Source organism: Rhinolophus hipposideros (assembly GCF_964194185.1).
Source record: "Rhinolophus hipposideros genome assembly, chromosome: 10".
Lineage (NCBI taxonomy): Eukaryota > Metazoa > Chordata > Mammalia > Chiroptera > Rhinolophidae > Rhinolophus > Rhinolophus hipposideros.
The window spans coordinates 8,697,591-8,767,429 of record NC_138056.1 but is presented as its reverse complement, the minus strand read 5'-3'; the positions used below and the strand labels follow the sequence as shown (position 1 = coordinate 8,767,429).

Below are 69,839 nucleotides of genomic sequence, written 5' to 3'. Positions count from 1 at the left end.
GGCAATGCTCTTTCTGGGTTGGCACTTTTGGTGCCAGGTGAGGACAAAGTTCTGGCTGTTGGGTCCGCTTTGAAAGATTCAAGCTAAGCCCGGAAAATCTCATGTCAAAGATTGTGTGTGTGTTTCACTGGCGTCATTTTGCTGCCCTCTGCATTGCCCTCCTGGACCCCAGCAACCTTGGAAGACCCATTTGCTCTCTCTGTCTGCAGCTTTGCAGCAGGAGTTGCAGGAAATGGTCCAGAGATCTGCAGCAGCCCTGGGGCCTCTCGGTGGAATCAAGTGCCACTGGCCTTGTGGAGAACCTGGGTGGGCACCTTGGTGGTGGAAGCATGTCAGCTTGGTGGGGGCCAGAGGCAGGCCTGGCCACACCCTGGCTGGTGGCTCAGAAAGGACAGTCCAGGAAGCACTGTGCCCAGATCACTTTGCCACCTTGTCTTTCCAGGGCCAAGGATTGCCTTATTCATTAAGGAGACTCCCAGACTGAAAATGGTCTTTCTTCCTGCCCCTCCACCACCAGTCTTGCATTAGAGGAAAACGCTCTTTGAGAGAGAAGGTCTTTTCCCTTTGGTGGGTCCTCCCAAAGGGAAGATGACCACAAGAGAGTAGGCCACAAGAGAAAGATTTTGGAGCCAGGTAGTCCAGGAACCTGGGTCCTAACCCTCATGGATGACCTTGAAGTAAATCCATCTCTAGGACTCATCTTATAAAATGAGGAGAAAGCCAACTGGCCTGGCTGACCCTTGATTTACACAGGTAATTGTGTAAATCAAATGGGAAGTTAGTGGAAGTGTGTTACCAAGTGTGACATACTATCCAAGTGGCAAGGACCCCACTGCCCCCATCTCTGGCTTGCTGCCAGTCATCCCTGCCTGACACTTCTGCCAATCCTCCTGGGCTCCTGCTGACCATTCGAATGGAGCACTGGGCAACACTGCAAACATAAGGAAGGCACGTAAGACGCTCAAAGCTACTATGTCAAGAGAGCTCGTGTTCTCTTCCCAACTGCACTGCTACTCGAGTCTTCTCTGCTCGAGGAACGGCACCTCCATCGAGGTAGCCACATGAACCAGCAATCTGGATATCCACTCAAGGAGATTCTGAGGCCATGGTTTACTTTTTCTTCCACAGGGGCCAGTAGGAAGTGAGCTGAGTAGGGTCACTGATTTTCGGAGCCCCCCTAGGCGGAAGAGTTTGCAGGGAGAGAAACCCCAGAAACTGGGGGAAAGGAATAGGGGGTGAGGGGGCTTCATTGCTCTTTAGCGAAGGAGGTGCTTGGAAAGGAAGGTCACAGGGCACTCGATGGGGAGGGCCTGGGGGTGGGGCAGAGGCTTGTTTGGGTGAAGAAGAGGAAGAGTGACGGTGGACACACTCTGAGGTCTACGGAATAAGGAATAAGGAACAAGGAGAGCAGATGGGAGGGACAGCCTGCCCCCCAACATGACAGAAAAGAACCACTTAAATCTTCAGGGCTTTGCTTGGGGAGGGCGAGGGACCAATACCTGGAACTGGTAGAGAAGTGGCCAGCATACCCTTCCCAGGTGCACTGGCCACCCATGGCGCCAGCAATGCTTGCCTGTGGATTCCATATCCACATAGGACACACCTTGGCACGGCTTCTGCCTACTTCACAAGCCACAGTCAGAGTGGACTGTGGTCCTCCAGGCCTGGCTTCCTTCCAACTCCTGACTGCCAAGCTCTCTTCCCATCAGGCCACGTAGCCACCTCTCTCTAGAACATTCTGCTCTCCACTCCTCCCACAGAGGCGCTTCCTCACCACCCGTTCTCACTTGAACATCCCTTCCTAATGAACCTGGAAAACAAGGTCCCCTCCCTGCTCCCTTTATAATGCGGATCCCACTATGTACTCATTTATGTTTTTTATTTATATTGAGGTGAAATTCACATCAATTTACCATTTTTTTAAATTTACCATTTTAAAGTGTATAATTTAGTGTCTTTTAGTACATTTACAATGTTGTGCGACAGCCACTTCTGTTTAGTTCCAAAACGTCTTCAGCACCCCAAAAGGAAACCACACACCCATTAAGCAGTCACTCCCATTCCCCCTTCCCCTCAGCCCCCAGCAACTACTAGTTTGCTTTCTGTCTCTACGAATTTTCCTTTCTGACCATTTCATAGAAACAGAACCATGCGTATGGGCCTCTTTGTGGCTGGCTTCTGTCACTCAGCAGGCTTTCAAGGTTCATCCACGTAGGAGTGTTTATCCATCCAGACTTCATTCCATTTTATGGCTGAATAACATCCCGTTTGTATGGACACACTGCATCCTGTTATCCATTTTGGACATTTGGGTTGTTTCCACCTTTTATTGCTATAGCATTCACGTACAGGTATTAGTGTGAATACCTATTTTCAATTCTTTGGGGGCATATTCCTAGAGTGAGCTGCTGGGGCATACGGTAATTCTATATTTAACTTCTTGAGGAATCATTAATTTATTCTTGATGTCTTCCTAACCTGTGGATGTCTAGACCTGTACCATCCAATACAGTAGTCGCCAGCCCCATGTGGTTATTTAAATTCAAATTAGTTAAAATTTAATCAAATTAAAGATTCAAATCCTCAGTCACATTGGTGACAATTCAAGTGCTCATGTGATTGATGGCTACTGAATTTCCGTCATCCCAGAAAGAGCTACAGGACAGCGCTGGCCCACACTGTCAGATCCTCCCTGAGGGCAGGGACCAAATCTGTCTGGTTTATCACAATACACCCAATACCTAGGAAAGCGCCTTTCACAGAGGATTGCCATTTTAGGAAGGGAGGGAGGGAGGGAAGGAAAGGAGGAGGAACGGTTGCTTTCAAAGTGATTCCTTCCTTTGATCTTCTCAACAAAACTGTAAGGGAAACAGGAAAAAATGACTTTGCATCTTTTTGCAGACGAAGAACAAGCTAAGGGAGAGAAATACCATCCCCAGTGTCACAGAGCTGGTTCAGATCATGGCCCCAGACCCTCCCACTCTCTCCACCAGCCAGACCTTCAGTGGCTCCTGAGATGTCGGCACAGAATAGTGAGTAGACAGCCTGGGGGCTGGAAAACACCAGAAGCAGCAGACAAATCAGTCTGACTGTCACAGAATGAGGGCATTTCCCATCTGAAAAAGAATTTGAGTGGGACCTTATTCACTCTTTGTATTTTCTAGATGAGGAGAGAGGTCACAGGAAATTATGTGTGTGCAGGATTAGTTACGCGGCAAAGAGGCTGGGTTGGGACCATCCAGCCCTTGGAGGGGTTGGAGGGCAGGGCTGTGGCTTTGGGGGAGTCACTGAAAGGTTTACAGCAGAGACCAGTTTCATGGCCCCTTCATAAGAACAGCCTGGTAGCACCCACAGCCGGACCAGAACAATCTGAGACTGAGGGAGAGACCAGTGGGAGAACACCTGTAACCTGAAGGAGGATGTGGGTGCCGAGGATGGATGGGAATCAGAGGAACCTGAATAGTATGAAAGAAAGAATATTGGGAGGGGACAAACATGCTCTCTGTGGGACTGGATACAGGGGTGAAGAAGAATGAGTTTCCCATTCAGCTAACTGTCCAGAACAGCTGCAGGCTTCTGATACCATTCTAGAAGCTGACAGAAGAGCAAGGACTTAGCTCATTAGAGCTAACCACTGTCTGCACCAGATCCCATAAATTCTCTCTTGGAATGACTGGGGGTGGGGGTGAGCTGGCAGCTTTTTAAGATGGCTCAGAGATCACAGCGAGCCAAGCAGCATGACATATGGACAGATCAGCGCTTTGAAAGAGACCAACCTGAAGAATGGCAGGCATGGGAAGGGCTGAAGGCTCCTGTGATGCCTGTTTGCAGGGTGCTCAGGAGTGTGGGGTTTGTCGTTACTAATAATGCCATGTGGATACGGGGGACTATGAGCGAATTTCATTGGCTTATTGCATGTATCTAAATAATGATAGGACTTTAGACCTTCTAGGTTACTGTATGCAAACTCGTTTTTCATTGTCATACCCCTAAAAAGCCATTTTAGACATTTTCCCCCAATCGTAACCCTTCTTAAAATTTTAATACCCCAGTTAGCTGTTTATGTGCGTCTGTGTTTACATATAAAAAGAGCAGGATTCATTTTTTGCAATTTTTGCTCCTCTGGGGGTGATCCTGCCCCACTGGGAATGCAAGCTGGAGATCAAAGTCTCCCCTCGTTGTTATGGGGCCCACAGAGATTTTCTCATACTTCTAACATGTCCACTTTTGTGTCCGAAGAGAACTAGTCTTGCTCTTCCTGCGTTGCACGTACTGCAGAGGGCCCTGTGCTCCCAAGGTCACCTTCCCACACTCCCAAAGCAGCAAAAGCCTTGAGGATCTAACCGCGCCATGTTCCCTGCAGACCTCACCACCCCAAACCCTGCTGATGTCCCACAGAAAGGAGGTCCGTGCCCTTATCCCCTCTGTATCCTATGTGTCTCCGGGCTGGAGGCAGCACTCACGCTCTTGTCTCAGAGATCTCCTGAAAACAACCCTTCACCTGAGGTTGGCCTCGACACTGAGCAAGACACTGCTGTCTCTCCAGCTGCATGTCTGACCCCAGGACTCCCGAAATGTGCTTCTTGAAGAGACTTTTTATCAGCTAAAGATCAGCAGTCACAGATGAATCCCAGCTCAGGCTCAGCTGCTCTTCAGCATGTAGTGGAAAGTTTACAGTACGCCCTTATTTGTGTAAGTCACCTTATCGTTCTGACTACAGTCCATTTCACAGATGAGAGACCTGAGAGCCGGCCGGTTCGGAACTGAAGCAAGGCCACAGAGTGAGTGGTTCCAAGGCCTATTTTCTTCAGAGCCTCCCCAGTAGTGCCTACATCCTGGAGAACTGGGACCATGTCCATTCTCTCTGGTGTAGCACAGGCCCACTCAAAGGGTGGTCCTCACATCAGCACCTATACACGCCGAGGTAAGTATGGGAATTGAGAGTAAGCATTTGAAGTGTTTATAGCTATTTGATGGAGAAATGTTATGCCTACTAATTCTAACAATAAAAACTTCCAGCAGTGGATACTGGTTTGTTGTTGTTGTTGTTGTTGTTGTTTTTCGCTTTCAGTTTTCCAATGATTCATTTTTATTGTATTTTATGAAAGTGTTGATCTGTGATGGGTTGGAACTTTTTTTTTCTTTTTTTTAAAGCTAGTCCTTCACCATTGATAGAGTGGGAAGCATGGTGTGAGGCTGCATTAAATAATGTATACAACATGGAAGGTCTTTGACCTCAGGGTTGAAAACGGAAAAATAACTTGTGGTTGTTTGGCTGGACTAACAGGTTGACAGAGCTCAAAGGTCTCTCTTCTAGCCAGGGGAAGACACAGCCTCAAGGTCATCAAAGCCTGGCTCTAGGGAGGTCGTCCAGCCCCAAGGCGTGGCTTCCTGCTGCCCCACACTTACTTCTGGAGAGGACCTGGCTGCTCAGCCTAGCAATGCGGCCACAAAGCAGGACACCCCACTGCTCTGCTCAGACTAATCTTTTCCTCAAAGCTCTCCCTGGAGTTTTCACAAATGTTTAATGAGCCCCACACCAAGGACTCAACTTTGAGTCAGGCTCTTCCCATAGGAGCCTATAGGTCTGGTGATGGGGGTAGATGTATAAATAATTATATATATATAATTATATATATACATATAATTATATATACATATAATTATATATATATTTGATCATATATATATATGAAGTACTTTGGGAGCACAGAGCAGGGAACTTCTGACTTTGCCACAGTGGAAGCGACTCGAAAACTGAATCTTAAGGTCAAGTAGAAGTTGCTGGCAGATAAAATGGGAAGGGCACTCTGACCAGGCAATGTGCATGGATCAAAAGTCAGGAGGATTGAAATGTCATGGCCATGCTTGGGGAACACTAAGCACTTCCACATGGCTGTGGTTTGGACAGCTGCAGGGAGACATGAGCTAGCAAGGTGAGGTAGGCACCCGATCTCACAAGATCTTACATGCTAGAATCCTGGCAGAAAAATGAAGATGGCTGGACTCAGCAGTGCCTTGGGGAGGGTGTAGGAAATACACTTCAGAGATAAGTAGGGGTGGAGTTGAGCTAGAAGACCTGTGGGATCTCTTTGAGGGCGTGAGGGGGTGCAGGTTTGAATTTGGGGGCTCATAGCAATGGCAGACAAGGATGAGAATGCCTCTTCCTGACACCAGGTGTTGGGGTCAAGGGCAGGAGATGAGGAGAGGTAAGACCGGATTGGCAGCCTCTTTTTGTTCAGAGCAGACCTCTCCTATGGGCATGTAGGTCCTTTGTGTTTGCCCGTCTGCCGACACCAGTCCAGACAGGACTCCCAGATGACTCCAAAACCTGGCAGGCGATTCCTCCCAGTAGCCAGGACCAGGGATGGGCTTGCCTCTACTCGTGCTGCCAGACTGCCCTCTTAGCTAGACCACCTTGAAACAGGGGAGATGATACCTTTAACTTGAAGCAAGCTGCTCTTGGCGAAAGTCGTATCACAGGTTAGAAGGGCATTTGGAGATTATCTACTCAAAACCATTTCTTTATAAGAAAGGAGAGAAAACCAAGAGCTGCAAAGTGAGGACAACAAACTTGAGCCTATTTGAGCCTTTGTGGTGGTCTTCATGCTACAGCACACCAGTCACCAGGTCGTCCCTGATTGGCTTGGCCTCCAGCTACAGACGGCTGAAGACATTAAATGGCACTGTCAGGGTAGGGTACTGTCACCCCTGAGGGGCGGGACCCAGAGGTGAGGGATGCTGCTTCACTGGCACAGGGCGTGTCATCCGAGGTCCAAACAGCTTTCGCCAGCAGAGACGATTGGTGCCTGCTGCATTTTAGTGGTACTTTACATATTTTATCTGGGGTTTTTAGTTAATTTCAGTGAGAGGATAGCTCTAAGTGCCTAGTCCACCCTATCAAAAACAGGAACCTCTCAGGTTCCTAACTACTGGGTGGCTTTTGGACAAGCCAATCTCTGGACTTGTTACCCTGTCCTAAAAGCAAGGCCAGGTAGTTAGCAGGCTCTCCTCCACTCCTAGGATAGCACTCCTGTGCCCAGATGGGAATCTGGGCTACACCTTGGGCTGTGTGCCCCAACAGGGCTCCTGCCTGAGAGCCCATGGCTGCACTCCTATGGCCACCCCCACTTGAGCCTGTCAAAGTTGGTCATGCACAAACTGACAGTGAACGTGGGAGGAGAGCCACTGAAGCACAGCAGCCACATTCCTGCCCAGCTCTGCTGACTCCTGAAGGCCCCCCAGGAACACAGCCCTGGAATAGAACACAAAAGACATCAACTCTAGTCCTGGCTCAGCCACCGTAATGGCATCTACCTTATTTAACCTGCATCTATAACAATTTGAAAATGCTTTCCCACCCATTATATCAAGCGATTGTCACAACAGCCCTTGGAGGTAAGCAGGATGTGTGTTTCTCTTTTTTACAAATGGGAAAAATGAGCATCAGAAGGGTTAAGTGAATTGCCTGAAGTGATGATAGTTTGGAAAGAGCTTGTACTTTGGAATTAGACCTGAAAGTCAAATTGTCAAATTGCAGTTATGCCAATGACCTAACTTCACTTAGTTTTTGTGAGCTGTGCAACAGGACAATAAGGTCACATCCACTTCTCAGTGTGTTCCCTCCTTTAGGTTACCCTATATTTGAGCACTAGCAGTGACAGTCAGCTGCATGGTGAACCAAAGGCCTCTGGAGGCGTGGAGGGGCTGGAGACTTGCCTGTGAAGGCCCCACAAGTCCCTACCCCAAGGGTATTGGAGCCTCCTGACCTTGGGTCTTTCCCAGGAGAGGGGAGAAGACCAGCCTACAGCAAAGGGTGAGGGCAGTCCAGGTTGGGAGATGTTTTGGAGCTCTTAGAGTCCATAAGCATCACACGTAAAAGTATGTGCATGTTTAGTGGTGCTGGGTCAGGTTCTGCCATCTGTATTTGTCTTGGTCATTGCCAATAACTAGATCATAGATGAAAGAGCACTGACCTTTGAGTCAGAAAGCCTGAATTTCTAGTCTTTTTCTGCCACTAATTTGCTACGTGGCGTTGGTCAAGGCCTTTGCCCTTGCTGGGCCTCGGCCATTTTGTTGGTATAATGAGACCTTACCAGGTCTAAAGATGATGATATTAGGAAATAAGCAAATGCACTTGAACTTAGTAAACTTGAAAGCAGAACCGAAGGTCTCCAGTGCAGCTCCTTCTCCCAGTGGAGGACTACTCGCTCCACTGACATTGCCTGCCTGGGTGGGCACTCAATAAATAGCTGTTGCATGAATGAATGAACAGTTTTAGGTTTTTCCCATTTATCATTCAGACCCTCCTTAAGGTAGTGCAATTTGATGGAAAGGGCATGGGCTACAGAGTCAAGACAAATTCTAGCTCTGCTTATAAACTGTGGGACCTCGGGCAAGCTATTTAACCTCTCTGAGCCTCAGTGTCCTTGCTGGTCTTTGCAGGATTGTGATGAGGATTAAAACAAATAATAGATTTAAAAGATGTAACACAGTGCTTAGGGAACGGTAAATGCTCAGGAAATGTTAATCATTAGTACTGATCGCCAAAAAAATAAACATTGGCGGTGAAACCAAAAACCTGGCACTACTGATACAATAACAGTGGCAATAATAATAAATCCTTTATAGGGATTTATTAGGTTTTAGTCTTCAGGAGTTTTTCGTTTTTATTGCATTTATCTGATTTTATCTTTATAATACTGTAAGGTACATACGACCTCCATTTTACAGATGAGGAGCTTGAGGTTCAGAGAAATAAAATGACCTGGTCAAAGAAGGTCACACAACCCATAGGGGCAAGAGCTTGGACTAGAATCCAGGCTAATTCCCATATTCTCGGGGGTCTGGCTTGTGGTCCATCACGCCATTGTCCCTCCCTGAGAGGGACACAGAGGGACACATTGTAAAAGTGCACGATGATCTTATCTGAGACTCAAAAATTAGACACATTCCCCCAACCTGGGTTCCCTCAGTATTCCAGAGCGGGCATCCGTTGTTCTTCCTTACCCTGGTTTCACACAGGATAGCCTGCCTTCTGGCTTATATATATTGTTGTGTTTAGTTCTCCTCTTCTTCAGGTCTCAAGGAGGCTCCTCTTGTGGTATTCTGGGATTTACCGAGCAAGTCTGATTTCCCCTCAGCTCATCCTTCATTATTGCTTGTCCTTCTTTCAGTCTTCATTCATAGAAGCGTTCCTCTGCTTTAAGACATCCATCTGCTTAGTTATTAACTCCATGATCAGAACTACACGGATTTTCCTACCAGGATTTTGTACAAAAATAATTCCCTTCCCCCCAGTATCCTCTCTGATGACATCCCGTACATTTTTAGCCATTTGGTTTGGAGCTGAGGGCAAGGCCAATGTCTTCAGGGAACATTATTAATATTTACATGCTTTCCTTCTTCGCCCCATCCCTGCTTTGTTCACTAGGCTACGAGAAGTCATGGGCAGCAGTTCCAGTAAGAACTGGGCTCAGCAAAATGACATCACAACAGTGTCTGTCTGCAATGGCTGAATGTTAGAATGCTCCACCAGGGCAGTAGCGGCAGCAACGGAATAAAAGGATCAGATGGAAAACACTGTCAGAGATAGAATTTGTTGAGCACAACAACTCTTTTTACAAGGGTGGGAGACAAGAGAAGTAAAAGACGTTCTGAAATTCTGACACTGAGTGACAGGAAGAAGAGTGATGCCATTAATAGAAATGAAGAAGTTCACAGAAAGAGCTGATTTCTTTTTCACAGGAAGGGAAGATGACAAATTCGGTTTTGCACCAAAAGCAGTGAAGGTTACACCTGGATAGACGCATAGAACACATGTGCCGGGACCTGTCCCTTGACTCAAGGAGGTGACATTGAGTTTGAGATGCTAGTGGGACATTCAGCTTTGCACGAGTAGGAGGTGAGTAGATGTAGATTCGAGATAGAGTCATCCCAAATGCGGTCCCTAGAGGAGAAAATATTGAGTGAGCCAAAGGCCAAGAACATTCAGGGGGAAGAGGAGGAGAAAGAGATGGCGACATAAAAGGGGTGGCCCAACAGTAGAATCGGATTGGGTACTGTCAAAGGACCAAGGGAGCATGGCATTCTAAGAGGAAGAGATGTTGGTTTGCCAGATGCCTCTAAGAAGTCCAAGAAGGTGCAACTGGATTTGATATTGATATTTCAGAGAGGGTTCTAGAAGGCTTAATAGGAGCAGGATCTGGAAGTCAGTCTACTTTGCATTCTAGAACTTGGTATTTCTGCTGGTTGAGGGCTGGACCTGTTATCTCCCTGACCATCTGTTTCCTCACCTGCAAAAATGAAGTAACAATACCTACCTTTGGCTATGATGTGAGGGGTGAGGTCAGGAGGGGGAAGGATAAGAACCACCTACTTACTCTGTAGGCATTGTCCACTATTTGAGAGTCCTTTGCACACCCTAACTTATCAGAATTGGAGAAAACTGTAATGGTCAGAGAAATGAATGGGAAACAGAAAGTAGACCCAGAGAGGATTGACTACTCATTCACAAAATTCGGCAACAAATAGACCATGAAAAATAGGGAACATGACTTGAAAAAAAGTCAACTTTGAAGAGTTTTTTAAAGATTAGGAGTGACTTGGCCATATTTATCAACCAAGGAATGGAAGAAACAAAAGGAGCCAGGAAGAGTGGTCTGCTTTGGCTAGCTAGTCCTCTGACTGTGAGGTGCTTTGTCAGAATCATACAAGATTGGACAATAAAGTTCATGAACTCACCCTAGAAAATGTGCTACATACCTCATTGCTGAATATCACTACAGTCACCTTCCAAGTACTCCCCTTGTGAAGCTATGTACCGATGCCAGTTCCTAGTCCACCCTTCAAAGCAATTTTGGAACTCTTTCTGGAATGGCCATCAGAGCTGTTGTCATATTACCCTTGATGTCCTGAATGTCATCAAAATGTCTTCCTTTCAATATTTCCTTTATCTTCTGGTAAAGAAAGAAGTCTTTAGGGACCAAGTCAGGTGAGTAGGGAGGGTGTTCCGATACACTTATTTGTTTACTGGCTAAAAACTCCCTCACAGACGGTGCCCTGTGAGCTGGTGCATTGTCGTGATGCAAGAGCCATGAATTGTTGGCGAAAAGCTCAGGTCGTCTAACTTTTTCACGCAGCCTTTTCAGCACTTGCAAATAGTAAACTTGGTTAACCGTTTGTCCAGTTGGTACAAATTCATAATGAATAATCCCTTTCATATCAAACAAAGATTAGCAACGTCATTGCAACAAGTTCACGAACTTAATTGTCACACCTCTATTCCCTCTTTGGGTGTCTTTCACTTTCCCTCTCCTTCTGATTAACCTGTCTCTCTGCTTCCGTGACCCTGCCAGTCTACCAGCAGACATCAGAGACTCCTGGTTGGGTAAGATGGAAAGCCCCTTCAGCTGTTCTGTGGGGACTGGTGGCACAGACTCCACCCTCCAGGCTGTCTTTCCACTCTGCCCAACCTTTCACCCACTTGGCTAGCTGAGATGTGGGCTCTAAGCCACCCAGCTGGTCTCTTTTGTCTCTGATAAAGTGCAATGATGGCAACTACTTCCTGGTAAGATCCCCAGGAAGCCGCAGTCCTTGGTACTGCTGTAGATAGTGGGGAGGGATTTCATGGGAACCTCGTCCCTCTCTGAGATCACTCTTTTCCTAAGTGACTCTGGGGTCAGCTGGATACCATGGGGTTTTCTCTAAGGGAACAGTCTCATCAGTCCATCCTAGTAGTGAGAGCAATAAATAAGAGAGCAGGAATAGGGCAGATGGGGGCAAGGCGGTGTCTACTGTGGGCTCTAGCCTTCCAAAGTTCTCTCTTAGTTCAGGCCCCCTCCTGTTCTCTCTCCTTGAGCACGGCTGTGGCCACTGGACTGATCTTGCTGCTTCCATGGTATCTCCCTATATCCCATTCCAGCTGCAGTATGCCTCGAGTTCTCTTTCTACACCACAGATCTAGTCATAGCACATTCAAGTGTTATGAATTCTCCCCCCTCCACCAAAATCAAGTCCTCCATCCTTACCCAAAGCATATGAGGCTTTTCCCAATTGGAACCGTGCCCACAGCAGGTTTCACCAGAACCCTCCCTGGAGCCATTCCTTGATTTTTTTTTTTATTCGTTCATTCATTTGCATCTTCATCAAATGTTTTTCCGGTCATACTCTGGATAGTGCTATGTTGAAATCTGCTGGAAACCCCACACCCTGGCCGGTCCACACTTCTTACCCACCCCCAACATGCTTGCTGCCTTTTAGTGCCCTTTTCTCAGCCCGTGAGGCCACGCCATGAGATTCCCCGGGGTCTCTCTTTAAGATCGCACTTGTTTCTTCCAGCTCCAGGACCTTTGGAATTTTTTCATTAAGGTTATCGATGTATTGTGTTAATCCCTTTTGAAAAAAAATCACAATCTCGGTTCCTGTTTCAGTAAACGTTGAACAGGCATAAGAGTCAGTGTGCTCTCCCTAGTTGCTTGCTTCATCCTCTTCTCATGTGAGCAAGGCTTTTGGTTTGGATGTCTGTTCCCACTCTTCAAAGCCAGAAGTCTTGTTCTCTTCCTGCCTGGAGTGTGCGGCATGAATGAAGGACGGACTGCCAGCACCACGAAGACAGTGCTATAGACCAGGCCAACCACTGTGGGAATGGCATGAAAGGGATCCCAGGCGCCCCCCCACACTGTCCCCTTCCACACCAGTTGGCCAGAGTGAGCTTCCTACCCCCCACCCCCTGCATCCCCAGCAAAGTTTCTACCATGGTTCCTTTCCACTGACCTCATTAGGAGAGAGGCAGTGTGGTGTCTGGACAGGGCCCAGCTGTGCCACTTGCTGCTAACCTTGTGCTTCTCGTAATTTCACCTTTCTTAAATCTGTCTCTCCATGTTCACATATAACAATATGGATCGTTGACCTTACAGGGTTTGGTAAGAAGCTGATGAGGAAAGTGTGTCATTCAGGGACCTGGAAATCATCCCATGGAAATCTGAAGGCCCCTTCTTAACTCCTGATTCTCAAGGTTTTTCTCCCCCCTCCCCACTTCCCTCTGTTCATCCTTACTTCCTACTTGTCCTCAGTCAGCCTTCCGGATCCAAGATCGCTTGGCCAGCCTTTTCCTCTGGCCTCTGATTCTAAGTAACTCCATTTAGCTGATCTGAGGGCCTGCTGCTCCACCTATCCTTCTGAAACCCCCATCTTTACTTCCTGGAGTCTGTACACCACCACTGCTCAATTAATCGTGTGTAGTCCTGTAATGCTTCCATGTTACGTCTCCCAACTAGGCTATGAGCTTGCCGAGTCCAGAGCAATGATCGCGTCTTGTTCATCGCTGCCGTCCCCCTCCCCCGCCCCCCTCCCGCCCCAAGGCTCTTAAGCACAAGGAAGCAGAGCAGAGGTTCTTTTCTAAGATCGTCTGATTACAGGGTTCAGAGCCCTAAATGCGCCCGAGGCCAGCTCGTTCCTCCAGGGAGGCTGCAGGACGGCGCCAAGGTGGAGATCGCGGACAATGTGGAGTACTGGAGTCCCGATTCCAGCGTGCTGGGGAAGGGCGTCACCTAGCCACGCCAGTACCGGAGTGCAGCAGGCCAGCCTGGAGGCTCGGCACCGCCCATCAGCCTGCGGGCCCCGACCGCGGCGCGCCGCGCGGCGGAGCTCTTTGTGCGGGCATCAGGTGCAAACGCCGGGGGCGCGCCGCGGAGTGCGCGGAGCCTCGCCGCCGCCCCCGCTCGCCGCCTGGCTCCTCAGGGATCTCCCGCGCCCCGGGCGGGGTTGGGAGGAGGGAGGAGGTCCGACACGTAGCGGGCCTTGTGGCAGGGCTAGAATCCGCGCCGCCAGGCGGGCGGGGGAGCCGGGGATCGCCGCTCCTGCCCGCTGGCCTTCGAAACATCCTCCTGGGCCAATGGCAGGCGGGGCGACGTGCCCGGATTGGTGCAGGCGCTCTGCTGATCACTGTGGAAACCCGGGCGGCGGGGAACGCGGGAGGATGCGGAGCTGGGGGCGGGGGGAGTCCGAGGGGAGGGCGGAGGAGGTGTCTGGGCTCTGAGCACCCGAGAGTTTTTACTGGTGGCAAAAGTCCATCGCAGGCTGGCGGGCGGAGGGCGGGGCGGAAGAAGGGGACTGCTTGGGGACACTGGGAAGCCAGGGATATTCCTAGGGCTATTTGGCTGGGATACTCCTGAGCCAAGGCGAGGCGGCTGGGGGGAGGAGGCGCGGGGGGAGGAGGAGTAGGAGAAGACAAAAGCCGAAGGCGTGGAGGGCCCGGCCTCACACTCGGGCAGCGGGCGCCGGGAGGCCGCAGCACACCGGGAGCCCGGTCGGCAGGCAGCATGGGGAAGGGGGGGAACCAGGGCGAGGGGGCGACCGAGCGCGAGGCGCCGATGCCCACCTTCAGCTGGGAGGAGATTCAGAAGCACAACCTGCGCACCGACCAGTGGCTCGTCATCGATCGCAAGGTCTACAATATCACCAAGTGGTCCAGTCGGCACCCGGGGGGCCACCGGGTCATCGGGCACTACGCAGGGGAAGATGCTACGGTAAGGGTCTAAAGGGTTCTCCCACCACCTTTCTCTGCCGCGGGCGTGAGTCAGGAGCCATGGGTCCCAGGGCGCCAAAGCTCCAGCGATGAATGGAGCTTGCGGCGCCCCGGAGAGAAGGAAAGTGTCTACTGCGCTCATCCCCTACCCCGAATCCTCGTCCCATGGGACAGCTGGGCCGACCTGCCATGGGTGTCGGATTTTGGACCCAGGGAAGCAGCGCGGCGGTGGAGATCCGAGCGGTGGAGAACCGTGCAGGATCCGCCGCGCGCGCAGGGACTCACGCGTTCGCTTTTTCCGCCGGGTTCACCCGGTGCCAAGGACGCCCAAAGGGGGCGCTCGGGCCCTAGGGCTTTGGCGCCTCTAGCGTGGAAGATGGCGTCTCCTGGGCACCGGGGAAAGGAGCAGGAGAGGAACCAGGTGTGGGGCTCGGAGCGCGTCCCTCACTCTCCAGCCAGACTAGGGGGCGGGGGAAGAAAGCTCGTCCTCGGCCCTGGCCAGCTCCTACCTGGAGTGTGGTCTAAGGAGATCCGCAATGGCTGCTGGGGGGAGACCGCCTGGCACCTCCTGTTCCCACGCCCTCAAAGACGCCCAGGACCCACCCCCAAGGGTCAGGCTTCTTGGGGACCCGGGTGGGGAATTGGGGGAAGGCGAAAGGCCTGGAGTTTGCAAAGCCCAGGTCGAGAGGCGCCGTGAGCCGCGTGGATTTAGTAGCACTAGGCTGGCTTGGCAACAGGTCTAGCTGCAGCCGAGGTTACTCTGGGACGTTCTGCTCAATGGTCCTCTGTTTTAAATCCGGCCAGGAATGCCCTTCCTTCATCTTGCTCAGCCCCTATCCTAGGAGCTTACTGCCTCCTAAGATCAGACTTATAGGAAATGAAATGTTTTAACTGGGGACATAGTTGAATAATGGTCGAGTGAGCCACTGGATACCCCCCACACACACACTGTCTGGGACCAGATTGGACAAAGGTCATGGAAGTAGAAGGTGTATGGGAAGGGGACTTGAGAAGAGATGCAGGGACAGGCTAGGACTCAACAGAGGTTTTTATTAAGCTGTTGAGCAAGTGGCTTTGCCCCTTGGGGCATGGACTTCTTAGTCCGAATTTGGGAAGTGACAGTATTTATGGGCCTCGCAAGTTTGAGGAGGGACTGATCCGCAGAGAGGTCACATCCCCTGCAGCACTTTAATGCACTGTTAGGAGCCAGTCACCATGCAGGCATTCTCACTAGAGGCTAGAAGTCTAGGAAGACCTTGGGACAATTCAGAGCCCCAGCAGGGAATTTTCCTGTTTCTGAACAAGAGAAGAATCAGTCTGGACTGCCTCTTCCCCAGAAGGATGACCTCTTGAAGGGCAAGGGTAATTGCCATTTGAGCCTCCTGCCGAAGAAGTTAGAATTTGGCCTTGCCTGTCAGAATAAAAGTTGTTTAATTTTTACAGCTCACAAAGCACGTTAATACCTGGTACCTCATTTATCAGAGCCTGGGATCAGCCCTGTAGCATCTCATTGCTCTTAGGTTTAAAAACTTGCTCAAGCAGTAGCCCTTGGGCCTAAACTCAGAATGTCGTCACAGTCCTCCCAGCCCATCCTCCCTCTTTTATCCCTCCCTCCCTCCACTCTTATTCCACCTCTGATTATTTTCCCTCTGGTCTTCTGGGGCTTCTCTGGTCTTTGCCGTGCTGTGGGCAAAGTGAATCCTCACTCATGTCCCAAGAGCGTGTCTGTTCTTTTCACAGCAGAATCTAACCACTGCAGAACTTTCCCCACTGAGGACTTTTAATCTTTAACTACTATTTCATCACACATTTATTCAGCATCTCCATGGCTCTGAGCTGGGCCCAGGCACAAAGATGAATAATCCAGTGACCACATCTGCTGGGTTTGCTTCCTCGTTCCTCTCAAACTTGGACTTGAATCCAGACCTTTTGCCTCTAGACACCCGCTCCCCCATACCCCTGCCCCCATTCCCACCTTGTCACTTTCCTGTCCCGACTTCATCAGTGGCCTCTTAGAACACAAAGAAGAGGTCAGGATTCATTCCGTCTTTTAACCTGCTCCTACACTATTCGCGTGAAAAGGCAATAGATTGGAAGTGGAATGGATCTCTGTCCTCCTTTAGACAGGGCAGAAGGGGTCATGGTGTTCAGAGGCAGAGGACCTGGCTTTGAGTCCCACCCTTATGAATTCCTAGGCTAGGCACTTACCCTGACTTTCCTTTTGAGGCCTATGAAATGGGAAGGTTATCATCAGGCTCAAATGGACTGTGCGTGAGGTCATTGTTTAAACTTCAGAATGCCCTCTACACAGGTTATTACTGTTTGTCCCTTAGCTTTGTGTGCACGTTCCCAGCACACATAGTAGGGAGTTCAGTAAATAGGAAAAGGAGTGTGTAGAAGGGGAACCTAACAGACCCCATTTTTGCCAAAGGAAAAGGCATTTACTGCACATGAAATTTCCTCCTCTGGTTGTGCCTGGAGGGCAGCTCCACCCGGTCTGGGTAGGAGCAGTCACCGGGGAGACCCATACCCACCCCCAGAGTCCCTGGGTATCTTATTGAGATGCCAGAGAGGCAGAGTCCTGTTTCCCACTGTAATCCTATCATGCCCAGGTTGCATGTGCCTGGCATCAGCAGGGACACTAACCAAGGGCTCTTTGGGCACAGAGCACTTCCCCACAGTCCTCTGTTCCTTCTTTCCCTTGGAGGGAACATGGCACAGGGGCTTCCTGTCCTATCTGCATCTCTGTGCAGCAGAAAGAAAGTCAGATACCCTGTCTCCAGCTGAGAACCCTGCGTCCCTCCTCGGCTTCTCCCTCCCTAACCACGTGTTCCACAGAGTCCCGGTTCCCAGGGCTGCTGCCTGCAGCATTGTATGCCCAGAGTTGGCTCCTCCCGCACTTCTCGGGTCCTGGGCTAAGTGTGAAGCTGATTAGAGACCAGCCTTGCTCTGCAGAGAAGGTGGACAGAGCCAGGAACAAATCATGGCACCTGATCCTCAGTGCAGTGGGAGGAGCTGTGAGCTGTACCTGGAGCAGGGCAGGGGCAGGTAAGATGTCTTGCAGAAGTCGGCTGGAGCTGGGCAATGGCAGAAGCAGGAACTGTGAAGTGCAGGAAGTGTGGCATACACATGTCTTCCATTGTGGAATATGGACGTTCTGGCAGCATGACCTTCCTGCCCTACCCCACCCCCAACACACCTACCTTACTGGGGGCACGTTCCTCTCCGTTCTCTCAATAGGTTTGTTCCTCCTTTCTCTTCACCTGTGTCCTGGGCCTGCTTCCTGAGGAGTCTGGCCTCTTTCCCTGCCAGATGAGAATAGAGCCTGCTTCCAAGTTTTGTTCCAAAATCAATGTTTGGGTTGGCCCTGTCTTGCCTACCCCAGCAGAGTGTCTTGTACCAGCAGGTACTTCTGTAATGGAACAGCTATTGGGAACCTTCTGCAAGTGTGTGCAGCACATCTGTGACACTTCGAAGGGAGAGACACAGTGATCAAATCACAGGGGGGAAGAAGCTCATTTTGACTGAGGACTGTGTATTAACAGTGGACAACTAGAGTTAGGAACACCTGGAGTGTGACGAAGGGAAAGCAGCTTGGTCTCTCTGTCTCCTCATCTGTAAAACAGGACCTGCCTCAGAGTTTGGTAAAGATTAGTGGCTTCTGTACGTAAAGCCCATGGCTCAGTGGCTGGCCCACACAATCTTAGCATGCAGCCCCCCTACCAACCAATAATGTGTAGGTGTTGGAGAAGGTGAGGGGTGCTGGTGTTCCAGAAGCGTAACCCAAGTTGTGCAAAATGGCGGAAGAAGAGTCTGAACATGGTTGCAGAGTGGCAAAGTCCCTTGGGGGGAGGGGGTACGCCGCCGTGGGGTCCTGGGTTCCCACACTCACTTGTGAGCCCTCCTGTTAGGCACTGTTGTAGGCCCTGGGGTTATTGCAGCAAACGAGACAGGCGTGGCCTTTCGGAGCTTATATTCTCATGGATACAGATAATGGAGAAGTGAGTATAGACTGTTCCCGACTTACAGTGATTTGACTTATAAGTATTCAACTTTACGATTAATGTGAAAGAAGTGTTTGATGATTTGCCCAACTGTAGGCTAATGTATGTTCTGAGCACGTGTTAGGTAGATTAGGCTAAGCAAAGACGTTTGGTAGATTAGGTGTATTAAATGCATTTTCGACTTCTGATATTTTCAACCTACGATAGGGTCTATTGGGACATAACTCCCTCATAAGTCAAGGAGCAGCTGTACGTGATATAGCTTGTGATGTTGATAACTGCTCTGAAGATAAAACAGGACAGTGTCCCAGAAAAAGGGTGGGGCTGGAGCGTGGCTAGGGGGTGGTTGGGAAAAGCCTTTTTGAGGTGTGTCCCAAATGGAGCTGGCCACGGGCCGCTATGGGAGCAGGCCTCCAGGCAGAGGGAAGAGGCGTGCAGAGGCCCTGGTGTGGGAACAAGCTTAGTGGACCCAATGGCAGTTCCCACCAGGCCTGCTTAGAAAGCTGCTGGTTCTAGCAGGAACAACTAGACCATCTAACAGCGCTTGGCATTCTAAACTTGCAGGAGGCATGGGGCATGTGGGGAAGCAGTTCCTCAGTCGGGTGAACCTATTTGATTCTGGCTCTGCCACTTGGAACACAGGACGTCATCTTCCTGAGCTCCAGTGTCTTCATCTGCTAAGTAGGGCTAGAGACATCAGGGAGGTAACACGACGCTCCGGTCGGCTTCCCCTGGCCTCAGGGAGGTGAGGCCGCCTGAGAGCTCCACGAGGTTCCCAGCTCCGGAGGCATGACCTGGACGGGTGGGGGGCGGTGGGAGCTGGAAGTGGGGCGAGGCACTTGCAGACTACTGTGTTGAATTCTACCTCTCTATGAAAAGTAGAGAGTAATCGCTTCATTGTCAGACATAAGAGTTGTCCTGAGGAAGCTGTCTTATCAAGGATTTCCTGTTCATTTCTCAAAAGCCATGGTATGATGTGAGGAGGACCAAGGAAAGGGTTCTTTTAGGCTGACTTTGGAAGGCAGCTCTGCTCACCACTATGCCAACACTCTGGGCCCTGACTTTGGAAGCCTCTGCTTAGCCTTCCCCAGGGCCTTTGAACATCAGAACGGGGAGGGTCCTCACTACAAAGAAGCCTAAGGCAGAGCGGGGGCAGCTGGCCCAGAGTGAGCAGGATTGGACTCTAGGCCTTCTGACAGAAGCATGTCTCTTCTCTGAAAACAGACTCCATCTAATCCTCCGCTACCATCCCTTTCTGTTCAGCTAGGGGTGCACAGACCTTTTTTAAAAAAACTCTAGGCCCAGTTTTCCTCTGCACAAAGTGTTGCTTTGTAAGTCTATTCTAGACACAAATAGAACAAAGACCAGGCAGAAGGACTTGGTGCCAGTAAGGAAACGGGAGAAGACTGGCAATTACCATGTTGAGATACTTCGGTGGAGTGTGGGGGGCGAATGAAAACATTTTTATTCGCTGTCAGCATTTCCCCCTTTTCTCCCGCATTTTCTTAATTTTGAAAATTTGCAAACAGCGAAATGTTGAAAGAATAAATGAACACCAGTATATCCTCAACCAAATTCACTACTCTTAACATTTTGTCACATTTGCACTCTCCCTCTTTATGCGTATGCATTTTTCTTTTGCCAAATCATATGAAAATAAGTTGTATCATTATACCACTTCTTCCCTAAATTCTCCACCATCTTCTAAGAAGTGGGACATTCTCTAATATAATCATAATACCTTAGTCACATTTAAGAAAATTAATAGTAATTCTTTAATATGATCCAGTCCTTATTCAAATTTTCTTATTCAAGCCAAAAAAAAAAAATGTCTTGTATAACTGCTGAGGTTTTCCCTCTCCAAAAGGGAGCCTTTCAAGTTGAACATTGCAGTTTCTATACCTTTTTTAAAATCTCTTTTTCAGTCTCTTTTAATCTAGACATTAAACACGCACGCGCCCTCACTGTTTTTCCTGATTGTTTCTCGTGGTGTCATTTTGTTACCGGAGAAGACCCTTCTTGGTGCGGTGTCCAAGGCATCTCGAGCAAAGAATTGAAGGAGACACAGAAACACAGTGGTGAAAGAGCAGTTTATTAGAAGTGAAAGTACACTCCAAAGAGATAGGAGTAGGCCCGAGCACAAAGGAGTGACTCAAAAGGTGCTGACTGCCGAGGAGACTTGCAGTTTTTATTTCCTTTTCTTCTAGAGTGGGCTACTCCTCTCTAATTGTGGGGCTGTTTGATTGATACTTGTGATTGACAATGGCTAATGGTTATGGTAAACAAAGGAAAGTTTGGGCTGAGAGGAGAGGGCTTTTGGGCTCTTATTTTCCATGGGCCATGTTGGACATGCAAGAACATTACCTGATGTATCCAGGCATCTCAGAGACCCAATTCCTGTCTCTAATTGCCTGCCTTATGCTCTCCTTGAGGGACGTGATCCCCATAAATCTCTCTGGCAGGTTGGGGGCAGGAGATCTCTTCTGTATCTGCTTCCTGCTGAATGTGGCCGTTGTCCCTACCTATTGGGGATCCAAGGAACTTGCACCCTATTTGATCTTAGATGAGGGGAAGGGGTCTCAAGACCCTCCTGGAGGACCAGGTTGACCTCTGTGGTTAGGATGTACTGGAGGTCTTGGTGGGGTATCACTTGTATCCCAACGGCCCCAGATTGAGAAGCGGTAGATTTTAGTTAATAAAAAGTATTGGCCCAAGAAGCAGGACTCAAAGTTATTGACACAGGGTGCCTGCATGATGAAAAATTTGTTTAGCTTCCTGGAGCCTGTGGCCTTTCTTCTGCTTTAACTGGTCATTAAATTATTATTCACCCGGGAGCTAGGCCTGGAAAGAACGCTGTGCTACAATGACTATAATCAACAAGCATAAATCACAAGCTTTAGGGTAATTACCTAAAGCAGGGGGTAGGAGACTTCTATGACTCAGGTTAAAAACAATCTACTATTTATGATTAAGAAACATTTGAAAAATGATTACAATGTGGGGCTAAGACACTAGGGAAAAAGAGACTTAAGGTTTTTATTGTGAGGGGGCTCTGTCGTATCAATTTGCTTTTTCCTCTGTCCTAACAATGTCTCAAAGTTGGTTTGATACAGGCTAAACATTGTTTACCACTGGGACATCGTACTGTAGCCCATCGGGGACCTGGTGCCAGCTCATCTCCAGCAGAGATGCTGTATTTATTATGGAATAATTTATGTAATACACATAATACATAGAGAAAGACACTGGAAGGCAGTACGCTAAAATATTAGCAATGGTGGTCACTCTCTGGGTATTTATTTTCCTCTTTGTTCTTCCGTATGTTTTCTAAATTCGCCAAAACTATACACTTAACTTTAAAATCAGAAAAAGATGGAATTACTTTTTAAAAATTTTAAAAGCAATATGGAAATGTTAGAGAAAGTTTGTAATGAAAATAAAGCAAGCCATAATGCCACCACCTTACTATTAATAGTCTAGAACCATCCATAAGATTTTTTTCATAATTTTCGTAATTTCATATTTTTTCAAATTATGAAAAAACTTTTTTTCAGGAATGCTTTTTACCTAATTCTGCATTTGTTTTTGGTTGAACATGATCTCCTAAGCACAGTTTCCATGCCCTGGTAGTCTCCAGCCTTGTTCCTTTCGTCGATTGCCAAGGGCCAGTGTGGTGGGTGGTACACTTGCCAGGTCCCAGGGACCCAGCAGAGGAGCCCGCAAAGGTGCGAGTCCTTCCCGGGCCCTGCCCAGGACGCAGCCGCGCGGTGCATATCCCTGGAGGGGTGCATTGTTCTGATTTGCTCAGAGGCATCCGGAACATCCACGCACACACCTTTGGCGAGCTCAGCGGCTCCTTGTCGGGCAGAGACACAGGTGGCACCACCGTGGGAGCCATGCACCGAGGGAGCTGCCCGGAGATGAGGGCTGAGAGAGCATTAGGGCCCGCTCGTGGCAGGCCCTGATGGTGCCCAAGTGGGAGGCCCCCAGAGGTTCTGCTGATGAGCCCTGCCCTCCCTGGGCCAAGGCGCAGGCTGAGGTCAAGGTCAACAAGTCTCCACCTCCCCGTCTGCTTCCCAGGATGCCTTCCGCGCCTTCCACCGGGACCAGGATTTCGTGCGCAAGTTCCTGAAGCCCCTGCTGGTCGGCGAACTGGCCCCAGAGGAGCCCAGCCAGGACCGAGGCAAGAACGTGAGTCAGACACAGACCCCACCAAGAAATGAGGGAAGGGTTTGCGGGAAGAGGGCTCCGCTCTCCGAGGCAGAGAGTGCAGGGGCAACTATCACCTGGGGTCAGGGGGGACTCAGGACCTCTGCAGCCAGCCTCACCCCTTGCTGCCAACTTGGGCTGGCCTCCCACTTGGAGTAATTCATTCCCAGCCTCTGCACCTCTGAGGCCTTCCCACAGTCAGGCTGGGCAAGGGTCATCCCCTCTTGTTCCGTTGCCCCACTGTTATGTCTCCTTCCTCGGGAGATCAAGGCCATGTCTTGTTTCCTCCAGAGGTCAACCTCCCCTCCCACTGGATCTCCACATCTGCCCCTCCTCTTGCTGTTCTCTCCAAGGCTCATGAGGAGATTGCCTTTATTCCTCCTCGAGCTGAGGTGGGGTTCCATCCTGCCTCCTTCACATGGGGCTCCATCCTCCACCCTCTTCCAGGCAGGCAGCTTCTCTCTCCCCAGAGCACCACACCCCGCGCCATCCTTCAGGTTTCCCCTTCCTGACCCTGCTTCTCTAGCTCCCACCCATTCCCCCTTTTCACTGCTACTTAAATGGTTGATAGGAACCCTTCAGATTCTTTACTTATCACCTAAACTCCCAAATCTGGCTTCCTCCACCCACACGCCACCCTGTCTGCCTTTCAAAGTACCTGTGTCCCAGTAGATACCTTTAGCCCCTGCTCTCCATGTCCTTCCGCCTCCTGCCCTGCCCCTGCCTCCCAGCTTCCTTTTTCCCAGCAGTGCCCTCGTTTCCCCAGAGTCACCCTTGCCTCTGCCTCCATCTCCCCTGTCTCACCAGTCCTCCTGTCTCCTTCCCTGGGCTCTCAGATGCAGGCACTCCATCTGGCACCATTTTGTGTCTCCCCCACCTCAACCCCCTCAAGGCCCAATAGGGTGCCAAGAACAAGTGCTACAGTGTTAGGTGGTAGAAAAATGCAAGCTTCTGTGTGTGTGGTAAAATAGACATAATATCATGTTTACCATTTTAACCACTATTAGGTGTGTGGTTCAGTAGTACTAAGTACATTCACGATGGTGTGCGCCCATCACCACCGCCCACTGCCAGAACTTTGTCATCACCCCAAACATGACTCGCCCCATTAAACATAACGGGCCCCATTAAACACAGCTCGCCCTCCTGTCTCCCCCCAGCCCATGGTAAACACTGTTCTACTTTCTGTCTGTGAATTTGCCTATTGTCTGTATCTCAGATAAGTGGAATTGTAGAGTATTAGTCCATTTATGTCTGGCTTAATTGCACGGAGCATAGTGTGTGTCTTCAAGGTTCATCCATGTTGTAGCACGTGTCAAAATGTCCTTTTTTAAGGCTGAATGGCATTCCATTGTGTGGCTACACCACATTTTACTTAGACATTCATCCATCGGTGGACATTTGGGTTGTTTCCACCTTTTTCCTATGGTGAATAATGCTGCTATGGACACGGGTGTGCAAAATGCAAGCTTTTGGGTTGAGTGCTTTCTCTGCCACTTAACTGGCTGTGGACAAACACACAGTCCCCAGGGCTGTGCCGGGCCCAGGCAGGCATGTGGTAATGACAGCGGGCATGGTGCACGGTGGCTGGGTGGCTGACGCCTTCCCTGTGGGCTTGCTCCACAGTCCCAGATCATCGAGGACTTCCGGGCCCTCAGGAAGACCGCTGAGGACATGAACCTGTTCAAGAGTAACCACCTGTTTTTCCTCCTTCACCTGGCCCACATCATCGTCATGGAGAGCATCGCATGGTTCACCATCTTTTACTTTGGCAATGGCTGGATTCCCACCATCATCACGGCCTTTGTTCTTGCTACTTCTCAGGTGAGGCGTGACACCCTCACCTGTCACTTGAAGCCCCCAACTCCCCCAGCTGGCAGAAGCCTGCATGGTGCGTGTGTGCTGACGCTGTAAAAGCGTCTGTGGCCCTCTCTCCCCAGGCCCAAGCTGGATGGTTGCAACATGATTATGGCCACCTGTCTGTCTATAAGAAGTCCACGTGGAACCACCTCGTCCACAAGTTCGTCATTGGCCACTTAAAGGTAAGTGTCAGCAGCTCTGGGCAGCCGTCCTATCAGTTAGGGCATGGTGCAGTGCCATCTCACTTTACCCTAAGACCAGGTCCTCTCTCAGGTCAGTGTCTGGGCTGAGCTGTGAGCCTTTCAAGTGCTCCACTTCTCTGACCTTCTGAACCCTCTCTCCATACCTCATTAGACCCACAAAACCAGTGCATTAGTTATGAAAACAGGCACCCGTCTCCTTTGTCTATTGACTCAATTGATTGCATTGTTTGCTCCTTATCTAAGAGCTTATCTAATAAATTTCCTTTTAGTTTGTGGCTAGTACAGAAGCAGTTTATCTTGATGAATGAATGCTTCTCTTGCTGGGTAATGTGAGCTGTTTAATACATCATGTTGCTCTTGTTTTTCCTGGGGTGCCAGGAAGCACAAAGCAAGATCCGAAATAACTGTCCTTAGTCTACGTCTTCTCGTGGTTATATCTATCTTCCCCTCCCATCACGTGTCATTTACACTTTTATTTTTATTTTAACCACTCTATTATATGAGTCCTGTATCATAAGCCATCTCAGATGTGCGTTTGGTTATGAAAAGGAGAGACCATCATCATAGAAATCTTTAGATAAGGGACATCACCCAACGTAATGATCAGCTGAGCCCAAGGATAAGAGTTGTTTACAAATCAGAAGGTAAGGCACTTCTACTCACCATCCTACACGTGAAGAGGCCAACCCACGGGAGCGTTCCATGTTTCCTACAATTCAGCAAGTTTGTGAAATAAGCTGGACTTGCCAGGGACCTTGGGTGACCTGATAGGAGTTATCTCCTTGGTCCTGAAAATAAGTCCTTTCTCACTCTGTCTCTGAAACAGATCATCCTCCGGCCCAGCCCTTTCCCAATAGCCCCAGCGGCTTCCTAAGAAAGGCTGCATCCTGTGGACTTCCACCCTTCCCACCCTGGCCTGGGAAGAGCTTTGTGTCTGGGTTAACTTATCCCCCTGTGACCCAAATGCACCGAGCCCTTGGCTTGCAAGTTCCAGATCTGGTTGGAAGTGAACTACCATGGAACTAGTCACCAATTCCACAGCAAGGTTGAAGGTTGGCCTGGCGTTGAGCCTGAAGTGGTCTGAAAATCTGGTTTCTTTCCAGAATTTCAGGGTTGAAAGGGTGCATATAGTAGAGTGCTTTGTTTCACTTTATGTGCTTTTTCTGTTGGATAAAACCCTCCTCAGTATTGGAAAGTAACATTTTATTCCCAACTCATGTTATCCCCACTCACTTAACAAAGGTGGGCTGTGTCCTGTTTCCAGATTCTGGGCAGGAGCCAGGAGGGCCTTCCTTGCCTGATGTCCCCACGTCCTTGAAGGGCCCTGGAGCACGTCTCCTCTGTCAGATGGAAGCCAAGGCCAGGCAGAGGACTGGCCTCCATGTACAACTCTGGTTTATGAAGTCGGAATTCTGGAATGACGGGAAGTCAGAGTCCTTGGGCTTGGACACTGCAGGAGGTCAGGGACATGGCTTCCACTCAGGGCTGCCAGCTATGTCCTTCATGCTGTGTCTAGGCCAGTGGCATGGCCTAGGCTCTCCCAGGGGTGCCTCAGCATGGGGGTGGTCACAGCTTGCCTGAAATCGCCTGGCACTTGGTGGCAGCCGCAGACAAGTGGGTCCATGTGTTCCTCTGGTCCCTTTGCTGGGACAAAAGGGCTGGCTGCAGGGAGGTCCTCAAGTCCCATGTCAACTTCGGTGTTCTAGCACAAGCTGGTGAGGACAGCGAACGGGGTACAGGGTGCCGTGAGGGGAGGGGACCCACTTCTTACGTCAGCCTACGCTGCTGTAGGATTCCAGCTGTGAACTTCCCCTTTTCCTTCAGTCCATGTCACTTCCGGTGGACATTTCTTTCAGAGGGTGATCTTGTACAAAGACAGTTCTGAGCAGTCGCTCCTCTGCTTAACACCCTTTTAATCGTTCAGCACTGCACTTAGGATAAAATGCAAACTGTAAGGCCTGGCGCCATCTAGGCTCCGCATGTGGAGATGGAAACCTGGAAACCCACCACCCTTTTTACAACCTCATCTCAGGCCACCAGGGCCAGGACGAGGGTAAGGGAAGTGAGACACTCACCTAGGGCGCAAAATTTAACCAGAAAGACTCAGTTAATTGAGATAAACAATGTTTTAATGCAATATTTTTTGAAAAAGCAAAATTAATGGTAAAAAAATCCACAACGAACAAAATATCAACATTTTAAATAAAGATCAGGTCTGTGCTGAACCATCCTGGAACCTGAAGCAAAAGGAAAAATGTGTGCCCCTACATACATGTTTGCGTGTTCTTTTTTTAACGGTTGATTTTTTCCCCCCAGACAATTAAAGTAGTAGAAAAGTACTAAAAAACTGGAAAGTCGGTGTATTAAAAAATCCCAACGTTAAGTTTAAATATATTATTCATACCAAAGCAGAATTTATTATTTTCTTCCGTTTAATTGAAAACAATTTAAAATTGTCACTTGGTGGAGAGAAACCGTCACACGTAAGCAGTTCTCTCAACTGACAATGAGATGAACCAAAAAGTAGATTTTGAAAATATTGTTGATGAGTTTGCATCCATTCAAACCAGGTTGCGCATTTTTTCTTTTCCCTCAGACTCTGACGTTGTTCAGCCCAGCTCTGCTGGCCACAGTCCTGGGTATCTGGCTGAGAGGCCTTCCTCTGGTTTCTAGAATAGTATACACTCCTCTTCCCTCCAACCCCAAGGCCATCACCTAGGCTTTCCCTCTGTTAGAAAAGCAACCCTCACTTGGCCTGGCCCCTCCTGCCCAGCCTACAGACCAGGTGAAGTCCTTCTGAGGGGTCTCCGAAACTTTTCCAGCTTCGCTGGCCCCATCTCAGTGTGGTGTGGGGCCCGACTCCTTCACTAGAGTCGCCTCTCCTTCCCCACGTCATCCCCAGGGCAGGCAGCATGGGCACCGCATTCTGAGAACAGAGGGGCTGGGACATTATTCCAGGGCCCAAAGAACTTCACAGTACCCAGGAAGGAGTGTTCGTGAAGGATGAGAAGGGCTTTGCCTGGCAAAGAAGAATGGAAGAGAATCACAGCTAAGGAATGGCATGATCAAAAAATGTTTTGTCCTTATATCCCATCCAAGTGCGGGGACTGCCCCACCTCATTGACTCTCATCCCCGTCATGTTTACAGCCCATCTTTTTTTTCTCCGGTTATTCCTTCAACAGACATCTCTTGATTGGTGTATTCAAAACATCACGCTTACTCATAACGCGCCTCGCCCCTTCATTTCTTTGTGTCAGAGACACTTCGATTTCATTCTTCCCAGGAATTTGGTTTCTTTTGGCTAGAAAGGCTTATGCGTCATTTGATTCCTTAATCCTCTAAACTCACTCTTGACACTTTGTTTTGCTCTGATGGTTTTCAGGCCTGCCTGCTTATTGGGCCTGAAGTCAGCAAAAAGGTCACAGCTGCTCACAGCTATTCCGCCCATGGCTCGTAGTGTCCAGAGAACGTGTTAGTGCCAAAAGCATGTTCCAAGTCAAATATTTATTTTAGCAGTTAAGCCTTTTTGTAGGTGGCCAGACCCGTGGCCAAAGCATTGATTGATCCAACAACAGTTCACCAGTAAAGTCTTGATTCTGAAGAGCCAGGAGACTCTTATTTCTTTCTGTGCATTATGGGGCAACTTTGTGGAGGGATGTGTCCTCAAAATGTAATTTCTGGGGAGATAGAAATTAGTGGCCTGGAAATAAATAACTCATGTAATGCTTCTTGTCGCCTAGCATCATAACACTTACATGTTAGAACTAGGAAGCTCTTACCTATGCTTAGCGATTGTTTATTCAGTCTTCCCTATAGCCTTCCAGGCGTGATGTAACTGTTTTTTGTTTGTTTGTTTGTTTTGTAACTTACTTATTTCCTCCCCTCTTTTGCCTCCCCCCACCACTCTGGTTCAAGCTATTGTTTCTCAGTCTGGTTGTGGAGGACACAACTCCCTGGCCCATGCTGATGTTATGAGCCTTGCACTCCCCGCTCACGGCTGCCCAGCTCCAGGGAGAGCTGTTGTTCACAATCTTAGCTGTAGAGGGCGCAGCTCACTGGCCCATGTGGGAATTGAACTGATGACCTCGTCGGTGTTGGGAGCACGGAGCTCCAACCACCTGAGCCATTGGGCCGGCCCTGTGATGTCACTGTTTTTATCCCTTAGTACCTAGCGTGTCTGGCTGTTGAGCTGTCTCTTGGAAACTACTCCATCCGCCCTTGTTTGTTTAAAGAGAATTATTGAGATATAATTCACATACTATACAGTTCTCCCATTTAAAGTGTGTAAGCCAATGACTTACGAATATATTCAGATTTATGAAACTATCATTACAATTAATTTGGGGACATTTCATCATCCCCAAAGAAACCCCACACCTCTTAGCCATCACCTCTCGACACCCTTATCCTTCCCACCAACACTCCCTGCGCCTATCCTTAGGCAGCCATTAATCTTTCTGTCTCTAGATTTCCCTATTCTAAACATTTCATATGAATAGAACCATATAACATGTGGTCCTTTGCGACTGGCTTCTTTCCCTTAACATGAAGTTTTCAAGGTCCATCCATGTTGTAACACGTGTCAGTAGTTCATTCCTTTTTAAGGTATGACCAGACAGCATTCCATTGTATGGATCTATCACATTTTACTTATCCATTTATCAGCTGATGGATATTTTGAATGTTTCCACGTTTTAGTTATTTTGAATAATGCTGCTGGGAACATGCATGTACAAGGTTTTGTGTGGCCACGTGTTCATTCCTCTTGAGTATACACCAAGACCACTTCTTACTGTCCCTGAAGCCTCTTCTGCTTATACAACGTGGGCACATAGGAGACGTGCACTGGCTCACACCCGTGTGGAGGCCCAGACCCGGTGCTGGTGGAGTGCAGAGACCACGCCATGCGGTGCGTTGCCAGCACTCCTCACCCACCATCACCATCTTACGATTGGGGAAACAGACCCAAAGGGATGGAATGATTTGGCTCCACTCAGAAGTCCTGGCCACAGGGGCTGAGCAGCGTTCCGGACTCAGTACTGGCCGGGCCACGTTTTTTCATGGGCTGAGACCTTGTGTGTAATGGAGAAGTCAGCCCTGAGTGTTGGAGGTGCTAAGAACTGGTCCTGAGCAGGACCAGTCCCAGGTGAGCTCAAGTCCCCCCGGCAGACTGCACTGCTCACCCCCATTTCTTCCCCCACAGGGTGCCTCCGCCAACTGGTGGAACCATCGGCACTTCCAGCATCACGCCAAGCCCAACATCTTCCAGAAGGATCCTGATGTGAACATGTTGCACGTCTTTGTCCTGGGTGAATGGCAGCCCATTGAGGTACAACGAGGGGGCCATGTTGACATGGGACGTGTTTGGCTTGAGTGGGGAGCAGGGAAGGAATCCTCTAGGGTGACTGTTGAGACACGTCTGCGTCTGGTGTTTCCATGGGAACCTCCCCTGGCACCCTGAATTATTGAAGCTGAAATTTCTATGGAATGGCCGGCCTCCCGTGTCAGTAACGGACGCAGCTTTTTATCAGAGGGTTAGATGCCTTCCTCCCTCACACTGTCCGGGAAAGAGCGTTTCCTGGCTTGTTTCTTCCCAGGGGAGAAAGAAATCTGGTTCTAGCTGGCGGGAAGGCACAATTCCAGGACTCAAGCTTGGTCCCCAAAGGCCAGCTCAAGGAAAGCTTATTTGGAAATTCACAGTCCTCGACGCTTGTCATGGTCTGGTCCAACCTGCTTCACTAATAGATGACAAAGCAAGGCTTAGCGGCAGGAGGGGATGTGTTCAGGGACATAGGTAGTGGTCAGTCTAGGATAAGGAGGTCCCAGATCTGACAGCTAGTCATGACAGCTCGCCACACTGCCTTATTTTCATATTAGTACATTTTTATTATAAATATAGAACATACCTGTTATAAGCATTAAATGGCACAGAAATATATAAAATTTAAGAGTCTCCTGTTATCTCCACCACCCCCCTTTGCCCCAACTGTCTTGCAACTGAGGGTGACCACTGTTCACAATATGCTGTATATTTTCTATGTGTGTATAAACATGCATAGATCTGTTATTCAAATACAAAAGTTAAAACTTAAGATATGCAACTTGCCGCCTCACCAAACACGGATCTCCTTCCACGTTGAGTCCAAGTCTGTCGGCCTCTGCCTGGGGCTGTCCAGGGCTCTGCTGGATTTTTATACCGTGACGTAACCCACATTATTTTATGAGACCGGAAACTTGGTGTTGCTAATTCTTAATTTCATTTTAGTAAAAACACCCCCGATGCATATAAAGAATGTCTTCATTTGAAGTGGAGCCTCTTTGTGACAACCATTTTCCAAAAACAAAAAACATCTACATGTGCTTTGCTTTTTGGAAATCCACTGATGACGTAAACCAAAGCTGAGAAGGTTCCTGTTGCTTCCAGGCAGATCTTAGCATCACAGGGTGGGGCACAGAACGGGTTCAGTGAGCCCTCACCAAGCAAGGCACCCGCTCCTCAGTAAGGAGCAGTGTCCTGAACTTCGTCGTGTTCCCAGCAGTGTTGGCATCCAAGGCTTGGAACAAGGAGAGGAGAGAGTCTGTCTGCTCCCCCTGTTCTGCTTTGTACCCCCTCTCTCCCGTTTCATGTCCACCCAAGAGAGTATGTGAGCAGAAACATGGGTTTTCTGTGACATTGTCAATTCAGAGGAAATTAGCCAAAACTGAGAAGCGTGGAGTCTCTGGCCAGGCTGGCATTTTTTTCTTGCTTGTGTTGTTCTTCTAGGAAAGTTTGCTCGTTTTGACTGGAGGTTCTCGATAGTGAACCTGATTAACTTGGGGCCTTCTGATACGTGAAGACAAAGGCTTCCCTTTCTGGGTGAGGCTTCATGTTGTAGAGCTGTTGGCTGTCCTGACAATTAGTCTCTGTGTCCCTAACAACAAGATCTAGTCTCACCAGTAAATGCTGGCAAGAAGGCGTCCCTGCTTTCTGAGTGGTGGCCAGTGAAACCTCTTCCAACATCTCTCTCTAGACACTTCTCGAATGCTGGCTTTGGGGCACGAGATGAGTGGAAGCTTTGGGGGCTGTGGTAATCCAGTTGCCAATGGCATTGAAAAACCACGGCCAGGGCCACTGTGCTCTGTGAAATCCTCTGTCACATTCATAGGGGAAAGGCCAGCTGTTACTGGGTTCCTGGTTGAGCTGCGCCCCAGTGTCCACGGAACTATTCTTCCCTGGAAGGGACTCTGGTGACAGTGGGTCTGATGGCATTTGTCCCATGCCAGGCCCACACACGACACCAGGGCCACCCACTTGGCCCTGGCCAACCAGACTTCAGGTCTTGAGCCAGCCTCCAGCCCCCAAACAAGGAGGCCAGTGCCTGTATCTCTGAGCACAGATAAACAAACCAGCCCAGCCAGGAGGTTCCAAAGGACTGCTCAGCACGCAGAGATAAAGCAGGGGTCTCAGCAGTGAAGCCCCTCTCCTAGTGAGTTTTCTGGCTTCCGGAAGCGTTTATTTGTTTTATGTACAAGATGTATTCATCTTTATCTTCCATGTTTTATAGTTTCACTTTCAAATGTTTAACTTTTGCCAAATGGGATTTGGCTGAGACAGTGTTCTACCTTCACGTATCTGCTTCTGAAGCCCAGCGCCCCATCTGGGCTGTGTGTCCCAGTGCCCGGTCTGGGACACTGTCTGGGTGACTTGGACATCACACCGATTCATCCTTGGCACTTAATAACTCACTGTAAGCTTGTAGGGGACTGACTTTCCTCTTCTAGAAAGAAGGTACATCTTTATATTCAGCCTCTCCATCCAGGAATAAGGTGTCGTTCTTCATTTACTGATGTCTCCTTTTATATTTCTTGGAGGATTTTATACTTTTCTTTATATGTCTCATGGGTATTTCTTGTTCAATTTAATCCTAGATATTTTCTATTTTTGTCACTGTGATGATGATTTCTCCGGTAGTCAGGAAAGCTCTTGCTATTTGGCTAGTTATCTGATGTCCACTTATGCCTCTCTGGGATTCTAGTTTGTTTTCAGTTGATTCTCTTAAGTTTCCTGGGTAGACAATCATATCCTTGAAAATAATGAAGATTTAGTCTCTTTCTAATAGCTCTACACTTACTTCTGGTTTTGTTTTTATGGCATTATGGAGCTTCCAGAACAGTATCAAATAGCAGTGCTATCAGCAGTCTGATAGTCTTTTTTCTTTGGCCACATCTTAGAGGGTAAATGGTGAGGCCATTATCCCTATAGCACTGTAAGTGGGCTCTCAGAGCTGTAAGTGTTTCTGCCTCCTTGCCTAAGATGCTGCTTTTCCACCCATCAGGGATGCCCTCTCCACCCCTCCACCTGTCTACCACCGACCTCCAGCCTTTCTGCTTCCTTCGTCATGAACAGGCCAACGTGACCCGTCCTCCCTTGGAATGACCATAGCCCTCCTCTCAGGACCCATGGACGGGGGTCTGGGGTCTTGCTAGTCTGCGCATGCCCGATGTGGCCGTGTTGCTCATTCTGCGAGTGAGTTTGTAGGTTCCCAGAGCTTTGCGACAGCTCCCCTCCCCCACTCTCAACAGACAAGGGAGGCCCTTGTCCTTCCTCAGACATTTTGTTCCAAAGCTGAAAAGTCCCCTGCACATGCCCCTGGTATAACCCAAGCCTGGCCTTGTGGTCCATGGAAAGGCTGAGCATAGGAGGGCCAGCCTGGCCGGGGCAAAGGGTTGTGGACTTCCAGGAAGCCAGGCCACCCGTGCTTGCAGTGCTCCCCCTCCCTCTGCCCCTGGCCTGCATCTCCTGTTAGCCTCAGCTTGAGAACTTGTGAAAGCAAGCCCTGTGTGCCACCATCTCCTTCTTGGGATCTGGATACAACCAGCCATCCATACCTCGCCCAAGTGAAAGCACCCTCTGTCCTCCCCGCACCTCCCCTCTGACAGCCCCCCCGCACCCAAGCTTTCTCCCTGTGTGTGTGGTGAGGACTCTCCTGGAGGAGAATAGATGGGGGTGGGGGGGTCCCAGTGGGGAGGAGGGCAGACGCGTGCTTAGTGAGTCCATGGGCCTGGCAGTGCTGAGTACTGCATGCAGTCCTTGCTTAACTGTGAGGCAAGAGCCATCTACAAACCCATTTTATACATGGAACAATTAAGGCTGAGAGAAATGAAATAACTTGCTCAAGGTTATAGCAAGAAAAGGCAGCGCCACCATCGAAACCCAGGCTGTCTGGCTCTGAGGCAGTGTTCACGGATCCTTGGGACCCTGCCCAGGGCCACCACCTGGTGGACACTAGGGAAATGTGTTTGTTGGATCTCTCCGGATTTCTGGTGAAGTAAGAAGCCAGGAGTCCTCCTCTCAGCTTGGTAACATTCTAAACTACGTCTCCTGTCCCTGCCCTGCCCCCGTGACGTACAGGCTGGGTGTTAGCAAAGAACTGAGCATGTGCAGCTGAGAGCCAGACAGTCAGCCCCACTCGCTTGGCCTCAGCAAACCACAGTTGTACTTTCTGGTTTTCAGAGGAAAACTAGTGCCGTGGGTCAGCCATACCCGGACAGGTGGCCTTGCATTTGCCCTAACTCAAGATGGGGACAGATGTACAGTGTCGTTTAGGTGTGTGGCCACACACAGGCGCACATGTAACCGTGGCTAAACTTCCCTTCACACTCCCTAAGTACTTGATACCCACTTCATCCTCTGGTCCCTCAACAACCCTGTGAAGTATCCATCATACCTCCACTTGACAAGTAAGGAACCCAAAGCCCCTGGCTGGGGCGGGGGTGGGCCTGGGGGTGAAACAATTTGCTCAAATAACAAATTCTTTCCAAATCTCGACCCTGGGCCTCCGAAGCCTAGGAACCTCAGGGTCTAATGGAGAGGCCTGCCACTGCCCAGGGCAGAGACCCATCAGCCCCCCACAGGTCAGTCTGGTGCATTGAAGGGACTTGCATGGGAGCCAGCAGTGGTCACAGGCCTGGGGCAGCTGGGGGAGTGTCAGCTCCTGTAATCTCTATTACCCCCTCAAAGGTCACCACAGATCAATGAAAACAGTGTGCTTCTGTGCAAATGCAGCTTCAAAACAATTCCCCAGTGCCCCCTGCCAGCAGTTTGGTCACCTAAGTACTGCTATAGGGACCCTCTGGTCTCCGCCCACCTGCCTGGGCTCGTGCAACCTTAGTGTATAGAGCCTGACTAACCCAGAGAGGGTCCTTTGAGCCTGGGGCCGTCCCCTGGGGTGACCTGTGGGGCAGAGACGTGGTGGCGAGGGCTCCTGTCCAGGCCTGCACACAAAGGCCAGGCCTGGGCGCCTGTTTCCTGGCTTCTGGAGGAGATAAGAACAGGAACCATGGGCCTGTTCTGTGGGCCACATGCTCCCCAGAACCCTGGGCAGCTTTACTCCCCCCGCGACTGGCCACTCAGGGAGCACACCCCCTGTGCTACCTCCACCCCCAACCCCCAACCTCTGCGGAGAAATCATCCCAGGCTGCCTCTGAGGCCTCCCTGGCTGGGACCTCTCCAAGGCCGGCCTCAGTCCTGGCCTTAATAACAGTCTTCAAGCAAATGGACAGACTTTCTGGGGACGAGTGAGACCCCTGCCAAGGCGCAAGAGGCCACGTGGAACTAAGGGATTGATTGATTCTGGTGGTGCTTCAGCCGGGTGTGTAGTGACCATGGCTGCTGGCACAAGGACAGGCTGGGCTTTGTTCCCCGCCAGGTCCCCTCCTTTCAGGAGACTGCGAACGCTTCCCTCTGTGTTCTCACCTGGAGAACGGGACACTGTCCTGGACAGCGTCCAGGCTCTCTCCATGTACCTCGCTTTGACTTCCTAGCAATAAGTGAGAATGGACATGGGTGGAGGAAGGTGGTTCTGGCCTCTGGGCTGGGGGGCGGGGGGGCGGCTGAGGGGCAGTGTCCCGGGGTCAGCACCTGGTATTTATGCCCACGTTCTTTTTCGTTGATTCTTCTTAACAACCAGAGATGGGGATGCCAAATGGGGTTCAGACGGGCAGAGTGACCTGTGCAGGGTCTCGGCCCTCACCAGGGCTCCCCACACAGCCCCCAGCATGGACGTTCTGCAAGCAGCATCTTTGGGCCTCAGTCTCCAAGGAGCAGGGTGGGCTGGTGGTCCTCAGGGAGCTGGGCTTTAGAATGAAAGGGCTTCAGGGGCCCTATGGAGCTGTGGTTCCCCCACTGGCGCACGCCCAGTGTAGTCTGAGCAGCTTTGCACACTGAAGATGCCCGGGCCCCAGAACTGGGCCTTCTCGGAGTATCAGGGCATCAGGCTGCCCAGGGGGTGCAGGCTCCAATGGGGAGGGAACTGGTGCCTGCGAGGCGTGATTGGCTGTTGGAAAGTGCAGGGGGCTCCAAGGAAATAGATGCTCCCCACCTGGTGGACTTTTAACAAATCCCCAGGCCTTTATCTGGGTTATTTTGGTCACTGCAGTCTCCGGGGAGCTCTCCAGGGTGACCCAACAGCGTTCTCGCTCCCAAAGGGGTGGAGACTGGCTTAGCTGCTCCCTCTGGGTGCCTGTGCCCCCTTGTGAGTTGTTTAGTTGTGCATTCACATAGCAAACATTTATTTGGTGCCTGTCCCATGGGATCTGAGTCACCTTTCTTAGGTCCAGACCCCAGCTGGGCCTAGTTCTCACCTGGTCTTGGGCAGTGACTTGACCTTGAGCCTCAGCTTCACAAATGCCAGCTCCTGGGCTCGAGGAGGAGTGCAGGAGTTGAGGCCTGCACGCAGCATGGGGCTGCCACTGTTAGCTGGAGCAGCCGGGAGCCCAGAGGGCCAGAAGGACCCAGTGTCAGGAGGCCCAGGGTGCAGATTGACAGGAGAGGGACAGAGGCCCCCTGAGCATGAGGAGGTGATGGTGGCTGTGGAGTGGGTGGGGGAGTGTGTGGGAGGCTGGGCCCCAAAGGCTGCCGGCTGCTCACAATCTCTGTTCTCTCCTCAGTACGGCAAGAAGAAGCTGAAATACCTGCCCTACAATCACCAGCACGAGTACTTCTTCCTGAGTGAGTGCTAGGGTGCCCCACAACCCACCCCAGACCCCTGCACACCAGAGCAGCCATTATTCTCCTCCCAGCTGACACCCTTTTCAGACTCAGAAAGTGACACTAAACCTATTAGAAAAGGAGGGACCAAAGCAGCCGCCCTGTGCAGACCCCTCCTGGCTCGTTATAGTGACGGGGTACAGAGTCCCAGAGACTCAAACACATGCTCTGTGATCCTTGGGTGGGGGCTGGACTGGGGATGATGCTCCTGCTCCCAGCCCCCTCTGGGGGCACCAGGGCCCCTGCTGCCTTTGCCTGTGAGCCACAGAGCTGGGCACCCCGCTCAGTGTCCTGACTGGCTCCTCCCCCGTGCCAGCCGGATCGGGTGGGAGAGGGCGCCTGCTAAGCACTTCTGCTCTCTCCCCTGCAGTCGGGCCGCCGCTGCTCATCCCCATGTATTTCCAGTACCAGATCATCATGACCATGATTGTTCGCAAAGACTGGGTGGTGAGTCAAGGGGCGCCCCTGGCCCAGGGGTGTGGGGAAGAGGACCTGGGGGGCCTGCACCGTGTCCCCACGTGTCTCTATGGGACCCCAAGCATCTCCTCTGGGGGTGTCTTGTCACTCTCAGGTAGGGACCTGCTCTGAGGCTGCCAGGACCCGGGAGGCCATTGCACCCCACTCCTAAAGAACACACACACACACACACAGGGAGTCCACTTGTGAGACTGCAACTGCCGTCGCAGAAACCCCTCAGAAAGTTCCTGAAGGCAACGTGATATGAGCCAAAGTTGGCCCACTCAGCTGTGGCTCTGTCCTAGACATTGCGGCCCCTAAGACTCATGAACTAGGTCACACAGCACTTTGCTTGGTAAATGGAAAGCAGCCTGGTGGTGGCTGAGATGACAGGTGTATTAGTTTGCTGCGGCTGCATAATAAAGTACCATATGCTGAGTTCCATAGTCAGTACCACGGTCGGTTCTGTGCACAACGGAATTGTCTTGTCTCACAGTCTAGGGACTAGAAGTCCAAGTGGAGCTGTGGCTGGGGTTGGTCCGCCTGAGGCTGTGAGGAAGCGTCTGGTCCGGGCCTCTCTCCTTGTCTTGTGGATGGCCGCCACCTTTTCCACGTGTCGCTTCACATTGTCTTCCCTGAGTGTGTGTCTATGTCCCAATTTCCACTTTTTATACGGACACTGGTCATAGTGGATTAGGGCCCACCCTAATGACCTCATCTTAATGAATTACATCTGCTGCGACCCTGTCTCCAAGTAAGATCACGTTGTGGGGACCTGTGGGTTAGGACTGCAACGTATGCATTTTAGGGGACACAGCCCAGAGTAGAGCACCAGGCTGGGAGGAATCTCCAGATTCTTCCCCCCCGGACACAGAAAGGGACCCTGGAGAGGGGCTGATCGTGTGACTGGTGTGCGAGGCCATCCTTGGCTTTCTGTAGATGTCTAGGGATGATTCTGCCTAAGAGGCTAGTGTTCCCACGAGGGAATGACCTGGATGGAGCAGCCACCGTAGGCAGAGCCTGCTCTGGGCCAGTGAACTTGGCAGTTATCGCTGGTCGTTTGTGTTTAACCCAGTTTCATAAATGAAGATATCGAGACTCTGAGAGTTTGGGACTTGCCCAAGCAGTGGGTCGGGCTCTGGAACCCAGGCCTCCTCATGCCACATGCTGGACCTTCTCTGCCATACTTCAGCCACCAGTCCCTCTCAAAGAACAATACCGTGTATTTGTATAGCATTTTAAGGGCCTTGAAGCACTTGTCTTACGTCCTGTCTTTGAAAGTACTGGTAAAGGGGCCCTTGTGCCAGGGGCTGAGACGCCAGGTGGTTGGGGAGGAGGTGTGACTCTCGCAGTCTTTGCCAGCCCTGGGCTGGTACAACCTGTATGACTCACTTCTAGGACATGCTTTTTCCCCAAAGTGAGCATTTCATCAGTACTTCGACTGTCTTCCAGGAACAGTCAAGCGCTGCCGCCTACGTTAGGTCATTTAACCCTGGTTCACCAACAAGGCAGGAACGGGCTGGAGGGACGGAGTTTTTGCATCAGTTGAGTGGTAGGAATTTGAGCTCACGTCTGCTCCTATGGTGACTGCTGTTTGAACTTTTGCACGGGCCTCACCTGGGCCCTGCAGGGAGTCATGGCTGAAAAGGAATGTGAGCCCTCTGAGCTGGGTCAGGTTGCTGCCGGGAGTATTTTGATCTGCTTTTCTGGCAGATGACTCCTGACATGAATATTTAATCTTTTTCTACTGTGTTTGTTCCCGAAGGAACAAAGCAATTAAATAGGGACAGCGGGCAAGGAAACCAGACTAGTACCTGAACGGGAACAGATGGCAGAGCCGGGGACATTTGATAGGGCCACTCAGGCCTTTTAGGAGCCCCCTGGCAGCGTGGGGAGCCCCTGTGGAAACAGAGTTCAGGCTGGGGGGAAGGCCGGGCCTCCTGACTGCTCCTAGACTTGGCACCCCCCTCAGGAGCTCATGACCACGTGGGTAGAGACATGCCCTGTGCAATGATCTTCTGATTGACAGCAAGCTGAGGTGTGACCTGGGGCAGCGGTCCTCAACAGACACTATTCTTGTGGGCCTTTTAGCAATATCTGGAGACGTTTTTGATTGTCACAACTCTGGGAGAAGAGACAGAGGGCTACTGACATCTAGCCAGGGTCACAGCTAAACATCCTACCATGCACAGGACAGCCCCCCACAACTAAGAATTATCCAGCCCCAAATGCCACCTGTGTGGAGCTTAAGAAACCTTGGTCTGGAGAAGACGGGTGGATGCACTCTGAGGAGGGCGCCTTTTACAGCTCTGCCAGCGCTGCCAGCAGCCCATCCTGGAGACGCCCCTCAGGCCTCACCTTGCAGGGAGTCCGCTGTATCTGACACCACTACCTGCTCCCTCCTGCAATTCTCCCTGTCGGCCGCCAAGCCCCCTCTGCTGGTTCTCCTCCACCTCTCTGTTTCCCTACATCTCCATCACGCCCCCCCAAACCAGGGGCCCGTTGGTCACAGATCACTCTGCACAAAAATAAATCGGTACGCATACGTCCTCATTAATATATGTGTACTCACCACTGTACTACATGCACACGAAAAAGAAGTTAAAATGAACGTGATGAAAAGTAGGAGCAGACCTCATGACATCTGCTCCCTCACCCCCTTGAAGATCACCACATTGGCCCCGAGGTCTTGCCCTGAGCCCACAGCTCGCCCTTCAGACTCTTCCTTCTCCAGCCCCTTCCCAGCTGCTCCTGTCCCTTTTTTCTGTTCACCTGATGGCACTGACGCTGGGGAACAGCCTAGATTCCTTATGACCAAGTAGTCCCCAAATGCAACTGCCTCTGCCTCCCAGATAGTTCTGGAATCTGTCACCTCCTCATGAGTGCTATGGGTCCTGGTTGGGGCCTCCATCATTTCAGGCCCAAGCAACTAAAAATAACCCCATCTCTGCATCTCCAGTTGGCAGAGATCTAGATAGGATTGTTTTGTCATTTCAAACTCAGTGGTTCTCCACGGCCCATGAGGTAGAGAGAGGTCCATCTCCCCAGGCAGACGTGACCGGACTGGTCTCCCCCCTCCACCTCGAGCACTTGTACTAGAGAAGATGAGACATAATCTGTATGTAAACAATAGCGCAGCACACACCCGCGGCAGTCTCCCCTGTCTGGGCTTTTTGTATCCTTGCCTCTTCGTGAATGTCCTTCCTACTGTTCTTTGCTTGGCTGACCGGTGGTGTATGCCAGCCCAGCTCAGGCACCACCCCCTAATGGAGGCCTTCCCGAAATCCCAGGGTCACGATGGGTACACGAGGGAGAGCAGGAGACCAATGCGAGGCTCCTGCTGTGGTCCAGCGGAGGCACTTGGACTCGGGACCCCACGTTCCCATCGTTCCCGTAACTCTGTCCTGTTCCATGTGATATTGAAGGAACCTCATGAGTCTGGCTTTCCAAACACAAGGCTTCTGAACGGCCTCCTTTTGCTCCCATCACCTGACTCAGCCCCTAACACAGAGAAGGCATTCACTGAACGTTTGTGGAGCTTAACTGCACAGAGCTGAGTTGAAGGATGAGTTTGCTGAGCAGATGAGGGGAGAAGGAGCCTCCAGGCAGATACAGCCAGACAGACTGCAACAAATCAGAGCACAACCTGGCCGGGCGCACGCAGGTCGGGACACTGGCTGCAGATGAGGGCAGGTCTGTGGGCAAGCATGTGAAGGGCTCGTGTGTCCTGCCCAGGGACTGGCTTTTATCCTTTGTCCCCTGGCGGGGGAGGAGGTCAGTGATGGCGTTGAAGATGGTGGTGGTGTGGTCCAGTGTGCATGTTAGGGAAATCTCTGGTGGCAAAGTGGTACAGGGGCCTGGCTGGAGTCTTTAGAGCTGATACTATGGGCTTTCATTGTTGCAATACACATTCAAGCCACGTGGAACCTCGGGGGGAGGTTCTCTTCCCTGTCCTGCAGATGGGGTAACTGAGGCACAGCTAAATAAATCATCTGCAGCTACACAGAGCCACTGGTGGGGCTGGAATTCGTGAGGCAGCCTGACCTGGAGCCTGTGCTCTGATCATTACCCTGCCGAGGCTCTGAAGGGGGAAAGGGGTGGGGGTCCAGCTACTGCACGAGCATTCCTGGCAGAGGAAAGAGTCAGTGCAAAGGCCCTGAGGTGGCTGGGGAGAGGTGTCCTCAATCCCTCATAGCTCTGGGCTACTCTGGGTAGGGTGGGAGGGTTAGCAGGAGAGAGATGCGGTCTGCTTGGTGTTAAGAAGGTCCCTCTTGTCATGGGTGCATGAGGGACAACAGGAGACCAATGAGAGGCTCCTGTTGTGGTCCACCTGAGGCATTGGACTTGGGTGGCAGAGAAGACGTAGAGGGCCTGCCAGTGAGGCTGCCATGGAGGGTGGAACAGCAAGGGCAGCGGGATGAGGCACTTGCCAAGGAAGTGAGAGAAGATGCGCTAACTCAGGGCCCTGTTATCGCCCCCGTGAGGGGCAGGAAAGGAGAGTGGAGCAAAGAAGGGGCAGGAGGAGAATCGGGTGGGGGAAGAGGCCCAGCAGTATCAGAGGTCACTGGGAGGGCCCCGAGGTAGGGATGGACCGTGTCCCTGGCCTCGGTTCTCCCTTACTGTCATGCTAGAGTGAGTGTCGAGGAAGAAGTTCCCAGGTGCGGATGAGTACAGACAGGGCCGCAGAGCTGTTTGTGAGCCTGCAGGGTGTCAGGGAGGGCGTGTGTCGTCAGAATCCCCGGGACCAAGACATGGCTGCTGACCTCTGGCCCCTCCCCATGGCTGCTCCTCAGCTGATGTCCCTTGGTCCTCATCCCTGTTTCTTTCCCTGAGAACAGAGCACACAGCTCTCTTCCTGCTACCAAACACTCAGCATTTTCCTAGAAACACAGACCGTCACACAAACCCTGTGTAAGCAGGCATCTGCTGCTCCGTGGGCCTGGTGCCCAACTTCTGCGAGGCCAGCTGGGGACACCTTTGCCTAGCGGGGCATGTGAGGTGCTGTGTGCACACCTGTGGTCAGGACACGATGCCAGGGAGGGCGGGGCTGTCCCACCTTTAATTGTTTCTCTTGGCAGGACTTGGCCTGGGCCATCAGCTACTATACTCGTTTCTTCATCACCTACATCCCTTTCTATGGTGTCCTCGGAGCCATCCTTTTCCTCAACGTTATCAGGTGCCTGACCTTTGCTGATTAACCCCCGGGCCCCCGAGCATTGGTGTTGATGGGGGCAAGGGTGCCATGAGGAAAGGCCCAGAGGTCCCCACGTCCTCTCCTGAGCCTCACGTCCTAGCCCCTCAGGGTACCCCCTGCACCTGCCCTGGGCTGCATGGCGTTGGGAGGGAGTAGCTGTTCCCACCCTGGCCGGGCCCTGTGGAGAGCAAGCGGGCTGGCGCTCCAGCGCTGAGCCGCTCTCTCTCCAAGGTTCCTGGAGAGCCACTGGTTTGTGTGGGTCACGCAGATGAATCACATCGTCATGGAGATTGACCGAGAGCCCTACCGTGACTGGTTCAGCAGCCAGGTGAGGGCAACCAGAGCTGGTCACCAGGGCCCTGTGTCCTTGTCCTCAGCCCCCAGAAACTTGGCTGCCCGGTGGACCCAGCACCGGACCCAGCTGGGCTTCCCTGGGGCTGCCTGTGTAAAGACAGGCAGCCCTGCTGGTAGGCACAGGGCTAAGCAAGAAGGGGTAGCAGGGCTCTTTGGTAGGGACCTGTGGGGTATCTGGGTGGGCTGAGGACTCCTGGCAGAACAGTGTGGTGTGGAGAGGAGGGGTGTCCTGAGGCTTTGGGTAAGGCTGGGCCTTATGGGAAGGAAACGAGGCCCTTTGTTTACTTCTGGCCACTCATCCCTCTTCCCCTGCACAGCTGGCAGCAACCTGCAACGTGGAACAATCCTTCTTTAACGACTGGTTCAGCGGGCACCTCAACTTCCAGATTGAGCACCAGTGAGTGCGGGTACAGGCGGTGTTGGGGGCAGGCGTGTCACATACAGTGGGAGGGAGTGGCCACCAGCCCCATCTGAGCAGAGGGCAGCATTTGGGGGCTACCTCTTCCCCCTGGTGAGATTCCCCCACTCCCCCACCCACCCCTAAGCCCTAGAGCATGCTCCGCAACCAGCCTCACTGAGGCCAGGGTGGGGTTCCCTATGTCACACACTCATAGTGACAATCATCCCATCATGTGTGGCCGGAGCTTTGTAGTTACAGAGAATTTGCACCAGAATCGCCTTTGATCCTGTGAGCCTGGCAGGGCAGGGTGATTGATCTCATTTTATGGACATGGAAACCGAGACCAAGCTAAGTTAGATAGCTTGCCTAGAACTGACATGGCTGAGGGGCTGCCCCCGCAGACTGCTGCCCTTCATCTTCACCTCACCCCTGGTTACTGTTCCTTTTTCTCTCACCCCCATCTATTTCCTCACCCCGCTCTTTCCTTTTTTTTTTTTTTGTTTTATAAAAACAAGGCATTCTGTCTCTAGCCATCCAATTCCTTTCTCGTCCCCAGAGCACAAGCACACCCATCTACAAACAACCCCCCCACCGCGATTTGCCCCTCCCCCACATGTCAGCCGCCCCAGTGGGCACACAGAGAGCTGTGGACAGGGTCTCCCTGGGCCCTGGCCAGCCTCTGTGCGCTATGAGAGGAGGCAGGGCCATACTCACATTGCCCCCACGCTCTCCCCAGCCTTTTCCCCACCATGCCCCGGCACAACTTCCACAAGATCGCCCCACTGGTGAAGTCTCTGTGCGCCAAGCATGGCATCCAGTACCAGGAGAAACCGTTGCTGAGGGCCTTGCAAGACATCGTCGGGTAAGGGGCGAGCCCACAGCTGCCGGGGCCCCTTGAGGTCCTGGGGCACAGGCACAAAGCCAGGACTATCCATGGTGGAAATAGCGGCAATGACAAGAAAGGCCGAGTCCTGCTGGCCCAGGTGCCCCCACCAGGCCACCTCCATTATTAGGATTGCCCGGCTTCTCTCTCTGGGCTGGATGAGGACCCTCCCTTTGTCCTTCTCCAGGGGGTGTCCTGGGGAAGCCTGTGCTGGCAGCCCCTGGGTGAGGGCTGAGAGGAAGCACCTACCCCCAGCATGACCTCCCCAGCCCGTCCACTTGCCAGGACTCCCTGGCCCTGCCCCTCCTGGTCCTGACTATTCCCATCCCTTGTTCTTCCCAGGTCCTTGAAGAAGTCTGGGGATCTGTGGCTGGACGCCTACCTCCACAAATGAAGCTACAGCCCTCGGGCCACCCATGGGGGAGGGGGAGCCGGTGGGGTTCATGGTCGAAGGGAGGGATGGGTTTTTGTTCTGAGGTGTCCATGAGGCTGGGGTACCTGCCGGCTCACAGGCCCATCTTTGCTATTTCTGCCATTTTTCTCCCATTTTCCCTTCACTTTGCCCTCCAACACCGTCCCTCATGGGCCCTCTGTCAGTCCCTTCCGCCAGGAGTACAGAGAGGGCTCTGTACCTGCCTCCGCCCTCCGCCCCTAAACATCTGCTAGACCAGCCATCCACAGACGTACCTAGACCCCCCCTTGCAGCCTGGCCTCCATCCTCCAGGCCTCACACCTCCCTGTTTCTCCCTCAGACACTCTTGGGGTCCATGGGACTGGATCCCAGCTGGGCAAATGGCTCCCTGGCCCTGTAGGCCTGGCTCCACCCTCTGATGGCGCACACCACGGTGTGCCCTCTTGTAGGGAGGTGCTTTGTGCACCAGGGCCCCTTCCCACTGCTGGGATTGGTACCTGGGGCCTCCCTGCGGGTGCCACTTTTTCTAAAACTGTCCAAGCCCCGGCCCTGATTCCAGGCTCTCTTGGCCTGTAGTGAGTGCGTCCTGCTCAGACCTTGGGGCCCAGGGAAATGTCCTCCTTGCCCCACTGGAGGCCTGTGACCCAGGCTTGTGCAGTTCCATCCACCCTATTCCCACCTTCAGAGCCTGTGACCTTGGGTCCCAGGGGACAGTGCCGCAGAGGTAAGGGCCAGGTTGGGGGGCCAGCTGACCTGTAGGTTCAGCCCCATTCCCCACCCCCATTTAAATGTTGTCCTAGTTGGGAAGCCTGAGATTCTACAGCAATTAGACCCGTCTCCAAAATGCCGTTACCTGCCAGGCAGCCATATTGGGGCTGCCAGTGTGCACAGGCGCGCTCCTCTCACTGTCTTCCACTCTTGTGACTTTCACTGGTTTTTTAAACTTTTGCTACAGAATACATTCTGACGGTGGGGCTGGGCCTTGTGACAATCTGTCTTTGATTACCTGCCCTTCCTGGACTCCCCCAGGCCCCATGGCGGGCTGAGCCAGTCTCACTCACTAAGCCAGTGTGGCCCTGACGGTCATTGTCAGGGCCACGGCTGTCAGGAGGGCAGTGGGGACAGAGAGGGAGGGAACCCCAGAGGCAGTGACCCCGAGGAGCTGGGGGATGGATGGGACCTGACAAGGTTCAAATGGGAAGTGTGATGAGGAATTGGGGCTGGAAGCCAGGAGCTGAGGGGACAGGAAAGTGAGAAGGGCGGGAGGGGAGTCTGCTTCCCTGGGAGGGATTTAGAGCCACTGTGTTTGGAAGCCTAACCCACTAACCAATATTTAGCTTCCAGGGAGGTTGGGGCAGGAACACACTCAGAGTGGGGGCCTTTGGGAGAAGGCTTCCAGTCCCCCAGCTCTGGCAGCCCGGAGGGACCAACATCTAGTGTGACGTACCTGTGAGGCCCTGCTGCTGAGCACACAGGCCCATGGAGCTGCTGTCCCTCCCGAGGCAGACGGATCCATAGGGAACTGATCCTAATTTTTATCATGTTGCTTCCTCAGCCCTACATTTTTTGGAAATAAAAGACGTAATTTTATTCTCACTTCCTTGATCAGCGACTGCCTTGTGCTCCTGCTTATGCTTGGGGGTGTGGGCTGGAGGAAGGGCAGCAGCAGGAACTGGGGCCTGGGCACAGGAGGAGGCGCCCTGGCACAGGCAGCCCTTTTCCTATGACCCCTCTCTGCCCTGTGGTCACTCTACCCCATTGCCCTGCTGTCGCTGCTCATGAACTTCCTCTCCCCTTCCCTGAAGTGTGCTCCAGGCCAGGAACTTTGGGCAAATGACCCAAATAAATTGGCCCATCTTTTTCTTCCTGGGGACTCAGCAGCTCATACCAACTCAACTCCAGATCACCACTGGAGTCACATGAGGCCTCCCAGAAGCTTTCTGGAGGGTGGGAAGGAGGGGCTGACATAAGCCACTTTCCTGTCACCTTTATTCCCATGTTCCCGTCTTCATCCTGGAACCAGTTGTGCGCCCACAGCCTCATGTGAATTGGCTTCTGCCGGCCTCTGCTCTGCCTGCTTCCTGGTCAGTGCACTGGTGCTGGGGGCAAAGAATCTCAAGTTCTAAGGAAAGCCCTGGAGACGGACGCTCCCATCTATGGCCTCTGTGCCCATGCAGTGGCTCATTTGGTCCCTACACCCTGGGGGGAGGTCTATTTTCATCCCAGCCCAGCATCACTGACCAGTTCATAGGTAATATCACAGAAACTGGGTCCTAGGTCTGTCCGACACCCAAGCCTGGAAGAGTCCGAAGGAATATTCCAGGGGTACTTGTACAGTTTGCCCCACCCTGTCCCCCATGCTGCTCCCTGATAACCTATATGGGTTGCCTCAGTGGGCAGGTCAAGCCAGGTGTGCCAGGGAAGGGCCAAAAGGGTCAGGGTAGCCACACCTCAGGGGCTCCCTACCTAGCCTTGTATCTTCCCCGGCTTCAAAGTATACCCTCACCCCCCTCTTGCTTGGCCTGGGACCTCCATGTAGTCATTAGGGACAGCCAGCTGACCCCTGTAGGGTGTGCATGGTTCCCCATTATGCGCAAGGACTCAGCAGGACCGAGGAGCAGAAGCAGCCCTGAGCCAGGAGGCAGAGACCCACCCTGGCACACTGGGTGGCCTTGGGTGAGTCCTTAGCCCTCCCCCAGCAGTCTCCCCATTTGTATGGTGAAGGGACTGAGCTAAGGACTCCAAGGATGTTGTCATCTCAACACCTGTGAGCTCTTGGCCTCGCCCTTCTGTGAACCCATTAGAGGACGTCAAGGCTGGAAGAGCTTGGGGAACATTCCTCTTACCTGTGCCTGTGTTCTGCCTCCTACCTGGACTGGGCCTGGCAACCTGACTCCCGGGATGATACGGTCCAGGCTCCCCACCCCTGCCACCAAATAAGTCCAGGGTCTATCACAAGTGACACCCAGGATCCCGGGGACAGTGGCTAGGTGGACGCTGCAGCTGTGAGGGCACCAGGTAAGTCTTGGTTTAGGTCACTGGGCACTTGGATCTTCTCTGTGACTTTTTCCTCCCCCCACCCCACCTCGCCCTGAAGTATTGCCCTTGGGGCAAGAAGCTGGGGATACCTGTACGTGCTCTCCTGTTCCCATACTTAGCTGAGGCTCTTGCCCAACACGATGGTGGATTTCTGGTCCCCACCCCCTGCCAAAGGTGTGACATCCTAACAAGCAAGGCCACAAGACCTGAAGCTTCTATTCACAGGTGACAAGGCTGAGACCAGAGAGGAAAGGACTGGTCTGAAACCACTTGGTGACAGCAGCTGGATCAGGGCAGGCATGCGGGGTCCTGGTTCCTCACCCAGCACTCCCGGCATCTCCTTCACCCGCTGCAAGGGAAGGGTGTTTCCCAGACCAAGATTTCCCCCCACCCCATCTTGTCAAGTGTCAGACTGTTCCGTGAGGCCCAGTGGCTGGTCAAAGAGGTGGAGACAGTAGAGGGAGTCAGTTCCTGTGGAGAAGACAAGTTCACCCATACTGAGGTGGCTACCCTGATAAAAGGGTGTCAGCATTGTGGCATGTCACATGCAGGGTGCCAGGCCCAGAAAAGGAGCTGGCAGCGCAGCCTGGAATGTGTGTGGACTTGGAGCCCCAGAGGCGGCCAGAGACCTGGCAAATTCCTCAGGTGTTACCTGGATACTCAGAAAACCTGGCCCATTGGGAGGACAGAGGAGGCCCTTGGTGAGAAGGGGCAGGGAAGAGGTGGTAGCCATCTTGGCTGGGCTTGGACTGCCCTTGGAATGACCAGCCGCTGTTCACTTGACACAGTACCTTGGGCCAATCAGGACCCTCAGCTGTTTCCAGCTGTGTCTTCCCCAGACAGGTCTGCCCCTCTGGACAGGGCGCAGCTTCTCAAAGAGCCCGTGGTCTGATACCTGAGATGAAAATGATAAGCTGTGGACGCCAGGGGTGGGGGTCCTACAACCAACTATGAAGAAACTAAGGCCCATTGGAGGAAGGTGGGCCCCCGGGTCAGAACTCCGGAGCTCATTTGGCTGGACTTTGTTTCTAACCAGATGGCCCGTTCAGAAGCAGAACAAGTGGCTACCTAGCATTTGAGGATTTAAAGATCATGTCTCTACTATCCCTCACCATGATGAACATGTTTCTTTGAATTTGGAAGGCACTTAGATCTTCCTTCCAAATCATCTTGTTCAGGAGCAAGTATCTGGAGAATTAGTGACAGGTACCGTGAGTTTGGGAAGGGCCAAGGAGACCCAGGCAGCCAGGTGCTCCAGGACCTGAGGGGGAGGGGTGTGTGTGGGAAAGACCAGGGAAAGAACCACGACCTGTCCTGTCACAAAGGAATTTGTTCCTGTCCTGTCTCAAAGGAATTTGTTCGTCACTCCTACAGCCCCTCCCAACATCACAGGCTAGGGCTGGTTCTTGTGAATCTCCTTTCCCATCACCTGCCCGGGCCAACCCATGGAGAGTCTTAGTTAAATAAATGCTGGTTGACTAAAGAAGCAAATGAACAAGTCGTGGCTTCCCTCAGTGGTTTTGCGTTTCCTCAGGGCCCAAGACGCTGTGCAAACCATAAAGCAGGGACAGGGGGTTTCTTAGATGTTCCATCTAGGCCTTTCATTCCTTTTACAAACCTGGCCCCTGCTCCCTAAGTTCTTGCTTGACCACTGCCTAGGAAAGCTACAGCTGGAGAAGGGAGCGCTCAGCTCAGCAAAAGGGTGGTGACCTGTCCCCAGGCACTGTAGCATGGGGGACAGAGTGGGACAAGTGCAAAGATGACCCTCCAGGGGAGGATTCCAAGCAGTAAGGAAAGATCGGGGGGGCGGGGGCTACTTGAGGCCAGGAGGCCTCCCCAAGGGTCCTGTAAGCAAGTTCCTAGGCAACTACCCACTTTCAGACAGGAGGGGGCACTTCCCACAGCTACCAGCAGGGGCAGCATAGCGTGGCATGCCCCACGATGGTTCTAGACGCCCCTGGGTGACACTGCTGGCTCAGCGTTTGTGCTGGAGTCCAGGGTGTTATATCTCCCTGATAAATGCAGCAGAGCCACTCAGGAAATGCATTGTCTGCCCAGGTAGGGGATAAAGGAAATGACCTCACAGGGCACCAGGAGTCTGCAGGGTTTCCACAGGTGACCACAGGTAGGGGACTCCTGGCAGTGGGAACAGCCTGCCAGGGACCCTGAATGCAGGACAGCTCTGGACATAGGAGTTTGCTTTCAAGGCAGGAAGTACCTTTCAAGGAGGAAACAGGCTCAGAAACAACAAAGGGCTTGTCCCAACTCAGAGCAGGTGGTGGCGCCAGGGCATTGGACTGTGTGTATAAAATGTTTTAATAAATTTCTGAGCTCTGTGCTCGGCCCTACGCAGAGTCTTCCACACAGCATCGCTTTTATCTTCCATCACCCTAGAAGGTCATCGTACCACACAGAGACGTTTAATAACATCCCCAAGGTCATACAGCCTTGAGTTCTGGCAGAGACAGGACTTGCCTCCCATCTGTTTGACTCCAAAGAAGAAGGGAAATCACGTGGAGTGGGTCAGGGTGGGGCTGGGTGCTCCTGGGAAAGACCGAACAAGCATTGCAGCATTTGTGACCCTTCCACCTCCTGAAGGGGACCCAGTCCAGGGCAATGGGAACCCTGACAAAGGGCAGGGGCCCATCCTGCAGCAGGTGGGGAGTCTCCAGCTCCTACTCCAGAAAGGCTCTCAGGGACATCCTAGCTCAGCATTTCAATATTTTGTTTAAACTGCTGACACTTCTTCAAATGAAACCTGCAGCTCAGCTCGGAGCTGCTGAAGTGTGTGGGTACTGGGATCAAAGGGGACCAGCAGTCCACCTGTCCCTTCTTCCCACGCTCAGGAAGCCCCAAGGGGCAACTCAAAGCCCTCCCCGGAACTGTTGAAAACCACAGGCCCAGGCCAACCATTTTCCAGATGAGGAGACTGAGGCTTAGGGAAGGACAGTGCCTGCCCAGACACCAGCCAAGCCAGGGCGAGCTGGATGCCGCTCTCAGCCTCCAGGGATGGAAATGGCCACTCCTCAGGGGTCTAGCTTAGTCACTACAGTAACTTCAGACAAGCACCTGGCCCCAGGCAGGCACGGGGGAGATCCAGTATCAGCGCCTGTGGGCCACCGGGCGCAGTCACGCCGCACCCCGAGCAGTGCGATGTCAAGTGCGGGACTGAGATTGGCAGGTGGTCCACTGACCATGGCCCTCGGAGCCTCGTCATCATAGAGGCGGCAGGAGGAGGCCAGTGCAGGTCCAGGACATATGGCTTCCCTGTCCTGTGCTCCAGGGGCACCGGCAGACATGGCCCTCAGCCCTGGGACCCATCTGCTGGACCAGCCTCTGTCCCACTGTGTGCAGGAGTAAAGGGAGGTGAGTCCAGCATGATCTGCCCAAAGTCGCTGGTGAGTGCGCGAAGAATAGGAAGGGACCAGGCCCTCAGGCGAAACCCGAGGCAGCTGCCAGCTCCCCAACCCAGAGCGGTGGGGAACTCTGACAACCACCACCCACCCCCGCCTCTAACATCCTGATGGCCCAAGGGCCTGAACTCCTTTTGGGGATCTTAGCAGATTCCAGCTCCAAAATTCATGAAAATTCGATACTCTATAATATCTCTAGGTTTATTTTTATATAAAAATAACAGTTTTCCCTAAATTTTTGCCCCAGGAAAACATGCCATGATCACTATGCTGCTTTATGTACCATCCTCCTAACCCTTGTCATGTTGGGCCAAAAGCTGCAGTCGTAGGGCTGCTAAGTACAGGCAAGGGAGCCGAGGGGAAGATGGCAGGACCAGAAGGGCAGGCAGGGCCCCCAGGCCCGGGTCGGCGTGAGGGGTTGTTGAGCCTGCCTGAGCCAGCTTGGTGGCTGCTGGGGCCCTGGGTGCTGCCTTTACTGGTGGAGGTAGGCGTCCAGCCAGACATCGCCAGACTTCTTCAGGGACCTAGGAAGCAGGGATGGGGGTGGGTGTTGGGACTCACTTGCAAGATACCAACCCCCTCCCCCTAAAAGGGTGAATGTGAGTGGAGGTATCCCCTTTGCCTTCAGTTCTCTTCCCCTGGGGCAGGCAGCTGAGTGGGGCTGGAGGGGTGGAGTGGGAGATGAGGCTACCCTCGCATGAACTAGTGTGGACTCTAGAGCTGGAGTGGGGGAAAGGGGAGGGGTAGAGCCAAGGCCAAGTCCAGGCACGAGCCAGACGAGGCCTGTCTTGCTTTCCTCCAGCTCTGTCTGTTGCTTCCTTCTGCTGGGCCTTGTGACCCAGAGATTTGTAAGACCTGGCACCTGTCCACCAGGAGCACGATGTCATACAGAAGAGCCAGAAATATCAACAACTTGCTAGGAAACCCTGTGCCAGGTGTTCTAACGGAGCCAGGCTGAGTAGCAGGGGCTCAGAGGGTCAGGCTGGGAAGGGTCATGAAGGAGACGCAGGAGTCCAAACAGCAGTACAGAAGAAAGGGCATCTGAGTGAAGGGAATAGTGAGTGCCAAGGCACAGAGGTGGACGAGCTCTGGCTGGGGTGTGTGACCTCTGTCCCCACTGCCAAGGCTACCACTGGGCTGAGCCCATCATCCTTCGCCAGAACTGCCGCAGGAACCTCTGCTCTGCTCTTTCTGCTTTCATTCTTACCCAGTTAACACATTCCCACTGTCAAAGCATCTTTCCAGAATCTAAGTTCTGTGTCTGCCTCCTCTGCTCAGCAGCTCTCCTGCCACCAGTACCTGCCTCAGGGCCTTTGCACTGCAGTTCCCTTGCCCAGAATATGCTTTCCCCAGACGTTTCCATGGCCAGACCTCTCCTCTCCTCCTTGTCTCTGCTCACTTGTTACCTCCTCACTACCACCCACCCTGCCACCCTATTAAAAACTGCAACCCCTGCCTGGCACTCCCTAGCCCCTCTCTTGCCCCAACCCTTAGGTTTTGTGGCTTTGTTTTGTTTTTCGCCAAAGCACTTCTCCCTTTCTCACATTTTCTATAATTTTGTTACTTTAACTGTTTATTTTCTGTTTCCTCTGCTAAGAGATCAGTGGCAGGAAGACATGGATTTTAGCCTGTTTTCCTCACTGCTGTGTTCACACCTAGGACAGGGCCTGGGCCCATGGCAGGTGGTGTGTGAGTGAAAGGAAGGGAGGGAAGGCTGAGGACAGAAAGGCTGCTGGGAAAGGCCTCGAATGCCATATGTTAAACAGGGATCCATGTGGGCTCAGACAAGGGACTGTCGGGGGTGAGGGTGGGCAGGGGAGCCAGGGGAGCCACCATGAGCAGAGGGCCCTTACCCAATGATGTCCACTAGGGCAGTGAGGAAGGGCTTCACTTCATAGCTGAGGCCGTGCTTGGCACATAGCGTCTTGACCAGTGGTGCCACCCGATGGTAGTTGTGCCTGGGCATTGTGGGGAAGAGGCTGGGGGGAGGGGAGAGCACGTGATGGCACCTGAGGTGGGGAGGTGCCAGAGGGAGCACCAGCCATCACCATCCAGGCCCTGTTCACCATCTCTCCCAGGCCCCCAGGGAGTTCAGCGCTCACGTCTTAATCTCCCCAGGGAAAGACCCACCCCACCCACCGGGCTCCAGGGCTTGCACTCACTGGTGCTCAATCTGGAAGTTGAGGTGCCCGCTGAACCAATCGATGAAGAGTGAAGTCTCCACATTGCAGGTGGCTGCCAGCTGCCAGGAGTGGGCAGGGCACAGGTGAGGGAGGACGGCACAGACCCCTGAACCTGGCAGCCCCATCAGGGCCCCTCCTAGCTGAGACCTTCCCCCCCGCCAAGAGATACCCCGACCGACCCACCCCTTGCCGCTCACCTGAGAGCTGGCCCAATCCCGGTGCTTCTCATGGCCGATCTCCTTGGGGATATGGTTCATCTGTGTGATCCACACAAACCAGTGGCTCTCTAGGACCCTGTGGGGGGAGGCTCAGACACTGCCCCATGTCCAGCTCACCACTTAGACCAGACCTGGGCCTCAGCTTTCTCATCTGTACCATGGGATTGCGGGGCCCCCGCCCCCGCTGGTGTTTAAAGCAGCTGAGTGGAGCAGGCTGAGCCTAGAGCAGCCCTGCTCATGAGGGCAGACGTCCACAGGGCCGCTGCCCCCAGACCCGCCACCCCTGGGAGCCCACCACTCTGGTGTCATGTGATTCTTCCACAACCCAGAGAGGCAGTCCTGCTATCCCCATTCTGCAGAAGGAGAAACAGAGGCTCTGAAGGTGGAGGACTTTGGTCAGGGTCCCCTGCTGCTCACGTGTGACCTCCCCACTCCCTGCCATTCCAAACCTGGCCATACCTGACAGCCACAAAGAGGAGCAGTGCCCCAGTAAGGCCATAGAAAGGGATATAGGACAAGAAGAAGCGGGAGTAGAAGCTGGCAGCCCACAGCAAGTCCTGCAGAGGGTGGAGGAGAACAGAGGTCTGAAAGGGGCCAGGAAGGGGAGCCGAGGTCATTCACCCCTCTGCTTGATGTGCCTTGGAGCCCTGGACAGGTCACTGCCCCTCTCTAGGCCTCGGTTTTCTCAGCTAGGGAAAGGGACAGGGTCCTTGCCCTGCCAGCTGAGCAGAGGTGAAGGTACAATGGAGGGGCTAAGATGAGGGAAGGCCTTCCTGGGACACAAAAGCCTGGCAGAGAAGGCCCTGTGGATCCCCACCCCCAGGGAGTACGCTCGCTCCCTTCCTGCACGCATGTACCACACTGCTGCATGCACACATGCACACCTGTTTGTATTCATGGACAGGGGCTGCCCCCTGACTGACACCCCCACTGCCAGCACAGCTGTATGCCCAGGCGACCTGAGCCGGATCCACTCACCATCCACTGCATGCACACCAGCATGTACGCCAGATTTTCCACCTCAAAGTTCACCAGGGTGAGCAGCGGTGGGCCGACTGCAAGGAGAGCATGAGAGGCTCAGCACAGGGGAGGGACGCCGAGCAGGCTGGGCAGATGGAGTTGGATAGTGGGGCTGTTATTCTGGGAATGCCAGTGGGCCCTGGCGCTGGGCCCAGCCAGCTGGGATGACACCTCATCACCCACAAGGCCTGGTCCACATTCTTCCCTCAGCATCCAAGCCTCTCCAGGCTGGCCCTCACTTCACCGCCTCCTGCGTCTCTTCTGCAGTGTGGGGCCAGCCTTACATGTCCCCACCCTTGAATCCTGTCCACCCCAATTGTTCAAAAGCTCTGGGGCTCTGGACTGCCCTGCTGTGAGGGCAGGAAGGAATCATGAAAGCTCCAGGCAAGGCTGTGACTACCTTTGGCCGAAAGGCACACTAGGCAGAGGGACCAGCTGGGGCAAAGGCTGGCAATGGGACACAGCACAGGCTGCAGGCTGGGGTGGCAGAGCAGGGGCTGGGAGAGGCTTAAAGGTGCCATGCTGAGGGATGGTTAACAAGTGCCCCTTCCCCGGAAGGTGATGGAAGCTGCCCAGTGTCAGCATGCATGGGGGCAGATGGTGCAGGCTCAGGTGTGGACCCCACCCCAGCCATGTCCCTACCAGTGGGGGGGGGGGCAACGGGCCACTCACTCAGGAAGAAGTACAGATGCTGGTGATTGTAGGGTAGGTATCTGCGTTTCTTCCTGCCATACTGTGGAGACAGGTGGAGGCTGGGGGGGCGGGGTAGTTCTCCAGGCCCCCCTCCTCCCAGGCAGGGGCAGGGGGCTGGCTGGAGCGAAAGGATCAAGGCAACTCTAGATTCTAGCAACTGGGCCCATTGTCACCAGCAGGCTGGGAAGGGGGGAGGGGGCTCCTCTGGGGCAGGAAGTCAGCCTGGAACTAGAGTGGAGGGCTTGGTTAGGGACTGGGGCTGGGCCATATTGGGGGGCTTCAGTAGCTACCAGGCCCCCCTCAGCTGAAAGCCCAGCCTGAGTGTGCCCACATCCTCCCCATGTACCTCAATGGACGACTCCCCCAGGAGGAAGACGGGCGCCACAGTCACGTCTGGGTCTTTGTGGAAAATGTTGGGCTTGGCGTGGTGCTGGAAATGGCGGAAGTTCCACCAGTGGGCAGAGAAGCCCTGTACGGGAGGAGGAGGCTCTCAGGGCTGGGGCCAAGCTGTGTCCACCTCTCTGTGCTGGCAGACCCAGCACGTGAGCCCTTGGCTGCCCACCGCCTACCCCACCCTCACCTTTAGCTGTCCCATCACAAACTGCTGGGCCATGTGGTTCCACCAGGACTTCCTGAAGACAGAGGTGTGGCCCAGGTCATGCTGCAGACACCAGCTCTGAGCCTGGAGAGAAAGGCAGGCTCAGGAGCCCTGGCATCTGGACTCTGGCCATGGCCATGGGGGAGGGTGCTGCTTCCTGGGGGCCCAGCCCTGGTGTCCCAGTGAGCCCTCCCAGCTCACAGGACACACCCACAGCTACTGCTCCATTTTAAGACCCTGTGCTCAAGCTTCCTCTTTTGACAGAACACTTGAGTTTCAGGTTTAGGGGCCAGCACGCTGCATGGAGCTGTGGGGCAGCAGCCCTCTGGCTCCCCACCCTGTGCTCACTCAGGGTTAAGTAAGGAACTTGTCAGCTCACTTAAAATGCAGCATGACCCCCAGACACACGCTTTATGGGGCCTCTGGCTGGTTGTTCATTCGTTCATTTGTTTTTTCATTCATTCAGGAAATATATGTCCAGAGTGTCTGCATGTGCTAGGCCCTGTGTCTGTTGGACAGTTTAGGGGGCTGCAAGGCAGTGCTAGGGTCACCTGGGAGATGGCCAGGATGAGGGCAGCGAGGGTGCTGGGCACCCAGCCGGGGCCGAAGAGGTAGATGAGGAGCCAGGCGAGCACCTCCATGGCCAGGATGTGGCCCAGAAGAAGAGCGAAGAAGGTGGGCTTGGCCTCGAACAGCTTCATGTCCTCGGCTGCCTGGCGCAGGGCTCGGAAGTCCTCGACCAGCTGGGCCTGCCATGGTGAGTGGCCAGTCAGCCAAGGAAACAAGGCTCCAGTGGTCCGCAGAAGCCCCCCACAGCCCATGACAGGCCCAAGGGGTGTGGCCAAAGGGGACAGAGGGACAAGAACACCTGGCTTGGGGTGTGAACTGGTTTGCGGGTGGCGAAGGCTCTCCCGCAAAAGGTGGGGGAGGGCGGTACGTGAGAAGCAGAGAAAGCTGGAGCGGGCAGAACCCTTAGAGCTCAGCTCATCAAAGTGCTCATCGTAGATGGGGATGCTGGGCCCAGAGCAGGGAAGGGCTCACCTGGGGACAAGTGCTGGCCCAGCCAGAACTGGGCCTGGGATCCTTGCAGGCATCCCTATAGCTCTGCCTACAACTGCCTGCTCAGGAAGGGATGGCAAACCAGCCTTGGCCCTGGGTCCCCTTGGGGTCGTACAGATGGAGCTGCTACTGCCAATGCCCTCCATCCCCTTCAGGGATGGCTCAGCCTCCACCAGGGCCCTGCTCACATTCTGGGCTCCATCCTGGCTGGGCTCCTCCGGGGCCAGCTCTCCAATCAGCAGTGGCTGCAGGAACTTGCGTACAAAATTGAGGTCCTGGTGGAAGGCGTGGAAGGCATCCTGAGGGAGAGCAGACAGTCAGGTGGGCAGACAGACAAACAGCTGGAGCAGCACCCAGAGTCAGCAGGTAGAGACAAGGTGGAAGGACTGCTGATGGAAAGGCAGAGCAGACAGACAGATGGATGCAGAGTCAGTTGGTTGTTCAGCAATCATAGAAATAGGACCACGTGGGTCAGCCTTGCCCAGGAGCCTGCCCTGGTCCTCCCCAGGCTCTGAGTACCCTGCCAGGCACCCTTCGCCAGCCAGTCCCCAGCTGTTTCAGCCAGTACAGGGGACGCTTCTTCAAACCTGGCTGGGTATATAAACATCTGGATTTGCAAAAAGCCCTCCCTGGAAGGCTGTGATGTCTTCCATGACAGGGTTCAAAGTTTCCAAAAAAAAAAAAAAAAAAATCTCTGGAAAGCTTTCTTGAAATCGTATGCTTTTCTACTGCATATAAAGTGAGATTTGGATCACAAACGTCCCATTTACCGGCTTTTACAAATACAAGCAATAGGTAATGTGTGGGTGGGAAAACTTGTAATTGGCAACCACGGGGCCACCGGGAGAGAAAAAAATCAGTCGAGGACCATACTGAGTTCTTAGGGGGCTGCGAGGAAGATACTCTAATAGTTAAACTCACCTGGTTTTAAAAGCCGGAGTGGAAAATATAAGTTTTTTTAAAAGTAAATGAAATAATCTACCTTTCTCTGTAATAGCTGGGGTAGGGGTGGTGTGCAATATAGGAGAGGGGTTAGAGGAAGAAAGAGACAAGAAGATAGAGGGCTGGGGGAAAGACACCAGTCAGGAAGTGGCTGGGGCAGTTCTGAAGTGTTAATAAACTTGAACTTCACACCTGGGGCTCACTTCGTCTTCCCAATCTAGTCTTGGTGTAATTGGCTCATTACTGTTCATTATGGGCTCAAACTGATTTTTATCCTTGGGCTTTCGGAGGCTCTATCTGAAGGAGCTAGCCAGTCACCCAGCAGCCTGCTCAGAAGGAGCAGTGACTAGAATGGTGGTGTCCCTGTGGGCCAAGGGACGGTGACTATCGGCAGCTAAAGGAAACACCTTTGAAGAAGGCTTACTACGAACAGGGGCCTCCTATTGTCCTCTCAGTAATGAGCCTACCAGCTCCTGGTGAGTGTTGTTAAAACACAAGCGATAGCTAGGCTCCTGTACTTACTGCCAGATATCCCACACAGTCCTGGGGGAAGGAAGCAGCTTAGGCAGCCCCCAGCCTCCACCTAGAGGCCACACCTGCAGGCTCCACCCTAGGAGTCTCCTTTCCTGTCGCCTGCTCTCTTACTGGCCCAGGGCAGCCTGGGGACCAGTGAGGCTGGGAGGGTGAGGCTTCTGGAATAAACTAGGCCCTTGGGAAGACTGACTTGGGACCCCTCCCTGGAATTCCTAACAGGGAAGGGAGCTGTGTAAGTGCAGATCGCCTCTCCTGGAAGAAGCTTGACTGAGAGGCAACACACCTGGGAGGGAAGGGGCTGGAAAGGAGGGTAGCCCTACAGAAACTGCGGGGCCCTGGCCTTCTGGCCCTGCTGGGGAGTGGGTTGGGAGCTAGGGGAGAAGACTGTTCTTGGGGCTCAGCTGACCCCATTCACTGTGCCTTCGGATGAGTATGTTCTCCTGCCTGAACTCGGCAAATCCGGGAGGCAAATCTAGGGGGCGAGGTTCTAGGGCCATTTTGACTCTGGACTTCTAACTTGTTTTTTCCTTAGATTTTATTTGTAGTAAAACCGACAAAAAATTTACCGTTTTAACAATCTGTTAAGTGTACAGTTCAGTGGCATTAAGTTTATTCACATTGTTTTGTTTTGTCCCCCCCCCTTCTTCCGCCTCCCACCCCCCTTCCCAGGTTCAAGCGGTTGTTTCTCAGTCTAGTTGTGTAGGACGCAGCTCACTGGCCCATGCTGGTGTTATGAGCCTTGCGTCCCACCCCCCGGCTGAAGCAGTGGGTCGCGAATTGTCGCTTGGCCGCTCATGGCAGCTCTTGCCAGCTCTTGCCAGCTGCCGGCCACTCACGGCGGCACACGTTAGCACACGGCAGCACACAGCAGCCCAGCTCCAGGGAGAGCTGTTGTTCACAATCTTAGCTGTAGAGGGCGCAGCTCGCTGGCCCATGTGGGAATCAAAGGGGCGACCTCGGTGTTAGGAGCACACGCTCTGACCGCCTGAGCCACCCAGCCGGCCCTGTATTCTCATTGTTGGGCAACCATCAGCACCACTCCAGGCTTTTTCCTCTTCCCAACTAAACTCTGTCCCTATTAAACACTAACTCCTCATCCCCCTCCCCCAACCCCTGGCACCCACAGATCTGCTTTCTGTTTCTATAAATGTGACTACTCTAGGGACCTCACAGAAGAGGAATCATACAATATTTGCCCTTTTTTGACTGGTCACTTAGCATGATGTACTCAAGGTTCATCCATGTTGTAGCATGTGTCAGAATTTCCTTCATTTTTCAGGCCAAATGAGCACTGACTCTGATTCCCTCTCGTTTCTTCTGAAACTCCCCTGACAGCACACGGAGCCCACACATGCAGAGTAGCACAGGGGCACACTCGCAAGGACATGCCCAGAGGTGCACATATGTCACAGAAATGCAGTCAATGTCTGATGTGTGTGCCTCCACAGATGCAGACACACCCATCACCTACCTCAGCACCGACTCTCAGAAACATGCACAGAGAGCCTACGTGAACATTCAGGCACACACAGCCTCGCGCGCATAGCCCGTACATAAATTCACAGAGCAGAACGCACATGCTGTGTCTACGACCCCAAGATTTCCTGCTTCCCACCCTTTCCTCTCTCCCATCCTCTGTCTGTTCTGGGCCACCACAGTGCCCAGCTGTCCCCCAGGTGCTCCAGGGCCATGCTCTTGAGCCAAGGAGCTGCGGGAGCAGGTCGGCCTCCCAGACTCCTTTCTCCTTTCCCTTGGTCCTAATTTACCCAGGCCAGACCTGGGGATGCACTGAGGGAGAGGACAAAGCCAGGCCCACTGGGGGACCTCCAACCAGGTCTATCCCTTGGAGTGACAAGGGGAGGTGTCACTCTCTCAGGGCCCCCGGCCAGGGCTGCAGCTGGTGGGAGGGGCCAGGCAGGGCTGTGGCAGGTCCTTGGAGAGCAGTGGGTCTCCTGGGGCTGGGCGGGCACCACTGAGCCTGTGCTTCCTGTACTCTCAGCATCAGCAAGGTGGGTTCGTGGCCTCAGACCAAAACCTGATGTACCCGCAGATAGCTTTTTCTGGAACACTGGCTGGGGCCACGTGACTTAGTCCTCTCTGGATCTCTGCTTAAGGACACAGGGGTTGGACAGAAGGATCAGAGAGGTTAAGCTATTTATCTAGCTCCATTTGATGGAGTTTGGATCAGAACCTGGTCTGACTGTACAACTGTGCTTGTGGCCACTTGGCAGTAGCCCTGGGGTGGCCACTCCTGGGCCAGAGGGGAAGCAGTGACCTCCTAGGGGCCTGAGGGGTGGTCCTCACCATGAGGCTGGTCACTGTCCCAAGCAGCCAAGGACCAAGCTGCTGGGAGACTGGGCTGTGGGGAATAGCTGGTGTTTCTTGGGTCTCACTCACCTTCACCCACCCTGGTGCACTTGGAAGCACCCTCCGGGCGTGTGTGCAAACCCCGTGACCCGCCCCCTCCTAACAAGTCGAAAGTGGTATTCAAGGTGTCCCACTGGGTCTTGGAACAGAGTTGGGTGAAAGTGCTGGAATAAAAATTGTGCCCCTAAAAGTAAGCTGCTGGTGGCAGCAACAGGCCGTTCACAGCAGTGTCCTCAGAGCAGGGACTGGGGAGTAGGTATAAGTGGACAAGAACCAACCCTCCACAGCCCATGAGGCAGGGATATGAACCATTTTACTGGTAAAGGGACAGAGGCTCAGAGTAGTGGGGACACCTGCCCAGGTCACAGTGGCAGAGCTGGGACTGAACCCAGGTCCATCTTCTGTGATGTCCAGGCCCTCCCAGGATACAGCTACCATCCAGCCCTGCCTCGTCCTGGAAACCTTGGAGTGGCTTCTGCCCTGTCCCTCCAGGCCTTAGCTCGGTGCAGCCACTGGTTAAGGGGTAGGAGTGGGGGTGCACTGGAGCCAGACTGCCGGGGATGGAATCTGAGCCACCACTTAGGAGCTGGGCCATGAAGCCACAAAGATCACACACCACCCCCCCTCCATTCTGTATTTTTTTCGGCAGTAAATCAGGAACCACCAATGTCCAGATTGTGGGCCTGTGGGGGAGGACCTACTCAGTGCAGGTGGAACACTTAGGAGGGGCCTGGCATCCAGCCACAGCCGAGCTCTGATCTCAGCCCCCCTGGCCTGCCGTGCCTCCTCCCGAGTCCACTCAGATTTAGTGCCTGTGAAAGGTGGCACCTGCAGGCGTGACATGCAGTGACATGCTGTGGAGAGGGGAGTGCGGGCCAAGTCCCGGAGGACAGCTGATGGCCTCCTTCCACCCCCAGAGACACAGTGGGGGCAGGAGAGCATTTCTGGCCACTCTCCAAAGAATAGGGAATGTTCCAGATCAGAAAGGGGGTAGAGCAGGGTTGCTAGGGTGGTCTAAGTCTGCTCCTTAAGCCTTTGCTGAGGAGGTGACAGTGAGTTGTGGAGATGGGGGGTGAGGGGGATATGCCTTCAAGGACACCCCAGGAATCCCTCCCTCCATCCCTCTCTCCCAGGTGGCAAAACACGTCCAGCACTCAGATGCTCCTTCTTGTCCTCTCCCTGGCACTCCTCACAGGAGGCCAACATGGAAGCACTAGCACCATCCCCATTTTACAGATGGGGAAACTGAGGCACAAAGAAGCCGAAGGGCACACAGCTCTAAACATGGTACATGCAACTCTTGTCCATGCAGCAAAGCCCAACTCAAGGACAGATGCCCCCAGGACGCCGGCTGCCTCTGTCCCCCCAGAACAGCTGGTGTCCCTGGTAACAGGCCGGCACACAGGTCAGGGCCTCCCCCACCCAGCACCTGTGGCCTCACAAGTGTCAGGTATCTAGCGGTCAGGGATCCCCGAAGAGGCCAGGCCCTCTGGTACTCTTCTCTCCACCACTAGGCTCTGGCTCTTCCCAGCTGTGTCATGAGGGACCCATGGCAGCTTGGGACCCTTGGATAGAAAAGGCAGGGCTGCCAGAGTGCTTAGGCCACTAGTACCGCTACCTCTGCACACTGTGTTCCTGCCCAGTGCCAGACAATCCTCCTCCAGGGAGGGAGCAGGCCACTGCAGCTCCCCTGGAAAGGATTCAGGGAACATTGTTGAAAATGCCTACAGAGACCAGAGAGGTCACACATCACGCAGAGTGGACATTAGGCAACAGGGCTTTCAGGGCGGCCAGAGGCCAGCGTGGTGGTTGGAAGCAGAGTGTGGGTTCTGGAGACAGTCTCTGGAGCCAGCCTTCTGCATTCATAGCCAGCCCTCTCTGCAGCCCCGCCCTCACTCCAGAGCCTCCCCAATTCCCACCCAAACACAAACTCCACCCTCCAAGCCTAAGGCCCTGCCATTCAAGGGCCCCAAGAAGGTCCCTTTATATCATCCATATTCAGCCTCAGTCTCTTTATCTGCAAAATGGGCTCACACTAGTACCTGCCTCATAGGTTGTTGCCTAAAGGCCACACTGAGCTAAATCCCAACGGCTCCCGCTGGTGCACCTGTGACCACAGCATCTCTTGCCCTCTGCCCTGGCCACACCTGCGCTTCAGGACCCAGGTGAATGCCACCTTTTCTGAGTGGCCTCCCCTGGGGTAGGTCAGGTCCCCATCATCTTTTCCCTTAGCCCCCTGCCCTTCTCCTGGGAGGTTCTACCTTACCCCTTCCAGTTAGGGATCCTTTTAAATCTATATCAGATCCCCCTGGTCTCTCTGCACTGCCCTTCCCTTGGAATAAAACCAAAGTCCTGTTTCCAAGGACACAGAAGCCCAGCAGAAGTAGCCCCTGCTATCTCTGGATCTCACTACCTGACCTTCTCCCCATTGCTCTACTCTGGCCACGCAGCCAGCCTTGCTGTTCCTTGAATGCACAGAGCAGGGTCCTATCTCCGAGCCTTTGCTCTAGCTGGTCCCTCTGCCACTGAATATCTGCTGGTGGGTTTAATGATTCAACAGTAAAAGAATGAATGGGTGGAATAAACAGCTAAGTTGCAGAACAGCATGTGGTCCAGAGCATGGGCTGTGGATTCAAATCCCAGACCTATCTTTTAATTTAAAGTCACTTTGCCTCTCTGAGCCTGTTTTCCCACCTGCAAAATGGGAATAATAACAATAGTACCTGCCTCATAGGGGCATCTTGCGGAGTAAAAATATTTATAAATCTGTTCGGAGCCTGGCACATAGTGGTGCTCAGCGCCTGGCCCCGATATACTTCTGACCAGCAGTGGCCGGGCCTCGCCCCTCCCTGGCTGGCTCCACTCGCCTCAGGCCGCCTCTGACTCTTAGACAAACCTGGCCCAGGGCCCAGAGCATTCTCCCCAGGGTACCGGCTTTGTATCCCAGGATGGCCACAGCTGACTTAATGGCACAGGAACTCTGGGAATTTCCTGGCAGGAAGGCTTCTGTTGCCTGGACATGAGAACAGCTGGTGGGCAGCCAGGGCTGGTGGAGGTGGCTGCAGGAACACAGCCCTAGCAAGATGGCTGCCCCACCCCAACCTGTGCTCTGGGGCCTAGGATGGGATGCCTGGGATCTGGGCTCGACCACACAGGGCACTGGGCTGGTCCAATCCCTGGTCTGCCCTATGGGCCCATCATGGACAGACTGGGGCCCCCCACCTCCAGCCATCTTATAATCCCTTTGGCCTGAACAGACCAGGTATTTCTGGCAACTCCAGTCCAGTGTTTGGGGCCTTGAGGAAGCTGAGATGGCCTAATGCACTCCGTCCTATTACAGACAAAGGTAGAACCAGAGAAGGTCACTCAGCAAAGGGGTGGCTATGCCATGGCTGTCCCAACACACTTTACAGGTTGCAGGGCACAACCACACTTATCACCAGCAACATATACTGACCAGGAATGATGACATGGCAGCCTTGAGGCCACAGAGTTGAGAAGGCCCGGTCCTGCTCTCAGCTGGCTCACTGTCTGGCCCAGCTCTCCCCACTTTACAGATAAGGAAACTGAGGATCAGAGGAATGACATGCCTGATTCAAAGTCACTCAGAGCCTCCAATGGCCAAGCCATGACCTAGCCCTAGAGAACAAACAGATTGCCTTTTGAAAACAAGAACCAGATCTTACTGGTGATGTGTCAATGAGAAAACCATCAGACGGAGGTCTCAGGGATGAGAGCTAGCTATATGATGGTGTTCCCACATGGAAGGGTCCTCAACACAGGTCTGGGCACCAAGGAGGAAAAAGCAGTTAATGAATGCTCTCCTTTGTCTTCCTCAAGCCTGCCTCCACCCTGTCCTAGGTCAGAGGTTGGAAAAGGCCACAGGAGACACCCATAGGATTCTCCAGGGGTGGCCAGGGCTTAGCCAGGCCAAGGGGGAAGGGGCGGTGGCACCTCATACTCCCCATACCCTGGCAGAAGTGCATACACATACAACCACACACACAGATGTGTGCAGCGTTCACACACATATAGGCCTATACATGTTTACACACTCATTGGCCCACGGTCAGCTTCAACTCCATGGCCACCGCCCAGCCCCTCAGCACCTACGGACAAGGCTTTCTATCAGTTTCTAGAATTTTAGGAGGCTTCTAACCCTAACCCTTCAGCTTCCTGGGGTGGAAATAGGGAAGAAAGACCTTTTTCCTCTAAAAGAGTCTTGCAAAGATTGCCCAATCCATGGGAGAAGGCAGAGAGCACGTGGCCTGGCAACAAGGACACTGACCCTCCCGGGTCCGGACACATCTCTTTTGCTGCCTAAAGTTCTGCTAGTAGGGATTCATCCCCTGGAATCTTTAAGACCTCCCAGTAGCCAGTGCAGCCAAACTAGAATTTTGGATGGTCAAGGACACAGCACTGTGGCCCCAACTCTTATCTTTCCAATGCGGGACTGAAGGAAAGGTGCTGGACTCCCAATAGTCAGCTCCACTGGGCTCCAGCCAGACTGTCCCACTGGACCAGGCCACATCCATCCCTCCTTGGCTAAGACACGTCTAGACATGGGTTGGGAAGGAGAAATTGGGTCCCCAAGGGCCAGCCTGTTCCTGGGGTGACTGTGCTTCCCAAAGGGGCCCACCCAGCCTGGCTGGCAAAGTTCTCCCATATGCAGCTGCCAGCCCAGGAGAGGTGAGTCACTGACCCTCATTGCTCTATACAGCAGCTCTTAGGCAAGCCACATACCTCTGCGCCCTGCCCAACCTTTGTGCCCAGCCCCCAGCCTCTGATGGCACATCGTTACCTAGTCCCTGGGGACCCCGCCCTACCCCTGGCAGCAAGCACCCAGCATGAGGGACCTAGTCTGGGGGACCTAGAAGTAAGAGGAGGAACCTCAGAACAACAGGGAGAGCGCTCTTCTAGGGCTGGCTCTTTCTGCCATGACACACCCACCTCGGAGAGCCCCTTCCTCCAGCACAGAACCACTCCAGCCCAGCCCTGGTCCACTGCCCAATGTGCAGTCCTCCATGCAGGGCCGTGGCCTCCGTACCCCACGTCAGGCCTTGGCTACTCCATCCCAACTCAGGATCCCAGGCCGTGAGGTCAAAGGTCAGCGAGAGTAGGAAGGATGCTAAGGTCCGCAGGCGAAGCTGGGCACTGAGCTCACGATTAGGCCCCGGCGACCGCCAGGCTCCACCCCGCCGGCGGTGGGCTTCCTTACCGTGGCGTCCTCAGCGCCGTGGTGGCCGATGAGGCGGCTGCCCCCCGGGTGCCGCTGTGCCCAGCGGCTGATGTCGTAGACGCGGCGCTCGATGACCAGCCACTTGTCGCCCGGCAGGTTGTGCGGGCGGATCTGCTCCCAGCAGAAGGTGGGCAGCGGCGCCCCAAGCTGCGCGGGCCCCTCGCGCGGCCCCGGTCCCCCGCCGGGCTCCCCGACACCGCCCATGGCTGCGTGCAAAAGTCCTCGGGTAGCCGAGACCTTTCTGAGGTCCCCACGAGACACCGAGGGGAACGAGGTGGCCTTCCAGGGGGCTTCCTTCGCTGCCACCGGCTCCTCTGCTGCTCCGCCCCACCGCTGCGGCCGCCGTACGAGCTTGCGCCGCCAGGCTCTACTCTCGGCGCAGAACTTTCCTCCCTTATAACCGCGCCGGCAGCTCGCCCGCTACCCGCCCCCGTCCCGGGCCCGGCCACCCGCCCCGCGCTCCAATCCCTGCGCAGCGCCCCGACTCCCATTGGCTGCGCGGCGCTACCGCCGCCGGGGAGGGCTGTGCCCAGGCGGGCCCGCCCCGCCCCCGAGGTCCGCGGCCGCCACGCCCGGCCCTGCCCAGCGCTCTGTCCGCTAGCGAGCTCCGGGCTCTGCGGGGCGGGGGTGGGGGCGGGGGTGGGGGCGGGGGCGGGACGGGGACAAACACCCATGGCCGGTGTCCGCTGCGCCCTCTGGGGGCCCACGTCTGCGCCCAGCGGGCCTGGAATAACCATTTGCGAATAAGCTTCCTGCCACGCGTCCTGGGACGTTCAATCCTGAGCACACAGAGCCGGGGAGGCTACCTCCGGGTGACAGTAAACAGCTTTCAAACAATGGGCCCCCAACGTCTGCGTAGCCAGGCCGCCGTCAGGGCTCAGAGACTGGTCCAGTTCCCGGTCCAAACGGGACGTCTGTGAAGGCTGGTGGTCCTTCCGCTGTCGCTTGTAAGGCTGGGGATATCTATCGAAGGGTGGCCACTGGGGCGAAAGGGAGGTAGGGGCACCGGAGTCTGTAGTGGGGTCAGCCCTTCACGGAGGGGGGGGGCTGAGCTACGTGACTTGCTTCTTACGGTCCCCGCCACCCCGATTTTTACTTAATCTCAAATTCTTTTGAGTGTAGGTTGCTTCCTAAATTACTTTGTATTTCTTTGAGATAAAGAGCTCTGTTCCTAAAAGTTAAAGAGTTCAAATCCAACACGGATGAAATCAGGCTAAGGTTATATGCTTCAGGGCCCTGTGTCAAACTGAAGTGAAAATCTTAAACCCCAGGGCTTAAGATAGGGACTGCTGGGCCCACCCAGCAGGTGGGTTTGAGGGCAGAGAATTGCATGTCTAAAAAGTTCCCAGCTGATGCTGGCGTTCTGACTCAGGAATACCCTTTGAGAACAGTTGATCCTTGAACAACACGGGATCCTTGAACTGCCTGGGTCCACTTGTATGTGGATTTTCTTTTCTCGATAAGTACATAGTAGGTCCTCCGTATTTCTGGGTTTCCCATCTGTGGATTTACTGGACAGCAAATGGAAGACAGTATTTTCCATCTCAGCTTGGGAATCCAGGGTGCAGAGGTTGACCGTATGCTTTGTTCTATACCATTTTATATAAGGGACTCCAGATACCAAGGATTGTGGTATCTACAGGGGCCCTGGAACTAATCCCCTGAGGATACCAGGGGACAATCAAAGTTTGGGGGGAGTCAAAAGTCCTATGTGGATTTTCAACTGCGAGGGCCTCCCCGCTCCTAATCCCAGTGTGGTTTAAGGGTCAACTGCGTATTTCTCTGTGTTCACATTTTTATCTCGGTCTAACAATTTGTAGGAAATCACTGTAGCTAATATCTGTGGGGTAGGCAGACCTGGGTGCAGAAGAAGGGCTGAGGTGGCCTCTGGTTTCTCCTTGGTACCAGGAGCACCTGCTTTGGTTGCCAGGGCAACCGGAGAGGCTGTGAGGTCATCACAAGTGGGGCTGCCTGAGTCCTCTCCACTGAGGTATCCTCATACCCGCTCCCCAGCTTGTGTGTGTGTGTGTTTGGGGGGGGGCTGGTTAGAGAAGTGTGGCTGGCATTTGAGGCTGGAGGCCCCTGCAGATCCCCCGGTCCCCACCATGTTCACACCTGGGCACGAGGATGGAGGAGGTAGACTTTTGGAGGAAATAAACCTCCTGCACCAAAATACAGAGCTACAGGCCAGTGGTTGCTGAAGGTTGCTGTAGGGGGAGGGGTGGGAGATGGGTGGAAAACAAATTTAAAAAATAAACAAAACCAAAAACTCCAGGGTGGTGGAGTCCATGCTGGCTGCCCTCTCCTTCCGGTGGATGTGGGTCAGCAAGCAACAGGAGAAGGAGTTGGGCACACCCCTGTCTCCTGCAAATGCCTCCAAATGATGCAACTGCGTCGTGTTTGTTGCAGGAGTTCATCCACAAGTATAACTTTGCCCTGGCAAAATATATACACTTATGCCAAAAAAAAAAAAAAAGGATTCAAGTCCTAAACATAAGACCTGAAACCATAAAACTCCTTAAAGAAAACATGGGGGAAAAGCTCCTTGACATTGGTCTTGGCAACAATGTTTTGGCTATGACACCGAAAGCACAAGCAACGAAAGCCAAAATTAATGAGTGGGACTCCATCAAACTAAAAGGCTTCTGCATAGCAAAAGAAACAATCTACAGAATGAAAAGTTAACCTATGAAATGGGAGAAAATATTTGCAAGTAATATAGCTGATAAGAGGTTAATATCCAAATATATCTAAGGAACCCATACAACTCAATAGAAAAAAAGGAAAATCTGATTTTAACATGGGCAAAGGAACTGAATAGACATTTTCCCAAAGAAGACATACAAATGGCCAACAGGTACATGAAAAGGTGCTCAACAGCAGCAATTATCAGGGAAATGTAAATCAAAACCACAATGAGATATCACCTCATACCTCTTAGAATGTCGATTATCAAAAAGACAAGATAAGTGCTGGCAAGGATGTGGAGAAAAGGGAAACCTAGGTGCACTGTTGGTGGGAATGTAAATTAGTACAGCCACTATAGAAAACAGTGTGGAGGTTCCTCAATAATTAAGAATAGAACTAACTTATGACCCAGCAATCCCACTTCTGTGTATATATTCAAAGGAAATGAAATCACTATCTTGAAGAGATATCTGTATGCCTATGTTCATTGCAGCAATATTTACAATAGACAAGACAGGAAAACAACCTGAGTGTCCGTCAACAGAAGAATGGCTAAACATGTGATATATACATATATATATGTAATTTTCATGGCCAAATAATATTATATATACATACATAATATATATAATATTATAATATAATATATATACATATATAATATAATATATACATATACAACATATACACATATGTACTTATATAATTTATATATACATATATAATATTATTATATATGTATATACAATATTATTTGGCCATGAAAAAAGAAGGATATCCTGTCATTTGTGACAACATGGGTGAACCTGGAGGGGGCATTATGCTAAGTGAAGTAAGTCAGGGAAAGACAAATACTGAATTCATAGAAACAGTAGAATGGTGTTTGCCAGGGGCTGAGGGGTGTGGGAAATGCAGAGATGTTGGTCAAAGGGTAAAAACTTTTCAGTTATAAGGTGAGTAAGTTCTAGGGCTCTAATGTACAGCATGGTGATTATTGATAACACTATATTACATACTTGAAAGCTGCTAAGAGAGTAAATCTTAAATGTTCTCATCAAAAAACAAAAAACAAATCCAACCCCTCCACAGGGGGGCACAGCCCTCACTCCATCTTCAGTAGCGCTCAGTGACTAGATGCTGACCCAGTGCCTTTCCTGGACGCTGGCCTGCTCTCAGCTCACGTGTGCAACAGCTGGGGGGTTGGGGTTAGTCAGATCCTCCACCGAGCCCACCTGCCCCTGGAGAGATGAGAAAGATGACAGCCTGCACAGCGTTCCCCAGGAAGCAAAGCAAGGATGGGGCTTGGGGCCGTGCC

At 52.7% G+C, this 69,839-nt stretch overlaps 2 protein-coding genes across 2 annotated transcripts; one reads left to right on the top strand and one right to left on the bottom strand.

The window, feature by feature from the left end:
* Positions 1-14,124: 14,124 nt before the first annotated feature.
* On the top strand, positions 14,125-46,127 carry FADS2 (fatty acid desaturase 2). Its single transcript, XM_081064089.1, has 12 exons — positions 14,125-14,528; positions 22,612-22,722; positions 24,367-24,564; positions 24,681-24,782; positions 30,008-30,133; positions 36,733-36,793; positions 37,203-37,279; positions 42,367-42,464; positions 42,714-42,810; positions 43,154-43,233; positions 43,973-44,098; positions 44,462-46,127. Exons 1-12 carry the CDS (start codon positions 14,322-14,324, stop codon positions 44,511-44,513), a joined length of 1,335 nt encoding a protein of 444 aa, XP_080920215.1. The 5' UTR covers positions 14,125-14,321; the 3' UTR covers positions 44,514-46,127.
* A 3,737-nt stretch (positions 46,128-49,864) lies between these two features.
* FADS3 (fatty acid desaturase 3) lies at positions 49,865-66,273 on the bottom strand. The gene is made up of 12 exons (XM_081064088.1): positions 65,816-66,273; positions 56,943-57,053; positions 56,247-56,444; positions 55,678-55,779; positions 55,444-55,566; positions 55,077-55,137; positions 54,363-54,439; positions 53,844-53,941; positions 53,364-53,460; positions 53,146-53,225; positions 52,837-52,962; positions 49,865-51,507 (listed from the first exon to the last, which is right to left on the bottom strand). Exons 1-12 carry the CDS (start codon positions 66,038-66,040, stop codon positions 51,456-51,458), a joined length of 1,350 nt encoding a protein of 449 aa, XP_080920214.1. The 5' UTR covers positions 66,041-66,273; the 3' UTR covers positions 49,865-51,455.
* Positions 66,274-69,839: the final 3,566 nt, after the last annotated feature.

What these genes read in the sequence shown, in the direction of transcription:
- FADS3 (XM_081064088.1), bottom strand. Translation starts at nt 66,040, where the DNA reads ATGGGCGGTGTCGGGGAGCCCGGCGGGGGACCGGGGCCGCGCGAGGGG. An exon ending in GCATCTGTACTTCTTCCTGA is followed by an intron (nt 54,440 to 55,076) that starts GTGAGTGGCCCG and finishes CTCTCCTTGCAG; the next exon opens with TCGGCCCACCGCTGCTCACC. An exon ending in GGGATTGGGCCAGCTCTCAG is followed by an intron (nt 53,226 to 53,363) that starts GTGAGCGGCAAG and finishes CACTCCTGGCAG; the next exon opens with CTGGCAGCCACCTGCAATGT.
- FADS2 (XM_081064089.1), top strand. Translation starts at nt 14,322, where the DNA reads ATGGGGAAGGGGGGGAACCAGGGCGAGGGGGCGACCGAGCGCGAGGCG. An exon ending in TCGTCATTGGCCACTTAAAG is followed by an intron (nt 24,783 to 30,007) that starts GTAAGTGTCAGC and finishes CTTCCCCCACAG; the next exon opens with GGTGCCTCCGCCAACTGGTG. An exon ending in GTGACTGGTTCAGCAGCCAG is followed by an intron (nt 42,811 to 43,153) that starts GTGAGGGCAACC and finishes TCCCCTGCACAG; the next exon opens with CTGGCAGCAACCTGCAACGT.